Here is a 71,309-nt window from a genome sequence, read left to right on the forward strand (position 1 = left end):
AATCCACCTAATCTGCACATCTTTGGACATTAAGGGGCAATTTAGCATGACCAATCCACCTAATCTGTATATCTGTGGAGTGTTGGAGGAAACAAGAACATGCAGAGCAAACCCTACACAGACACGGGGAGGGAGGGTGTGCAAACTCCACACAGACAGTGACCCAAGCCGCCAGTCGAACCCGGGTCCCTGACACTGTGAGGCAGCAATGCTAACCATTGTTCCGCCCAATGGACGATGGCCGGAAATCTGCCAGTGAATCCAGCTTCATTTCCACTTGAAACCTTCAAATTTGCTGTAACATTCCCAATTATGTCCGGGAATAAGGGTTTGTATTCACTTTATTCTCCTCATGATACTGGTATTTTATAACATAGAAACATAAAAAAGAAAAGCCATTTGGAGGCCATTTGGCTCTTCGAGCCTGCTCCCCGTTCACTTTGATCTTGACTGATCATCAAATTTAATATCCTGATCCCGCCGTCCACAGCACAGTGGTTAGCACTGCTGCCTCACAACGCCAGGGACCTGGGTTCGATTCCCAGCTTGGATCACTGTCTGAGTGGAGTCTGCACATTCTCTCCGTGTCTCCGTGGGTTTCCTCTGGTGCTCCAGTTTCCTCCCACGTGCTGGTTAGGTGCATTGGCCATGCTAAATTCTCCCTCAGTGTACCCGAATAGGTGCTGGAGTACGGCAAATGGAGGCTTTTCACGGTAACTTCACTGCAGTGTTAATGTAAACTTATTTGTGACACTGATAAATAAACTTAAAGCCTACCATACATAGAAAGGAGAGGGAGCAGAGTATAATGTTATAGTCATAGCTAGGGCGTAGAGAAAGCTCAGCTTAATAAACGATAGGACTGATGGCAGTAGGGGAGAAACTGTTCTTGAGTCGGTTGTTACATGTTTTCAGACTTTTGTATCTTTTTCCCAATGGAATAAGGTGGAAGACAGAATGTTTAGGGTGTGTGGGGCCATTAATAATGCTGGCTGCTTCTCCGAGGCAACAGGAAATGTAGACGGAGTCAACGGACGGGAGGCTGGACTGAGTGATGGACTGGGCTTCGTTCGCGACCTTTTGTAGTTTCTTGCGGTCTTGGGCAGAGCAGGAGCCCATACCAAGCTGTGATACATCCAGAAAGAATGCTTTCTAAGGCGTAGGTGTAAAAGTTGCTGAGAGTCACAGCGGACATTTCTTCAGCCTCCTGAGAAAGTTGGTGGGTTTTCTTAACTGTACCAGGTTAAAGTCCAATAAGTTTATTTGGAATCATGAGCTTTCGGAGCGCTGCTCCTTCATCAGGTGAGGGGAAAGGTAGGTTTCACAAACAGAGCATATACATATGGTCAAAAACACAATTGTCTATATATGCCGTGTGTGTGCAACCTACCTCTCCACTCACCTGATGAAGGAGCAGTGCTCCGAAAGCTCGTGATTCCAAATAAATGTGTTGGACTTTAACTTTTGTGTTGTGAGATCTCTTACTGTGCCCACCCAGGTCCAACGCCGGCATCTTCACTTCGTTTCTTAGCCATAGTGTCCGCGCGCTGTTACCCATGAGAGAGTTGCGCAGTCCGAAGGAATACTTTATGAGTACGACCTCTATGACCTCCCTGGAGTCATAGAGGTTTACAGCGTGGAAACAATCAATCAACAATCACATTTAGGTTAGTATTTGATTAGGATTGGCACAGTACTACTTGACATTGAGGACTGGCAACGGTGGAGGAGACCACTTAGTTCCTTTGCCAGGTCCCTTGCTGAGTGAGGTCTCGTTGGGCTGGATCGGACAGGAATACAAATGGGAAACGCTATAGGAAGATGTGCGCTAATTATATTTTCTTTTAATCTTTAATGGGGAATAATGTTTGCTAACCGGATTACCCACATGGTTAGACCTTCAGTATTCTATGGGTAGGACACCTCACTCTGATTAAGAGAGATTGTCCTATTTGACCTGACTGCTGAATTCAGAATGCCCCATTAAGTGCCAGTGAGCTTTAAAACTATTGCAGGTGTCAGCAATCTCAAATAGAGTTAAAGAGGTTTACAGCAGGGAGACAGGCCCTTCAGCCCAACCTGTCCATGCTGCCCAGTTTGTACCAACAAGCTGGTCCCAACTGCCCGCACTTGGCCCTCAAACCTCTGTAGCCTTCTTGCCCACGTAACAGTCTAAATTCTTTTTCAGAGACAAAATTGCACCCGCCTCCACTACAGCCTCTGGCAGCTTGTTCCAAACACTCTCCACCCACTGAGTGAAAAATTTGCCTCCCTCGAGTCATAGAAGTTTACAGCATGGAAACAGGCCCTTTGGCACAACTTGTCCATGCCTTTTTTTTAACACCTAAGCTCGTCCCAATTGCCCGTGTTTGGCCCACATCCCTCTATACCCATCTCACCCATGTAACTGTCTCAATGCTTTTTAAAAGACAAAATTATACCCGCCTCTACTACTACCTCTGGCAGCTCGTTCCAGACACTCACCATCCTCTGTGTGAAAAAATTGCCCCTCTGGACACTTTTGTATCTCTCCCCTCTCACCTTAAACCTATGCCCTCTAGTTTTAGACTCCCCTACCTTTGGGGAATGATGTTGACTATCTAGCTGATCTATGTCTCTCATTAGTTTATAGACCTCTATAAGATCACCCCTCAACCTCCTACGCTCCAGAGAAAGAAGTCCCAGTCTATCCAGCCTCTCCTTATAACCCAAACCATCAAGTCCCAGTAACATCCTAGTGAATATTTTCTGCACTCTTTCTAGTTTAATAACATCCTTACCATTTAATGGTGTCTTACTGTTTCAAAGGCTTTTTAGTTCAAGTTTATTTATAGTGTCACAAGTAGGCTCACATTAACACTGCAATGAAGTTACTGTGAAAAGCAAATAACAACATAATTTTTCGATCAGTGCTATTTCACTTTTGAAGAAAATAATTGAAGGGTGGGACTTTCTGGCCTCATTCGGCCCAAGACCATAAAATCCCCCTGAGGACCTTCCCACTGTCCGCCCCTTACCCACTCCAGTTCCCTTGCTGGGTAAGGCAGTGCTATTCTGTCCAATATGTTTGCTTTGATATTGTTTCTCTTCCCACACCTAGTGGCGCGCTGTAGCAGACTTCCACCTGTTTCATAAAAGCAAAATACCACGGGTGCTGGAATTGGAAACAAAAACAGAGAATGCTGGAAAACCCCAGCAGGTCTGACAGCATCTGTGGGGAAAGCTCCGCCTTCATCAGCTCTGACGAAGAGTCATCCAGACTCGAAACGTTGGCTCTCTTCTCTCTCCACAGATGCTGCCAGACCGGCTGAGATTTTCCAGCCTTACCTGTGTTTCTTTTGTCGGTTTCTGTAGCTAGTAATTCCTGGAACAGATCACTAGTCTGTCACCAGGGGGTGGTGGGGGGCCAAATCACGGTGGCACAGTGGGTTAGCACTGCTGCCTCACAGCGCCAGGGACCTGTTTTCAATTCCTGGCTTGGGTCACTGTCTGTGTGGAGTTTGCACATTCTCCCCGTGTCTGCGTGGGTTTCCTCCGGGTGCACCTTTTTCCTCCCACAGTCCAAAAGACGTGCTGGTTAGGGTGCATTGGCTACGCTAAATTCTCCCTCAGTGTACCCAAACAGGCGTAGTGTGGCGACTAGGGAATTTTCACTTTATTGTAACTTCATTGCAGCGTTAATGTAAGCCTACTTGTGACACTAATAAATAAGCATCAAGCATGGCTGACCAGGAGTCTCTCCTGCTCTTACTACCAGCCATTGGCGTGTTTGGAAGGAGTTTGCAGATTAATACTCAACCTGTTTGGCCATTACCTTCCTTGACCATCAAAGCCTGGGGTGGGTCTCGAACCCAGAACCTCTGCCTCAGAGGCAGGAATGCTAACCCCACTGTGCTACGAGACCTCCAGTGGTGGTGCATTAAAGTTTATTTACTGGTGTCACAAGTAGGCTTACATTAACACTACAATGAAGTTACGGTGAAAAATCCCCTAGTCGCCACAGTCTGGCACCTGTTCAGGTACACTCTGAGGGAGAATTTAGTACCTAACCAGCATGTCTTTTGGATTGTGAGAGGAAACTGGAGCACCCAAAGGGAACCCACGCAGACACGGGGAGAACATGCAAACTCCACATGGACAGTGACCCAAGCCGGGAATCGAACCCAGGTCCCTGTCGCTGTGAGGCAGCAGTGCTAACCACTGTGCCACCCCATATTATCCTTGCAGTCTTTTATTCTCAGCTTTGATTAGCTCCTGATATCCTTGTGACCAATGTTAGACCATATTGTTAGCGCAGACCAATGACAAAGCAATTAGCAATGCAGCATTCGTATACACACAAGACATTTCATTACTTTATATCTTCAGGTCAAGTTCTCCTTTATCTCCAAAAACTGAACACATTCAAAAGCCGAACAGTTTTTGGCACAGGAACTTGCTCACCGAGGTTCAGGCTATTGTAATGTATGTAGACTTAGGCCTGCTATAGACATGGGGCAGAATCTTTCAGCTGTTCACGCTGGTGGGATTCTCTACTCCTGCTGCAGTGAATGAAAATTTGGCTGAGCGCCAAATTCCCTGTCCGCCGTGTCATATCCGGAAACCAAAATATCTGGATACCAAAACACAATTGGCCTCAAGGGTTTCAGGTGCAATACAGTCAAAACATACTGCTCATAGAGTACATAGGGGAGAAGGAAAGGAGGGAGTGCAGAATGTAGCGTTACAGTCATAGCTGGGGGTGTAGAGAAAGATCAACTTCATGCGAGGTAAGTCCATTCAAAAGTCTGATGGCAGCAGGGAAGAAGTGTGGTTAAGTGTGTGGGCAGCACGGTAGCACAGTGGTTAGCATTGCTGCCTCACAGCACAAGGTACCCGGGTTCGATTCCCAGTAATGGTCTTGAGTTGGTTGGTACGTGACCTCAGGCTTTTGTATCTTTTTCCTTAGTAAAGTTTGAACTTTGGAAAAGAACGCACACAAAGCACGCTGCCCTGCTTTACTTCTGTTAGACTCTAATCCTGCCTCCTGTCTTGGTGACAGTTTCGGCACAGTTGCGTATTGTCACCTCGTGAGGCTGATGTGGCAGGTGGGAACTGCAGAGATGTGCAAACAAACCTCTTGACTAATGAGATGTCTTTATTGGAAGGAACGGTGATTTGTATCTGGATGATTCATTCAAATGTCTTCCTTAAACACACACTGGGTTCTGAAGCTAATAATGTGCGCTCATCTGTGTGGCTCTGATCCCTAATTCATTTCCGCATTTGAGGCAGCGTTTGTGTTATGACAATAACATCAGTCTTACTCATTATAGTCAAAATGTTACATACATTATACAATCTTACATAAATGATATGCATAATGCACTGCAGACGATTGGTTTTGAAAAATGTATTCTCTGGCAGTCAGGAGCTGCCTGTGCCAACATGCTCAATTATACACAGGGCCTCAAAACTGGAGGGAACCTAATCATCACACTGGGACCTTTTCGGATCTTTTTAACTCCAAAGCTCTTGAAGTGTGGTCAAGTGCGTGGGCAGCACAGTGGTTAGCACTGCTGCCTCACAGCGCGAGGTACCCGGGTTCGATTCCCAGTAACCGTCTGTGTGGAACTTGTACATTCTCCCCGTGTCTGCGTGGGTTTCCTTCCACATTCTGAAGGACGTGCTGGTTGGGTGCGTTGACCTGGACAGTGGCAACTAGGGGATTTTCACAGTAACTTCATTGCAGTGTTAAGGTAAGCCTTACTTGTGGCCAGTAAGTAAACTTTACTTCTCTTTTAAGAGCAGTTAAGAAGAAGCGTTCATGTTTCAGTGTCCCACCTACTAATGTGGCATTTCCCTCGCGCCGCAGTCAGAGATAGCTAGAGAGCAGGATGATAGAAACATGAAGAATAAGAGTGGTCCATTCGGCCCTACGAGCTTGCTCTGCCATTCTGCTTTCTTACTCATTTCTGGGACATGGGCATCGCCCGCTGGCCCATCCCTAGTTGCCCCTTGAGAAGGTGGTGGTGAGCTGCCTTCTTGAATCGCTGCAGTCCGTGTGCTGTGGGTTGACCGTTAGGGAGGGAATTCCGGGATTTTGACCCAGCGACTGTGAAGGAAGGGCCGATGTATTTCCGAGTCAGGATAGTGAGTGACTTGGAGGGGAGCTGCAGGTGGTGGCGTTCCCCATGTATCTGCTGCCCTTGTCCTCCTAGATGGAAGTGGTCATGGGTTTGGAAGGGGCTGTCTAAGGATCTTTGGTGAATTGCTGCAGTGCGTATTGTAGATAGTCCACACTGCTGCTACTGAGCGTCGGTGGTGGAGGGAGTGAATGTTTGTGGATGTGGTGCTAATCGAGCGAGGCTGCTTTGTCCTGGATGGTGTTGAGTGTTGTTGGAGCTGCACCCATCCAGGCATTCATATTGAATCGTGGCTGATCATTGAATTCAATATCCTGATCCTGCCTCCCCCATCCTCCCACTTCCCTCCACCCCCACTCCCTCAACCCTCCACTCCCCAACCCCCCCCCCACTCCCCACCCCCACTCCCTACCCACCCTACCAACCCCCACTCCCCAACCCCCCACCCTTACCCCCACCACCCCCACCCTCCCCCACCCTCCCCCACCCCTCCCCCCACCCTCCCCCACCCTCCCCCACACTCACCCCACCCCACCCCACCCCTTAGTGTCCAAAGATATGCAGGTTATGGGGGATTAGCAGGATAACTACGTGTGGTTACGGGGATAGAGCTTGGGTGGGAAGCTCTGTCAGAGAGGACAGACCCGATGGGCCGAATGTCCTCCTTCTGCGCTGCAGGAATTCTATGATTCATCTCCTCCCCGACCCGGGATGCGTGTGTTTGCTGCCGATTGGGTCAGTTCCCCCGCGCTGCCTCTCCAGGATCTGCACGCTCGCATTTCCTTCTCTATGAACAGTATGCTCTGTCTATATAGCGCGCAAGAAACACTGCATAACCAATAATAAAAAAATCGAATCCAGTCAAAATAGGATCTGGCCCGATCACGTGACCCTCTGGGATCATCCCACCCCACCTCTCCCCTTAAAGGGGCCACGCTCCCACAGAAATGGTGCCGCAACGAGCAAAATTTGAACGTTCCAACTTTAATAAAGGAACAAATGTTAACAGTCCGGTGGATCCGAGGACAAATAGACCTCGGAACGCCGAGACAGAAAATCAATCTGAACCGTATGTGAGAACATTTTGTTCATTTACATTAGCGGCTGTTTAATTTAATCGTTTCCAAAAGTCCAGGTCAGAAAGGTCAGCGACGTGCTTCATTCTCTAATTGCTTTGCTTACGCAAATGGTTCGCCATATCTCAGTCCCCTTCCAAATATTTCTCCGCCTATCTAATTGGGCATCAGCCTGTTGGCAATTTGCGAAGAGTAAGCTCGTTTAAATGGCCGATTGCTCGTCCAGATAATTCCGCCTTCAATAGCTGTCTGCAAACCGTCATTATTTCGAGATATCAATAAAGGTTAGACTTTGTATTGCTTCTAAATGACCATCAGCAAGCTTTGTGACAATGTATTGATGAGCAGTGTGCTTGTGTAGGAACATATCCCATTGCTGCCCCAGCGGGACTATAACCTTTGTCTTTGTTCTGTCTTAGGAAATGGTAGTTCAACGTTTTTTGATGTGTCGTACAGAACTGACCATAACAAGGCTTCATATAACTTGTTAGCCTTACATGCAAAGATCTAAGGACGTGCTGGTTAGGGTGCATTGGCCGTGCTAAATTCTCCCTCAGTGTACCCAAACAGTGTGGCGACTAGGGGATTTTCACAGTAACTTCATTATAGTGTTAATGTAAGCCTACTTGTGACACTGACAAATAAACGTTAACCTTTAAATTATCCCTCAGTGTACCCGAATAGGCGCCGGAGAGTGGCGACTAGGAGATATTCACAGCAACTTCATTACAGTGTTAATGTAAGCCTACTTGTGACACTAAAAAATAAATGTTAACCTCTAAATTATCTCTCAGTGTACCCAAACAGGTGCCGGAATGTGGCAACTAGGTGATTTTCACAGTAACTCCATTACAGTGTTAATGTGAGCCTACTTGTGACACTAATAAAATGAACTTCAAAACTTTTTGTTCCGTCGCTGTTCAGTTTGTCCTGGGTTTTGTCAATGCCAGTTACTGCTCTTTCCACTAGAGGGCACCAGAAAGCCATCAGGATGCCACAAATGGCAAACGTGGGTCGGTAGCGAAGCTTTCAGATTGGGATATGATTTGATTTGATTTGATTTATTATTGTCACATGTATTGGGACACAGTGAAAAGTATTGTTTCTTGCGTGCTACACAAACAAAGCATACCGTTCATAGAATACACAGGGGAGAGGGAAAGGAGAGAGGGCAGAATATAGTGTTACAGTCATAGCTAGGGTGTAGAGAAAGATCGACTTACTTAGTATAAGGTAGGTCCATTCAAAAGTCTGACAGCAGCAGAGAAGAAGCTGTTCTTGAGTTGGTTGATACATGACCTCAGACTTTTGTATCTTTTTCCTGAAGGAAGAAGGTGGAAGAGAGAATGTCTAGGGTGCGTAGGGGTCCTTAATTATGCTGGATGCTTTCCCAAGGCAGCGGGAAGTGTAGACAGAGTCAATGGATGGGAGACTGGTTTGCGCAATGGATTGAGCTACATTCACAACCCTTTGTAGTTTCTTGCACTCTTGGGCAGAGCAGGGGCCATACCAAGCTGTGACACAACCAGAAAAGAACGCTTTCTGTGTTGCATCTGTAAAAATTGATGAGCATTGTAGTGGACATGCCAAATTTCCTTAGCCTCCTGAGGAAGCAGAGGCGTTGGTGGACTTTCTTAACTGTAGTGTTGGAGTGGACGGCTGTTGGTGATCGGGACACCTAGAAACTTGAAGCTTTTGACCATTTCCATTTCACCTCCGTTGATGTAGACAGGGGCATGTACCCCGCTACCTGGATTTGATGACTACCTCATGGATTGGGTGGGATTGTTGTTGGTACAGGCTCTTCTGACTGTTAACAATCCCACCCAGGCCCTATCTCCATAACCACACTTAATTACCCTGCTGATCCCGCCTGACACTAAGGGTCAATTTAGCACGGCCAATCATCCTAACCTACACATCTTTGGAGAAAACATCCTTGCCCCTACACCTCAGGGTCATAAAGATTTGGATCAAGTCACTTCTTACTCTTCTAAACTCCAGTGGATACAAACTTAATTTTTCCAACCTTTTGGCGGTGCTCGAAAGATATTTAGACACAGCGTTCCCGAACAATGGGTCCTTTACTGTCTTATCAATAAGGAGAGGAGAACTGAAGAATTCCTAGGGCTTCTTCAGCCTGCTCTGCCCAATTGTGTACAGTCAGCCTTTTTTATAGGACACAACTTCTAGAAAAAATATTTGTTTCTAGCCACGCCCGTTTCTAGCCCGGTAAATTGTTTACATATGATACAAAGAGATAAGCCCGGAACAATAACTACTTAATCGCGTCCCATCAGTCATGTCATAATCTTTCGTGGTAGATGGTTGAAATGTCCATTCAGACAATGGTCACTTAATCACGTCTTTATTACAGTTTTGGTGCTGTAAGCAAAGATATTCAGCTATGTCCTGTTGATAGATATGGTAAAACATCCTCTTTTGTCTGTGCTGTCTATTTCCTGTATATGCAGAGACAGCCGGTCTACAGTGGGGATGCTGGTGCTGATGTGCTAATTTTCCTGGTCCCCTGGTCAACCCTCTGCTGAGTTCAATCTCCTCTCCCACACTTCCCCCACAGGACAATCCACCCATTCCAGGTATTAGCTTATTAAAAAAAGTCTTCATCTGTCACAGTTTACCCTCTGATTTCAGCTTCTCTGCTGTTTGGCCATTCACACCCACTATTCTCTCTGTGGACTGCCATTAGCAGCCTTTCTCCTTGTTTTGTGGCTATGACTCATTTTTCATTCCCTCCCCCTGCAGTATAAATATAGCTCACTTTCTATGCCTTTTAGCTTTGACAAAGGGACACGTGGACTGGAAACGTCAGCTCTTTTCTCTCCTTACAGATGCTGCCAGTCCTGCTGAGATTTTCCAGCATTTTCTCTTTGGGTTTCAGATTCCAGCATCCACAGTAATTTGATTTTATTAGTCTAGTAAACCTTCCCCGGGCTGTTTCTGACGCATTAACAACCATCCTTAGATAAGGTGACCAGTACTGTACACAATACTCCAGATGTGGTCTCACAAATGCCATGTACAACTTATGCATAGCCTCGCAACATCTGGAATCAAATCCCCACTCAATAAATGACCCCTGCACAATAAAGGAGGAATAAAGATTAACAATGCCTTTATTACTGGTGTCACAAAGTGTGAATTAAATCCTGGATATCTTGAAAGGATTCGATCTATCTACAACACTAGAGGGCAAAAGTGTTGCATTTTTCAGACGCTGGCCCGAAAGACCAATGCTTCAGGATTTTATGGAACAGTCTTGTAAGTTATTGCGCTCTGCGCCCAATGAAGTGTTGCAGATAATTCACTTTACATTCTCTAAATGCTCCCGTCGTTTAACCCAAAATCATTATGCTCGATTAGATATAGACTAAATGCAATTTATGGCTGCAGTCACATTGGCACAATGGAAAACACGGGGCAACACGGTGGCACAGTGGTCAGCATTGCTGCCTCACCGCGCCAGAGATCCAGGTTCAAATCCCGACTTGGGTCCCTGTCAGTGTTGACTCTGCACGTTCTCCCCCGGGTCTGCGTGTGTTTCCCTCAGGGCGCTCCAGTTTCCTCCCACAGTCCGAAAGATGTGCTGGTTAGGGCGGCACAGTGGTTAGCACTGCTGCCTCACAGTGCCAGGGACCCGGGTTTGATTCCCGGCTTGGGTCACCGTCTGTGTAGGGTTTGCATGTTCTCCACATGTCTGCGTGGGTTTCCTCCGGGTGCTCCGGTTTCCTCCCACAGTCCGTGCTAAATTCTCCCTCAGTGTAACCCCAACAGGTGCCGGAGTGTGGGGTTAGGGGATTTTCACAGTAACTTCATTGCAGTGTTAATGTAAGCCTGCTTGTGACACTAATAAACAAACTTAAACACAAATGCGAAGTGGCTGGAGATTAGGTTAAATAAAAAGGAGGATGGAGTGAGATGGACCCTTCATTTTTTTGAGAGTCAACCACATTGCTTAGCTCTGGAGTCACATGTAGGCCAGACCGGGTAAGGACATTGGAGAACCAGATGGGTTTTCTCAACAATAGTTTCATGATGATTCTTAATTCCAGACTATTTTTTATTGAATTCAAATTCCACTATCTGCTGTGGGGGGATTCAAACCTGGGTTCCCCAGAACGTTAGCTGAGTTTCTGGATTAATAGTCTCGCGATTCTGCCACTAGGCCATCGCCTCCCCTTTGTATGGAGTCATAGAGATTTACAGCATGGAAACAGGCCCTTCGGCCCAACTTGTCCATGCAGCCCAGTTTTTACGACTAAGCAAGTCCCAATTGCCCGTGTTTGGCCCATATCCCTCTGTACCCATGTAACTGTCTAAATGCTCAGTAAAAGACAAAATTGAACCTGCCTCTATCTACTACTACCTCTGGCATCTTGTTCCAGACACTCACCACCCTCTGAGTGAAAAAATTGCCCCTCTGGACACTTTTGTATCTCTCCCCTCTCACCTTAAACTTACGCCCTCTAGTTTTAGACTCCCCTACCTTTGGGAAAAGATGTTGACTATCTACCTTATCTTTGCCCCTCATTATTTTATAGACCTCCATAACAGAATCATAGACTACTCCGATGCTGAAGGAGGCCATTCGGCCCATCGAGTCTGCACCGACCAGAATCCCACCCAGGCCCTCTCCCCGTAACCCCATGCATTTACCCTAGCTAGTCCCCCTGACACTAAGGGGCAATTTAGCACGGCCAATCCACCTAACCCACACATCTTTGAACTGTGGGAGGAAAGCGGAGCACCCGGAGGAAACCCATGCAGACATGGGGAGAATGTGCAAACTCCACACAGACAGTGACCCAAGGCTGGGATGGAACCCAGGTCCCTGGCGTGTGAGGCAGCTGTGCCACTGTGCCGCCCCATAAGATCACCCCTAAGCCTCCTACACTCCAGGGAAAAAGGTCCCAGTCTATCCAGCCTCTTCTATATGTACACTGTGACTGTACATTCCACATTCTAGGGCAATAGTAGAAATCCCCATGAGGAGTACATAGAAAATAGGAGTAGGCCATTCGATCCATCAAGCCTACCCCACCAATCAAACGGCTCATGTCTGTTCAACTACCCCTGCACCATTTATCCCTACTATCACCACATTTGTTGACATTTTTGGTTTCCAGAAATCTATCGATCTTTTATGAACACACTCATTGATCAGCCATGATCATAATGAATGGCGGAGCAGAGCCTGAAGGGCCAAATGGCCTACTCCTGCTTCTGGTTTCTACGTTTCTAATGATTGAGCCTCCGCAGCCCTCTGGGGTAGAGAATTCCAAAGATTCACCACCCAGTGAGTGGTGCAGTGGTTAGCACCGCTGTCTCATTATGCCGGGGACCCGGGTTCGATTCCCAGCTTGGGTCACTGTCTGTGCAGAGTCTGCATGTTCTCCCCGTGTCTGCGTGGGCTTCCTCTGGGTGCTCCAGTTTCATCCCACACTCCAAAGGTGTGCAGGTCCGATTAATTGGAGTTTTCACACTCTTCCTGTGTCCGCGTGGGTTTCCTCCCACAGTTCCGAAAGGTGTGTAGGTTAGAGGAGGTTGGCCATGCTAAATTTCCCCATCGTGTCAGGGAGGAAAGCAGGTTCAATGCATGGGGTAACGGGGATTGTTGTCAGCGCAGGCTCAATGCGGGGAAGTCACGTTTAGCACTTTGATGAGGTCACAGCCGGAGCACTGTGTGCAGTTCCAGTTGTGACATTACTGGAAAGGTGTGATGGCACTGGAGGGGGTTCAGAGGAGATCCACCAGCATGCTGCCTGGGATATTTAACTTATAAAGAGGGGGATCGGCCTTGCGAAATTGCCCCTTAGTGTCAGGGGGGCTAGGAGGGTAAGTACATAGGGTTATAGGGATAGAGCCCGGGTGGGATTGTTGGAGGTACAGGCTTTTCTACACTGCAGGGGTTCTATGCAGAAATTCTTCCTCTCCTCAGTTTTAAATGGCGTGCTCCGTATACTGGAAAGGGTACGACAAGAGTACACTCTTCATTGTAACATTAAAGTCCAGCTTAACCTGGACACAAGGGTGGACACTCTGATTGGCGAAATTTACAACTGCGTGCGAATCCACTTGCACTGCATTCCTGGGTGCTATTTTTATTTAAGGACAAGTTAACTCCCGTGTAAAAATAGCGTACAGGAATGCACCACAAGCTTGTTAAGCATTCGGATGATCAGAATCTCTGCCCCATCAATAATAAATCATTCAGTTGGTAAGTGCACATTCCAATGCTCCGTCAGGTCTCTGACTCTTCCTGCTCGGGTTATTTTTAGGTCAGCAAAGGGAAGCATCATGCACAGGTCCACTCCTGACCACACTCCAGTGACCCCTCTTCAAAGGGATAGTCCCAGTGCTATCATAGAATCCCTAGAGTGCAGAAAGAGGCCATTTGGCCCATCATGGCTGCACCGACTCTCCGAAAGAGCATCTTACCCAAGCCCTCCCCTCCAGCCTATTCCTGTAAACCCTGAACATTTACCAAGGCTCATCCACCTAACCTGCACATCCTATTACACTAAGGGACAATTTAGCATGGCCAATCATCTACCCTGCACATCTTTGGACACTAAGGGACACTTTAGCATGGCCAATCCACCTAACCTGCACATTTTATTACACTAATAAAATGTGCAGTAAGGTGGATTGGCCACGCTAAAGTGTCCCTTAGTGTAATAAGATGTGCGGATTAGGTGGATTGGCCATGCTAAATTGCCCCTTAGTGTAATAAGATGCCCAGGTTAGGTGGATTGGCCATACTAAGTTACCCCTTAGTTTAATAAGATGTACGGGTTCGGTGGATTGGCCATGCTAAATTGACCTTTAGTGTCCTACGACATGCGGGTTAGGTGGATTGTTTGTCCCCTTAGTGTCCGAAGATGTGCAGGTTAGGTGGATTAGTAAATACGTGAGGTTACAGTGGATAGGGTAGGGGGTGGGCCTGGCTAAGATGCCTTTTTGGAGATTTAGTACAAATTCGATGGACCGAATGGCCTCCTTCTGCACTATAGGGATTCTATGGATAGTCGTCATAATTGTAATGTGCATTACAGAGTTTACTCCCAATGCAGTAAGCTAAACATAATATTGCAGGCTTCAACTCTGCACATTAGGGGGAGACAAGGAGATGCATTTAAAATACAGGGAGTCTAAATGCCTTGACTAAAACCCTTGCTCTCATTCGATACACAGCACTAGCCACACAGAGTAATCGCTCCTTGATTCATTGTAGGCAAGGCCTAATTCTCAACATTAAACTCCCAAGCATTTGGAGTGTGCTAGCTCCCTCTTTCTCCATTTTCACAAGTCACTGAGGTGAAAGATGTTGGTGTCACAGAGGGGGTCACTTCTGGTTTTAGCTGGAACACCAGCAATGAACTGCCTTCAGAGGGCCTGAAAGCGTTTCAATGTTGTACCCAAGATGTAACCCTCCCCAAGTAACTGTGTTAGCATCTTCAACTTCAAACATGAACAACCCTTCAGCAGATGGGCAATCGAGTGCCCGATTGGGAACTGGGATCTGCCAGGAACCTATGCCCACCGTCAGATTGAGGTTGCCCCAAGCTTGCTCACTCCCATCAGCTGATAGAGGAACTTGCACCTGCCGATCTCGGGTGGTACGGAATCCACTGGCCCACAGCTGAAAGGCCAGTCTAATACTCCACATCACATGGAGCCGATGGCCTGGTGGTATTATCACTGGACTATTAATCCAGAAACTCAGCTTAATGCTCTGGGGACCTGGGTTCGAATCCCGCCACAGCAGATGGTAGAATTTGATTAAAAAATACTTGAAGTTAAGAATCTACTGATGACCATGAAACCATTGTTGGGAAAACCCATTTGGTTCACTAATGTCCTTCAGGGAAGGAAATCTGCGGTCCTTAACTGATCTGGCTTTAAGTTTATTGATTTATTAGTCACAAGTAGGCTTACATTAACACTGCAATGAAGTTACTGTGAAAATCCCCTAGTCGCCACACTCCAGCACCTGTTCGGGTCCACTGAGGGAGAATTTAGCATGGCCAATGCACCTAACCCCAGGACGTCTTTCAGACTGTGGGTGGAAACTTGAGCACCTGGAGGAAACCCATGCAGACACGGGGAGAGCGTGCAGACTCTGCACAGGCAGTGACCCAAGCCAGAAATCGAAGCTGAGTCCCTGATGCTGTGAGGTAGCAGTACTAGCCGCTGTGCTGCCCATCCTTAGGAGTAACCATCCTTTAATATCAAGTTTACAAAATAGACAAGAATGGTAGATAGGGACAGTGCTAACCACTGTGCCACCGTGCTGCCCACACATGACTCCAGAGCCACAGCAATGCAACTGACTCTCAACTGCTCTCAGGCAACTAGGGTTGGACAATAAATGCTGGCCAGCCAGTGACGCCCATGTCCCATGAATGATTTTTGTTTTATTCCCTCAATACAAACACCCCCATCCCAGCCTATCAGCCCCCACAAACTCAAGGCCAACACTCCAGCATTCATGCTGAAGGAATGCTCCACTCTCATCACTTGATCAGACAGTCACAGATATCTAAATGTTCAAATGAATGTTAGAGATTTTATGGTACTATTTGGAGAGTAGGAAATTTTCTCGAGGGTCCAACATTGCTCCCTCAACGTGTACCTTAATAAAGCAACAGGATTAACTGCACTATTGTCACAGTGCAATCAATGGCATAGCTGATGTGGGCCCACTGTCTGGCAGGGTCGGTTTGATGTGAAGTTGGTTCACTAAAGGCTTCACATACTTTCGCCAGACAATCCAAGCTGATAGTCCAGGCAGGGAAATGTAAAATTAGTTCAATAAGGGTGGCACAGTGCCACAGTGGTTAGCACTGCTGCCTCGGGTTCGATCCCCAGCTTAGGTCACTGTGTGGAGTTTGCGTTCTCCACGTGGGTTTCCTCTGGGTGCTCCGGTTTCCTCCCACAGTCCAAAGATGTGCAGGTTGGTTGGATTAGCCATGCTAATTTGCCCCTTAGTGGCCAAAGATGTGTGGGTTAGGTGTATTGGCTAATGCTAAATTGCCCTTTAACATCAGGGAGATCAGCAAGGTAAATACGTGGGGTTACGGCGATAGGGTCTGGCTGGGGTTATTGTCAGTGCGCGCTCGATAGGCCAAATGGCCTCCTTCTGTAGGGATTTTATGAATTAACGACTACTCGAGGAGGATGCAACAAGTAGTAAAAATAAGGATTTAAAAGCATTTTTCTAAAATATATGAAATGTTTACGTGTTAACTCTTGGCATTCCATTCCACTCAGCCATGGAAGGAAGCATACCAGCTTGATGTTATCCCTTCAGACCAGACCAGTGTGCACACTAACACAAAAGTAACAACATGGACCCCAATTTACGTTCTTCCCCCTCTAGATATATGTTGGATAGTGTCCATAATGTGGCCAGCACAGTGGTTAGCACTGCTGCCTCACAGCGCCAGGGACCCAGGTTCAACTCCTAACTTGGGTGTGGAGTCTGCACATTCTCCCCATGTCTGCATGGGTTTCCTCTGGGTGCTCCAGTTTAAGCCCACAGTAAGAAAGACATGCTGGTTAGATGCATGGGCTATGCTAAATTCTCCCTCAGTGTACTGGGACAGGCACCAGGGTGTGGCAATTAGGGGATTTTTTTCCTCAGTAATTTCTAGGGTCAATAAATAAACCTTTATTTCAACTGCTCCCAGCTGCGATCAGTTAACTGCTAGCACAAGTGTTGGCTGCACCTAGCTCTATATCAAGGGTGTGCTACACTGTTTGAAGTTGCACCTATCAGATGATATATTAAATGTCCATCTCCATTTGCTTTTCAGATGGACATAAGTTCTACACCACTATTTTGAAGGCGATTACTCCTCCCTCTAGACCAATATTGTCCCTCAGCCAATATCACACTACACAAGTTATCCGTTTGTCTGTGGAAGTGGATGTGCAAACAGTTGTCACTGCCCTTCACGCACTAGTGACAACACTTCAAAAGGAATTAGTTGGCTGCAAACTGCTTTGTGTTATCCGAATGTAAGTTGTCAGATAGGAAGTTATACAACTTCAGCATGAAGAGCGGCACAGTTGTTAGCAGCACTGTCTCACAGCGCCAGGCACCTGGGTTTAATTCCTGGCTTGGGTCACTGCCTGTGCGGAATTTTTATGTTCTCCCTGTGCCTGCGCAGATTTTCTCCCACAGTCCAAAAATGTGCAGGTTAGGTGGACTGGCCATTCGAAATTCCCCTTAGTATCCCAAGATGTGCTGGTTACGAGGATTGGCAATGCTAAATTTCCCCTTAGTATCCCAAGATGTGCAGATTAGGGGGATCAGCTATGCTAAATAAGAACAAAGAACAAAACAGCACAGGAAACAGGCCCTTCGGCCCTCCCAGCCTGCGTTGCTCATTGGTCCAACTGGACCATTCGTTTGTATCCCTCCATCCCCATACATTGTCCGTTAGTGTCCCAAATGTGCAGATTAGGGAGATTAGTAGGGTAAATACTTGGGATTATGGGGATAGGGCTTGGGTGGGATGCTGTGTCGGAGAGATGGTGCGCACTCGATGGAACAAATAGCCTTTCTCTGCACTGTAAAGATTCTATGATTACCTTGGGACTTTTCAATCTGCATGGTTTACAGGATCCTCCCTTGGAGCCAGAGTAATTTTTTTTTTTGCATCAATTCTTGACATGCAGAGAGCAAGCTTGAGTCTTTAAAAGCATTTTTTATTTTAATCTGCCATACCAATAACATACAAAAAATAAATGCAATTTAATAAAATGTCATTAAGTCTATGTATTGCACAGAAAGAACATTCAGTCTTTACACTTTGTGTACAGTGTGTAAGTTGAAAGTTTAAAGACAACTTCAGAACCCAAACTGCCACATGGCCCAGTGAATCATCACAATCCATTGTAACTTCCAGAAAAAGCGGCACAACACACGACATCCTGTTCAAGGTCTCCTGTGCCCGTATTCACAGAAATATTATGGGCGAGCGAGTCTACAAAACTTCTTTCCATACAATTTCCTTTAAACTTGCCCTTTCCTTTTGAGCATGACTCAAAGTGTAGGCATACAGCAATGAAACTTGGGATAGCTAATGACGGTATCATTGTAATTAACAGCCCGGCAGAATACAACTGTGTATCTTTCCTTAGGAATGATTTCTATTTTGGTTCGAAAGAACACATCCTTTGATCCTGTTGCCGTCTAATTGTGAGCTCCTGTTTTGCAGTTGAACTGTGGTTGAAATCGTCCAGACAGCCATGCATATTTACCGAATGCCATTAAGCATTTAAGCATGAACGGCCCCCAGTAGATTTGAAGGATTTCTCCATGGCAATCCTTCTAAACAACCGAAGCACATTTTCAGGTTACTACAGATTGACTGCAGTGGTCACAAGATCGCTACAGACTAGTCTCCTATTCTTCCACGTGCTGCCCCATGTAGGTACAAACTGCTGATATTAATTCCTCTTCTTTTCCAGCCCCTCCCTCTCTGGATGCCAAGGGCATGACTACTACCTATAAAACACCCATACTGAAAATACATTAGCTGCTCTGCACTGCTCTTAAACAAGGTTTAAGTATTAGTGTCATAAGTACGCTTACATTAACTGCAATGAAGTTACTGTGAAAATCCTCTACATTCCAGCATCTGTTTGGGTACACTGAGGGAGAATTTAGCATGGCCACTGCATCGAACCTGGGTCCCTGGCACTGTTCGCTGCACCTAACCAGCACGTATTTGGACTGTAGGATATATCTAACCAGAACGTCTTTCAGACTGTGGGAGGAAACCCACGCAGACAACAGGGAGAACGTCTGTGCACAGTGGCCCTAGCCAGGAATCGAACCCGGGCTCCTGGTGCTGAGAGGCAGCAGTGCTAACCACTTGTGCCACTGTGACGCCCCATCAGCAAACTGCCAATTTCTCCAGCCCCTCTCTCTGGACGATGACTCAAGGGCATCACTACAAAACACACACTGAAAATGCATTAGCTGCTCTGCCCTGCTCTTAAACAAGGGCATGCAATAATACTCCCCAAAGACCAATGCAAAATTTAAAGGGAGCATTTAAAGGTGCTGATGAGTAACTGGTTCACCAACATGCAAGTCATAATCCAAATCTGGGAAAAGCTTTGAAAATATACTCCAGACTTGCAATATGTTTAATAGGATAGGGAACATAAAGTTTTGGTGATTTCAGCTGGCTGTTCGGCTGGAGTTGGGAGTACAGTATTATATAGATGAGTTCAAGTGGGTAAATTAATTGACAAAATTACTCGCCCTCCCCTCGGATTTCTACACGACTTTAAATTGGAATTAGTTTTTTTTGATAACAATATTGGCTCACATATCACAGCCTCCCTTATACCTGGTTCAATTCCTTCTCTAAAGCGACCGCTTTAAATACAAATACAAACTAAATTATAGCGTGCAGCTGTCACCATAATAAATTGCAATCAAAAACAGAATTAGAATTTAACAGACTTTAAAACGTTTTGCTGTCCCGGGTTAAAGTAATTGGGCTTCCTCCAAAAGACGTGCTGGTTAGGGTGCATTGGCCGCACTGAATTTTCCCTCGGTGTGCCCGAACTGGCGCTGGAGTGTAGCGACTAGGGGATTTTCACAGTAATTTCATTGCAGTGTTAATCTAAGTCTTACTTGTGACACTAATAAACTTTGACTTAAAATAACCTTTGCAGTGAAATTAATATATGTGTAAAAGTTGCTCAGAACCAACTCTTTATGGCATCTATAGGGTAGGTCAAAGATGCCAAGACTGGGTACATCCAGAGGTGAGACACCAGTATGCTCTTCCCACTTGACGAATGCACTGCTACAGCCCCACAATTAGCTGCCATAAGCCTATCAATCAGGCCTGGCTGTTTATTAAGCTAGTGTAACACTTCATACAATGAAACAGAAAATGTTTCTGACCTGATTCAGGACAGAATGTGCTACTTGTTATTCCATAGAATCCCTACAGTGCAGGAGGCAGCCATTCGGCCCATTGTGTCTGCACCGGCCAGATCCATTGCCGGATAACTACGGTAGCAAGACTATGGGAGGTGGCAAAATCAGACAAGGGGGATGTGTAATATATTCAAAGTGGCAGGAAGATTCTGTAGTGCTTTGACTCCACCATACTCTGGATTCCCTGCCCCTCCTGCATTTCTCCAACAACTTCCCAGCTCCTCTACCCCTACCCTCATTTCTCATGGAGCCTCAAGGAGATCCACAGGGACAACCTGTCCTTTTGTGTAACATTGCATGGCTCCCTTAACATAGTAGCGTTCAATCAGCATCCTCCTGAAGCTGCCAGCGAGTGGCTGCTATTGACGTAACAATTAAATCAAAAGGTGCCTTTACAGCCCAACACTGGACAAATCAATAGTCCATTAAGCAACTGCTTCACTGGAATCCAAACACTATAAACACTGCTATTTTCCCCTAAACCACAGACGATATAAATCCCATGTGTTCATCTCAGGGATCCCAAACTGCATCCACGTGGAAATATGTACTCCTGGCTTTGGGGCAGTTCTCTCAATTAATATTTAGGATGTGATTGCACCTTCTAAACAAGTGATCTGCCAGCATAATGCCTTCTGCTCGTGGCTCAAAGAAAATAGAATTTGCGCTGTACGCGCTCTTTACACTGTTGAGCCTTAGACTGAAAGTGCGCAGCGTTAATGTTTACTTGGCGGGCTACTTTATAATGGTGTTAACTCGCTCATCCTTAAACGGCTCACGTTAAAATAAGCCACAAATGATTGCACAATGTGTTCACTTTACAACCACTAATATTTAGTGTAACCTTAAGGCCAGAGACATGAGATACCGACTACTTAACTATCAAGGCCATGCGTCCCTGTCTCATATCTTTTCCCCTTACAGCTTAAACACACAATGAGTTTCAGTTTCCTATCTGCGCCTTAAATAGTTAAAAATATAAGAAGCGTCAAAAGCCACAATCTAAGATGCCCAAGCAAGGAGCGCCAGGTTTACATCCCAAACAACAGTAACTTTGGTAACATAGAATCCTACAGTGCAAAGGAGGCCATTCGGCCCATCAAGTCTGCATTGACCACAATCCCACCCAGGCCCTATCCCCATGACTCCACGCATTTACCCCAGCTAGCTCCCCCTGGCAGTAAGGGGCAATTTAGCATGGCCAGTCCACCTAACCTGCACATTTTTGGACTGTGGGAGGAAACCGGAGCACCCGGAGGAAACCCACGCAGTCATGAGGAGAACGTGCAAACTCCGCAGAGACAATGATCCAAGCCGGGAATCGAACCCGGGTCCCTGGTGCTGAGAGGCAGCAGCGCTAACCACTGTTAACCACTAACTTCTAAAATGAAAGGGAATTAGTGTGTAGATGGAGTTGGACTGAGGAATTAAAGTAAGTCCAGACTTTCCATCGTTACATACATTATCTAACTAAATCAAGCAACTTAACTGAATGGGAGAGCGTTACAACATGCAATAAAACCCCACATCCCTAAAACAGGAAGCATGGAATATTTGAATTCCACAACTCTCCATTAATGTTAATAATAAACGTTCCATCGTAGCTCCAAAGAAAACAGGGAACTGATGGTTATCAAAGTACAAGGCACAGGACTAGTACTCTAAAACAAGCTCCTGATCACCTATCCTAGCACGAAATAGGCTGAAACATCACAGAAGATATTAAAAATATGCAAACAACATTTTAACCCTAAGCATAGTTTGAAACAAGCAGTTTGAAGAAGGTTAGCAGATGGCTGAATGGACGGGTGATCTCGGGTCAAAGAATACCAACACGACAGCCACTGCAACTAAGAGTAAAAGTGCATCTCGCTGAAAAATAGGCCAACTTCAATTGGTTTGAGTTCAACATTTCAAGCAAACAGCACGTAAACACAACACGTCTTGATAGGGAATGGGTATTGGGGGAGGGGCAGGGGTTGGGGGGGGGGGGGGGGCGGCGAAAGAAAGAAAGAAACAAGAATCAAAGTGCACCAGATGTGGCTGCCTTCAAACTGAACATAACCAGACATTGATTACGCAAGTGCTCCCAGTACCTCAAGAGAAGCCCTTTCCCCAGCTAAGAGTTTGCAGTCCTTCCTGTGGCGAGATTGCAAAAGCTGATCTTTCTGGAATCACAGCCATTCCACACTTAGTGGCAGATTCTGTGTAGTATTGGACTGCATAAAGAAACAAAATTGTCCTGAAACCATTGAACATGCATTTGGATGTGACAGCATGGAAGAAAGTAAGCTGGACAATATTGCACCATGACCATTCTCAGATTATTGCCATGGGAAATGATGATGCTCATAATATTCTTTGGGATTTTATGAGTACACCAAATCAATTAGAAATGCAGTAAAATTGATTCGTGCCCTTGTTCTCACCTTTGTTATTTGGCAAGTTGCTATCGAGGGCAAGTGATTTGTTACTGAAAAGGCACTCAATGTTCACTGGACCCCTCATCAGAAAGTTCTGTGACTTGAGTAGCAAAGGACACTTCCTGTGGTGATCGTACAATGTCGTGCTGAGTCAAACCACACGTCAGGAGTTACTCCCTGTCTGGCTGTCTCTTTCACACTGCATGAGGTTACCAGGAACAGCTGGCAAGCTGCTTCCCAGTTCCCTGTCAAAAGCACCGCAGTCGGTGTGTAGTAGATGGGAATCCTCTTAACTTCCTCACAAGAACATCTCGTCCACCTCCATCCCATCTTCCTTTGCAGAAAGATTTTCACCATGGTTCGGTCTCTTATTCGATAACGTGACTAAAAATCTGGAACTTATTGAATGGGCAATAACCCCTCAGTATACTATTCTGCAATGAAATACCAGCATAGAACACAGCCACAGAGTGTCAAAATTGATTTTAAAAGTCCTAATTTACTTTTCCATAATCTGGATACTAAACATTAATAATAGAATTCCTACAGTGCAGAATGAGACCGTTTGACCCATCAAGTTTGCACTGACTCTGTCTGACAGTATGTTACCCAGGCCCATTTCCCTGCACTACCCATGTAACCCCACACATTTACCGTGGCTAATCTAACCTGCTTACCTTGAGGCATTGAGGGGCAATTTACCATGGCCAATCCACCTAAGTTGTGCATCGTTGGACGGATGTGGAGATGCTGGCGTTAGGCTGAGATGGGCACAGTAAGAAGTCTCACAACACCAGGTTAAAGTCCAACAGATTTAATTGGAATCACAAGCTTTTGGAGCGCTGCTCCTTCATCAGGTGAGTGGCTGATGAAGAAGCAACGCCCCGAAAGCTCGTGATTCTCAATAAACCTGTTGGACTTTAAACCTGGTGTTGAGACTTCTTGCTGTACCCATCTTTGGAGGGTGGGACAAAACCCACACAGACATGGAGAGGATGTGCAAACAGACAGACAGTCACCCCAAGGCCAAAACTGAACCTGGGTCCCAGGCATTGTGAGGCAGCAGCGCTAAGCAATGTCAATAAATAACCTGTGTGCACTAAAAACAAGAACAATTTCTGGCCATATCTGTGTAGTGTGAAGCTTGTGCTGTTGAGCATTGTCCTGGTGGCACATTGTACAAACCACAGCTGGGTTCTCATGCATATGATCTATGTGGTACAAAGACTAATGCTCCATACAGATTTTAGCTATTCGCCATGCAGGTTTATTTCAGCAGCCTGTCCGTTGACAGAAAAGAAAGCTGAAGTTAGAGTCCTTTATGTTTCCTCAGAGTTTGCCTGCTTTAGCCCCCTCCATCAATTTCCAAACAATAACTTAAGCCAGTAACAGAGTTATCATGTTCACGTCTTTCATTCCTAGCCTGCCCACTAAGCATGGTCCTAGTCTATGGGATAAAATGGCGCTGTCCATTAAAGTGCACACATTCGGGCAAAATCCATTCACCCAGGATCAGATGTGAGCCTGCTTGACTTGAGCTAGCACCTAATAAATTACACTGAAGTCTCACAACAAAGTCCAACAGGTTTATTTGGAATCACGAGCTTTCGGAGCATTATCACCTGATGAAGGAGCAGCGCTCCGAAAGCTTGTGATTCCAAAATAAACCTGTCAGACTTTAACCTGGTGCTGTGAGACCTCTTACTGTGCCCATCCTTGTCCAACACCGGCATCTCCACATCATGGCAACAAAATACATAGAAGTGCCCCGTTCCAGTATCGGAGTATGTAATTTCACCACCCCACAACAGTTATAGTTTTGTGCATAGCTCCTGTCTATCCTAATTTACAATCTTCTCTTCCTGTGGGTCAGTGGATAAATAAGGTGGGAAAAGCTGGGCTTAAGTCAGCATTACCATTCAATTAGGCAGCAGGGAATAATAAGCAGCATATTGTGGAGAAATTTAGCATTGCTTTAAGTCTTGTAGTTATCACCTGGAACGGCAAGCCAGTTATGAATTAAGGGGTATAGACCAATATAAATTCAAACAAAGAGATCAGCAATTGCAATGGCCACATACTGCTCGTGACTTTTAAACAGAATCCTAGTACGTTAATATCATTTTCCAGTTTATAAATTTTTCTCTTCAACAAGTTCAGCCAAAATATAGAATATGTTATATACACACACACACACGCATACACCCACACACACGCACACACACACACACACACACACACACACACACACACACACACACACACACACAGTCCTTGTATGTAAAGCTCAAAAAATTCAATTGCCTCAAATGAAACGATCTTTCGACAGGGTAGTGAAGGAGGCAGTGGCTACTGCACAGTACAAGAACTCTCTGCCTGACAACAGGCGCAGGCTGACGAGGTAACAGGTTTTGGAGGAATAAGGTCAAGGTCTTCATCGTCTGGTATTTCATCAAGGTGATAGCCGTCTTTCAGGAGCTGGCGGTTCAGGTCCTGGTTAACTTGCTGCTGGAAGAGAGAGTTGCCAAAAACGAGTAAGCCAGACGCCTAAACCACCTTGCATTCGCAGGACAAGGACAAAGAACAGTAAAGCATGAGAATAGGCCCTTCGGCCCACCAAGCCTGCGCCAACACACGGTGCCTTTCTAAACTGAAGACGTTTTTGCCTCTATGCAATTCGTATCCCTCCATGCCCAGCCTATTCATGTATCTATTAAGATGCCTGGTAAATGTTGCCATTGTATCGGCTTCGCCCACCTCGCGAATTCTCTACCACAGAACGCTGTGGAGGCTAAGAATATATTTGATGTGGAGATGTCAGAGTTGGACTGGGATGGGCAAAGTAAGAAGTCTCAAAACACCAGGTTAAAGTCCAACAGGTTTATCTGGAATCACGAGCTTTCAGAACGCTGCCTCTTTGGGATTCAGCTGATGAAGGAGCAGTGCTCCAAAAGTTCATGATTCTAAATAAATCTGTTGGACTTCAACCTGGTGTTGAGAGACTTTTTACTAATATACGTAAGGAGGAAAAAAAATAAGATTTCTAGATAGTAAAGACGTTGAGGGTTATGGGGAGGGAGCAGGAGTACAGCGTTGAGATAGAGGATCAGTCATGATCATATTGAATGGCCGACTCTTGCCTCTACTTTCATTGTCTGGGAATAAAATAGCTGGGATCGAAACTGCCCGAGGAGCTTTCTGCAATGGACCCAAATCGCACAAGTAATACATAGATCCGAAAAGATGCTCTTAAATTTTTTAAAGCTGTATCATTACCCAGCTCCACCTCTCAGAATAAGAACTCTGGATGTGAGGAGAATGGAAGTATCCACTAGACATGAGCCAGTCTCTCTACATGTGCAAGTTTAACCAGAGTTCGTAAGATATAGGAGCAGAATTAGGCCAGTCTGCTCCGCTATTCGATTATGGCTAATATGTTCCTAATCCCCATAACCCTTCAACCCATTACCAATTAAAAACCTAACCCCTCCTTAAAGTTATTCACTATCCCAGCATTCATTGTGCTTTGGGGTAGCAAATTCCACAGATTCATAACCCTTTGGGAGTAGTTTCCCCATAACTGTTTTAAATTTGCTACCCCTTATCCTAAGACTGACCTCTTGTCCTAGAATTCCCCACAAGAGGAAGCATCGTCTCCACATCTACTTTATCCATACCTTTTATCAACTTGTGTACTTCAATTTGATCTCCCCTCATTTTTCTAAATTCCAGAGAGTACAGGCCTAAAATTGTTCAATCTCTCTTCACACGACAAACTCTTTCATCTCTGGAATCAATCTGTGAACCTCCTCAGAGTGACTGATCCGTCCAAATATTCCTCTCATGGGACAGTTAATGCGTGAAGCTTGCACATTCTCCTCGTGTCTGCGTGGGTTTCCTCCCACACTCCAAAGATGTGCAGGTCAGGTTGATTGACCGTGCTAAAATTGCCCTTACTGTCCTGAGATGCATAGGTTAGAGGAATTAGTGGGTAAATATGCAGGGATACGGGAGTAGGGCCTGGGATTGTGGTTGGTGCAGACTCAGAGCCAAATGGCCTCCTTCTGCACTGTAGCGTTTCTATGATTCTACGACAGGTACTTGTGCATCTTCCACCACTGTTTTGTCCATAAATTGGTTTCTCAAGCATCTTAAATTTATTTACTTTTAAAATCTTCCCGACCTTGGTTTACCTTACAATGTAAACTGGTGACTTCCCAAATATAAAAGTGCTTGGTGTAGGAAGTATTAACTTTCACCTCTACCACATGAAGCATCCTGAAAGGCATTCAGCTTACTAGTTATCTAGTAAGATCGATCTAATCCAGTGCAGTGCCTCACAATCAGTGCAGTTCTCTAGAAGTGGAGTCACAGGTGGATAGGGCAGTGAAGGAGGTTTTTGGCATGCTGGCCAACGTTAGTCAGTGCACTGAGTATAGAAGTTGGGAAGTTATGTTGCAATTGTATGGAACGTTGGTGAGGCCACACCTGAAGTATTGCATTCAGTTTTGGTTGTCTTGCTATTGCAAGAATGTTTTTAAACTGGAGAGTGTGCAGAAGAGATTTACAAGGATGTTGCCAGGGACTCAAGGGGCTGAGTTATAGGGAGAGATTGGACAGACTAGGACTTTTTTCTTTGGAGCACAGAAGACTGAGGGTTGAGCTTATAGAGGTGTACAAAATCATGAGAGGCTTGGATAAGGTGAGTGCACTCAGTCTTTTTCGCAGGGTTGGGGAAATCGAGAACTAGAGGGCATGGGTTTAAGTTAGAGGGCAAAGAATTAAGTGGGAAAATCGAGCAGCAAATTTTTTTTTTAAACACTGAGGACATTGTGTGTGTGGAATGAGCTGCCAGTGGAAGTGGTTGAGGCAGGGACATTGACAACAGTTAAAAGGCATTTGGATAGATACACGGATGGGAAAGGTTTAGAGGAATATGGACCAAATGCAGGCAAATGGGGTTTGCTTTGATGGGCATTTTGGTCAGCATGGGCAAGTTTGGGCTGAAGGGCCTCTCTGTGCCGTAGATTCTATAAGCGACTCAATAATTGATGTAAAACAAGGAGTCAGTCAGCTCACCTCTGCAGAGGAATAGCCTGACGAGGAATAATACCTGGACTCAAATTCACCATCACTGGAAAAGAACACAAAGAAAGTAGTTTACAATGAGGGAGTTTTATTTTAAAAAATGACTTGCATTTATATAATGCCATTCACAACCACAAATTATGACTAATGAAGTTTTTTTTTTCCAAATGAACATCGCTGGATCAGGACATTGAGTTTGATGATCAGCCATGAACGGTGGAGTAGGCTTGAAGGGCCGAATGGTCTCCTCCTTCTAGTTTCTATGTTCTAACCTAGGAAACAGCACAGCCAATTTGCACACAGCAGGCTCCAATAAATGGAAATGTAACGTCCAGATAATTTGTTTCTTGCGATGTTGATAGAGGGATAATACTGGCCAGGGGCCTGACAATAACTCCTCTGCTCTTCAGAGAATCTAGTGCTAAAGGAGGCCTTTTGGCTTATCGAGCCTGCACTGACAACAATCCCACCCAAGTCCTGTCCTATCCCTGTAACCCCACATATTTACCATCCTCATCTCTTTGACATTAAGGGTCTATTTAACATGGCCAATCAACCTAATCTGCCACATTTGGACTGTGGGAGCAAACCAGGCAGACATGGGGAGAACATGCAAACTCCACCCAGATAGTCACCCCAGGCCAGAACTGAACCTGAGACCCTGGTGCTGTGAGGCAGCAGTGCTAACCACTGTGCCACCATGCCACCCCTTCTTCAAAATAGTGCCGTTTTAGGTCCAATTGAAAGGGTAGTTGGGCCTCGATCTAACATCTTACCCAAAAGACAGAACCACTGACAGTGCAGCGCGCTCTCACTACTGCATTTGAGTGTCAGAATTGGGTTTTGTGCTGAAGTAGGACTTGAATGTGCACATTTCTAGAATCATTCGGCTCATTGCGCCTGCACCGACAACAATCCCACCCAGGCCCTATTCCCATAACCCCACATATTTACCCTGCTAATCCTCCTGACACTGAAGGGCAATTTAGCATGGCCAATCAACCTAACCCACATATCTTTGGAGTGTGGGAGGAAACTGGAGAACCTGGAGGAAACCGACACAGGGGAAGAACGTGCAAACTCCACACAGTCACCCAAGGCCGGAATCGAACCCCGGTCTCTAGCGCAGTGAGGCAGCAGTGCTAACCACCGTGCCATCCATATGTGACTCAAGGGGCAGGTCAACTAACATTATTAACTGGGTCACATTGAACACTGCGAAAAGATACCACTAAATGAATGATTTTGGCTTAAATTGTTATCAAAACTATTCCAATTGCTATTTCTGAGTTTAGCTACAAAATTGACGATTTCAGAGTGTAAAAATAAAACTGCATAACTTGTAAACTTCAATGGAATTTGCTTTGCATCAATGGAATTGTTATGTTTGCCGCAATAAGTATTCTGAAGGAAACTGGCAGTGGTGTCCATAGCGTTTAAAACCTCAATCTGTTCCATACAGCAGCAGAGATTAGTTACAGCGGAACAAATAATAGCTCTATGACCCCCACGACAGGCTTTGATCACTTTAATAAAGCTTTCAAAGTTAAATCTTCAGGGATTTGAGGAGATTCTTGGGGGCCAGCAACACAGCACTGAAGTCAGAGATTTTGTGCTATGCAAAGTGTTTGGGAATTTGCAAAGATAGATATATTCGAACAAAAAAATGGGTTAAAGGGATATGGGGAACAGGTGGGGAGGTGGATTTAAGACCAGGGAGATATCAGCCATGATCTGACTGAATGGCAGAGCAGGCTCGAAGGGCTGAGTTTGCCAACTTCTGCTCCTAATTTCTTTGTTTCTACTTTCAAAGTTAAAGTTTATTTATTATTCCCAGAAGTAGGCTTAGATTAATACTGTAATGAAGTTACTAGTCAAAGAACAAAAAACAAAAAAGTCCAGCACAGGAACAGGCCCTTCGGCCCTCCAAGCCTGCGCTAATCATGATGTTTGCCTAAACTAAAAGCGTACGCACTTACGAGTCCATATCTTTCCATTCCTACCCGATTCATGTATTTGTCTAGATTCCCCTTAAATGCCGTTATCATACCTGTTCCCACCACCTCCCCAGGCAACACGTTGCAGACATTCAACACCCCCTGTGTAAAAAAAAAACTTGCCTCACACATCTCCTCTAAACTTTTCCCTGCGCATCTTAAACCCATGTCCCCTAGTACTTGACTTTTCTACCCTAGGAAACAGCATCTGACTATCCACTCTGTTCATGCCACTCAATCTTTTAAACCTCTATCAGGTCACCCCTCAACCTCCATCATTCCCAGTCAGCACGCTCCAGCGCCATTCAGGTACACTGAGGGAGAATTTAGCTAGGTTCATTGGCTATGCTATGTAAACCACATCAGGAGTTATCATCGATATCCCAAAACAAAAATGCCTTTAGATTCTAGCTCACACTGATTCTCATGTCAAAACTCCATAATTGAGTAGTACAGCCCATGTTTCCCACAGTTATATCCGATTACCTGATTCCAGCCAGGATGCCTAGTGGATTACAACCAACCCGAGGACTGGTGGGGTTAGAGGAAGGGTAAGGATATACCACGGGTGCCAATCTGGAGGCGGGCAATCCTGCTGGGAATGAGCAAGGCAAGGCAGGTTTTGTTTTTAATCCTTACATGGGTGACACAGTGGTTAGCACTGCTGCCTCACAGTGCCAGTGTTGCAGGTTCGATTCACGGCTTGGGTCGCTGTCCGTGTGGAGTTTGCACATTCTCTCCGGGTCTGCGTGGGTTTCCTCCTGGTGCCATGGTTTCCTCTCAGTCCAAAGATGTGCGGGTTAGTTGGATTGGCCGTGCTAAATTGCCCCTTAGTGCCAAGGGGACTAGCTAGGATAAATGCATGGAGTTATGGGCCTAGGTGGGATTGTGGTTGGTGCAGGCTCGGTGGGCCAAACAGCCTCCTTCTGCACTGTAGGATTCTATGACTCTGTGAAGATCACTGGCAAAGTCTATGCTTGTTGCCCATCCCTAGTTGCCCTTGGGGAGATGGTGGCTATGATGCCCTTACTAACTGGGCAGCCAATCGACATCCATTGTAGTGGCTTCCTGAAGCACAGCAAGGGGGTCACTGTGATACTCACGGCTCTGCAACCCCGTGAATCAATGCCTTTGGAACATTGCAATAAGGTGAAAAGCCAAATGGAGAGAGGCAAACGCCAGGGACCCGGGTTCGACTGGCCTTGGGGTCACTGTCGGTGCAGAGTCTGCACATTCTCCCCATGTCTGTGTGGGTTTCCTCCAGGTGCTCCAGTTTCCTCCCACAATCCTAAGATGTGCAGGTTACGTTGACTGGCCATGCTAAATTGTCCCTTAGCATCACAGGGATTAGCAAGATAAACATGTGGGGTGACGGGAATGGGGCCTGGGTGGAACTGTTATTAGTGCAGGCTCAATGGGCGAAATGGCCTCCTTCTGCACTGTAGGGATTCTATGAGCTCAGATCCATAACAGTTAATTTAGCTCCAAACTAAAGTACTTTCCATGATTCACAATGAACTGAGAACTGCATACAATAAACTCATTTGCTGTGACACCAGCCTACTCACTGCTATTGAGAATTCAGAGTATGACCTGGGTGAGATTGTGGTCGGTGAAGACTTGATGGGCCGAATGGCCTCCTTCTGCACTGTAGGAATTCCATGATTCTATGAAAATGGTAGCTCAACGGTAATTTTTTTCCCCCTGTAACATTTTGCCACTAGTTCTGATTCAGAATCCAACAGGTTATAAAATTTGGCAGGGAACTTCCCAGATTACATCTTCCCCCTCGAGTAAATTTTACAATTACCGATTAAAGCACTTCTCAATTGATATCAACTTCTCTCCTCATAACCCAGGTGTTGTGCTCCGACAAAAACCCGCTTGCCCCTCATTTAGATTTCTCAATTTGTAAAAAGAGAAAAAAAAATCGATGGCTAGGATCAAATCCTTCCTTACCTGTCAGACTCCAAGGAGACTAAAGATTCATCCGGATTCTGTTTCAGGGCAGAGTAACCTTTATTGAATTTTACTAACCTATAATGAAAGGAATGGCAAACAGAATTAAGCTCAAATTAAACGTAATTATTAAATGCAACTAGCACCACTGCCGTTCCTCTGGTAGCGGGTTATGGCGTTTCGCTGTTCAAACACAGACTGTGGAAGGAAAAGTATCAACACTGAGGCAAAGACAGCAATCCCTTTCTGCATTCTTGTTTTGAGGGGTGCAGAATCACCTCTGCAGCAAATAAAAACAACAGCTATAGAACGACAGAAGTGCTACAATTTAATTTACTGTGTATTGGGATACAGTGAAAAGTATTGTTTCTTGCACACTATATACACAAAGCACAAGAGAAAATGCTGAATAATCTCAGCCGGTCTGGCAGCACCTGTAAGGAGAGAGAAGAGCTGACGTTTCGAGTCCAGGTGACCGTTTGTCAAAGCACAAGTGTGGTGACTGACCAGCCATGATCATAATGAATGGCAGAGCAGACTCAAAGGGCCGAATGGCCTACTCCTGCTTCTGTGGGCAGAAGCCTTCTCTTTAATTACCTTACTCCCCCTGTAAAGATTGGTTTTTTATCCCCATCAGAACGCTGGAAACACCTCGGCCAAAAGGGAATCATTTTCGTCACTCTGTTGGGGGTCTAAAACGTGCTGGTTAGGTGCATCGACCCGAACAGGCGCCGGAGTGTGGCGACTGGGGGAATTTCACAGTAACTTCACTGCAGTAAGCCTTACTTGTGACTAATAAATAAACTTTAACTTTACAACGGATATCAAGGACTTGACTAGTTTCAAAAGAAAATCTTGGATTTTTCCAAACTGGAATTTGGAATGGGAATGCTCCCACATTTTGGTTGCCAGAGGGAAGAGGGGGCCATCCGAATTTATAAGGCTGAAAACTTAGAACACCTTTTTAATCTTACTGAATTTCTAATTTTATGTCCTGCCTGATGGTCTATCAAAGCAGACGGATAGAAATAATATTCAAATTAATCACTCCCTACCTTTTTAAGACGGCAATGCACAATCATATCTTGAGAATCCAAATGATTTGATTTATTATTGTCACATGTACTAGCATACAGTGAAAAGTATTGATTCTTGTGCACTATAGACAGAGCATACTGGTCAGAGAAGGAGAGAGCCCAGAATGCAGTGTTACAGATTTTGGAATACTGCAAGCTGCCAAGTCCATGAAAAGGCAGGAAAAGTTCAAAACCAAGTTGATTAAATTTTGCGTGCGTCTTTGAAGCTTATTGACAAAAACTAATTGGAATAATGAAAACAACATGCTTTATTTGAGATCAATTGTAATTTGCAGAATAGCATTGATCCCAATCAGAATTTAATTGCAGTGAATAGGATTGAGAGGGTCATACAAACATCAATGGTTTACCACTTACAACACTAATCATTAGGGGCGGCACAGCGGTTAGCACTGCTGCCTCTCAGCGCCTAGCGCCCGGTTCGATTCCTGGCTTGCGTCACTGACTGTGCAGAGTCTGCACGTTCTCCCCGTGTTGGTGTGCGTTTCTTCCAGGTGATCCAGTTTCCTCCCACGGATCAAACAACGTGCTGGTTAGGTGCAATAGCCATACTAAATTGCCACTCAGTGTACCCGAACAGGCGCCGGAGTGTGGCGACTGGGGGATTTTCACAGTGACTTCGTTGCAGCCTACTTGTCACACTAATAAAATAAACTTTTTAAACATTTAGTGGCAAAAATGAGTACCATTTGGAACTTCCCAAAATTACCAGATGGTTGTTTAAAATATATACTTTTTAAATATTACAGCAGGCTGCCTGAGGGCATTGTGCTGTTGTTGTTCCAATGGGTATCTGCCCAAGCTATCTGGAGCAATTAACTATTGAAATATAGGTTTACAAACTGCCACTGGGTTAAAACTGCTAATTTCTTTAACACAAATTCAGGGGGTCCTATTGAGGGAGCCATTCCCCTGAGCACATACTCAAACTGAATTTCAATATTACATGGAGGAGCCCAATATAACCAGCCCCTGACTGGTCAATAACGCCATTCCCAGGAGTTGTTTGCTCAGAGAGGATCTTTTATTGGGTAGAATGAGAGTGCTTTTCACCCCTGCACACAAGGTCTCATCAACCTTGCAAACTGTCAACGTGTGCGTGTGTATGTGCAGGGTGGTGGCACAGTGGTTAGCACTGCTGTCTCGCAGTATCCAGAACCTGGGTTCGATTCCCAGTTTGGGTCACTGTGCAGTGTTTGCACATTCTCCCCATGTCTGCATGAGTTTCCTTCGGGTGCCTCCCACACTCCAGAGATGTGTGGGTTAGGTGGATTGGCCATGCTAAATTGCCCCTTAGTGTCAGGGGGTCTAGCTAGGGTAAATACATGGGGTTATGGGGATAGGGCCTGGGTGGGATTGTGGTCGGTGCAGGCACGAAAGGCTGAATGGCCTCCTTCTGTGCTGTAGGATTCTATAATTAGAAATCCTACATATATCTTTTATTCCGGCAAGCATCACACTTTTCAGATAACCCCGATCTATTACTACAACACTGTATATGGATGATCAGCTATGTCTCAGCATAATTTCAAAAAGCAACTTCACACAAGCTGTTCCTCATTCTGAGCGCAGTCACCATCTTCTTCCATTGAAATCAACTCCCCCCTTTCTTCCCATACCATGTGAGTTGACTGCTATTCAGAGGATTGTGCACCAGTTATACAGTCATAGATAGAGTCAGAGAGGTTTACAGCATTGAAACAGACCCTTCAGCACAATTTGTCCATGCCACCCCTTTTTTTTTTAAATAACCACTAAACTAGTCCCAATTGCCCACATTTGACCCATATCCCTCTATACCCATTTTATTCATGTAACTGTCCAAATGCTTTGTAAAAGAAAATTGTACCCACCTCTACTACAGCCTCTGGTAGCTCATTCCCCATTCTGGTAACTCACCACCCTCTGAGTGAAAGAATTGCCCCTCTGGACCCTTTTGTATCTCTCCCCTCTCACCTTAAACCTATGGCCACTAGTTTTAGACTCCCGTACCTTTGGGAAAAGATGTTGACTATCTAGCTGATTGATGTATGTCCCTCAGTTGGATTAATTAACTGCTTAGACCAGCAAGTCTACACTCGACTGCATCATAAAACAATCAGTGGTGCTGACACGATGGGCTCAACTACCTCCTCCTGTCCTGCAAACCTTTTAACCTCTCGAGATGCTTTCCTATATTAAATGCATTAAATACACGCAAGTGCTGGTGGCGCATAACAATTTATTTAAAAGGTGAGCTGAAAAAGGATATTTTACGAGGAAATTCAGGTTGCAAGATACCGTATTATATTACATTTTAGCTGTAACACCGTCACACAGCCTCAGAGTAAAGGGACGACCCTTTAGAACTGAGGTGAAGAGGAATTTCTTCAGCCAGAGGGTGGTAAATCTGTGGAATTCATTGCCACAGAGGAGTCCGGGTCATTGAACGTCTTTAAGACAAAGATAGATAGGTTCTTGATTGGTAAGGGGATCAAAGGTTACGGGCAAAAGGCGGGAGAATGGCGTTGAGAAACACAGCCATGATTGAATGGCGGAGCAGACTCAATGGGCCAAATTGTCCAATTCTGCTCCTATATCTTATGGTCTTAGCGTGACTTTATTCCCTATGGGCACTATGAAGTTAAGAAACCCCGAGTCAGTGGCTGACTTGACTCCAGAATGAAGGACAACAGGATACCCGCTTCGGGGGAACCTGCTTCACATCAGTAATTCTAGTGTAAATGCAACCTAAGGGTAGCATAGTCTTTGCCAACCTCAAGTGCACTGTTAATTATTTCTTTTGCCGTTCCAAGCTCTTGGGTTAATTCAATTCGAACAATTTATGCAAACGATAAAAAGAATTCTGGGCCAATCAAATTGTTGGGGAGGTGGGGTGGGGGAAGCGCTGTTGGAGGTGGTGGTTAGGAGACAGCAGTGCTAACCACTGTGCCATCGGGTCGCACAGCTGTGTTACTCACCTTTTCGTGCCCGATTTAGGCTGATGCAAGACTGGGCCTCCACCCATTCCTTTCTTCTTCAGGACTTTCTTGGCTAATTCCCGGTGCTTCTCTGCAAGAATCAACATGTGGCAGAATTTAAATTGAAGAAAGGTACTGCGTTTCACTATGAAAAAAAAGCTTCAAGTTACCAAGATTCAAGTGGAATTTGATGCAGAGAGTGCCAAATTCTAAGTGGGTGGGAACAAAAAGGTTGCAGTAGCCTTATCATTAACTCATCCATTTCAGCGACTGGATTAGAATGTAGAAAATGTATTTACTAGTCACAAGTAGGCAACAACGCAATGAAGTTACTGTGAAAATCCCCTTGTTGCTATACCCCGGCGCCTGTTTGGGTACACTGAGGGAGAATTTAGCATGGACAATGCACCTAACCAGCACATCTTTGGAGTGTGGGAGGAAACTGGAGCACTCGGAGGAAATCCATGCAGACACAAGGGAGAACGTGCAAACTCCGCACAGTGACCCAAGCCAGGAAGCGAACCTGGGTCCCTGGCACTGAGGGGCAACAGTGCTAACCACTATACCAGCCCGATGAATTTACAACAAATACTTTCTGATCACCCAGACCCAGTTTCGCATGACTGATGGTCATGTGTTCAGCACCTAAACTCTGAACAGTATTTTTGCCATGAATGAGCGCAATCGATGATCTTTGACCTACAGCAGCAAAGGGTGTAATTCCCTTTGTAGCTTCCAGACAGGTTTCCAATCTTTTTAATTTGTTTTCCTTAGCTAGCTTGTTCTCTTTTATCGAACAGTTTGATGGCCTTGCTCTCCCCACACTCACATTAATCACCCTAAAGTGAATGGTGCTGAATTTGAGGGGAAAAAAAAACAACAAATTCATGTGAATAACCTTCAGTAAAGCCAGGGTGATTTATGAATGCGAAACATCTCAATGATCTCAGAATTCTGGCGAAAGTAGAGCCCCTATTTTTTTCCGGATTGTCTTTTCATCTGTGAAAATCCCTGCCCAGCAAAGCAGATGAGGCTACCTCACTGAATGTTTTCAAAGCAAGGAGAGATATATTTTTGAACAGTAAAGGAACTAAGGTCCTGGTGAGGGGGTAAGTGGAGCTCAGTCCACAAAAAAAAACAGCCATGATTTTATTGAATGGCGAAGCAGGCCCAAGGGACCGGGTGGCCATCTCCTGCTCCTGGTTCTTATGTTCTTAATCATGGGAATTCCCCCCCCTCAGAATATAGTAGGAGAAATTGTTAAATTTAAAGTTTATTTATTAGTAAACTAAGCTTTACATTAACACTGCAATGAAGTTACTGTGAAAATCCCCTAGTCGCCACACTCTGATGCCTGCTCGGGTGTACCGGAGGGAAGTTTAGCATGGTCAATGCACCTAACCAGCACGTCTTTTGGACTATGGGAGGAAACCGGAGCACCGGAGGAAACCCTCGCAGGTGCAGGGAGAACGTGCAGACTCTGCACAGACAGTGACACAAGCCAGGAATCAAATCCAGGTCCCTGGAGCTGTGAGGCAGCCGTCCTGACCACTGTCGTACCCGGTTATTTATTTATTTGTCACAAGTTAGGCTTACATTAACACTGCAATGAAGTTGCTGTGAAATTCCCCTAGTTGCACACTCCGGCGCCTGCTCAGGTCAATGCACCTAACCTGCACATCTTTCAGACTGTGGGAGGAAACCGGAGCACCTGGAGGAAACCCACACAGACACAGGGCGTAGAGCCCATACAAACAGTGACCCAAGTGGGAATTGAATCCAGGTCCCTGGCGTTGGGAGGTAGCACTGCTAACCATTGTGCCACCGTGCTTGTCCCTTTACTCACCTGATCTTGGTGAAGATTACTAATACCCGACTTGAATATTTCCATTTCTGGGCCAATTCCCCAGTGGTACATGCATTACAGAATGGTGCTTGGAGCCTCTCAGCTTCACAACGCAACCCACCAACTCCACAATAATTAAATCTTCAAGTTGCTGCACTGAATTTGCAAATTTAAAAAGAGGAACACTTGTGACCAATACACACAAGTTCCATGCAGTTCTCAAAGCTGGTGAGACAGGTCTGCGGCTCCATGTTGCCAGAAGGGCATTGCCAATGGCTCCATTCAGCAACCAAATATTTCCAAAAACATTGTACAAAACAGACTGATTGTGAAGGCAAGGCTGGTAGATGGACCTAAGTCACGCACCTGCAGTAATCTGCTTTCAACTCACTGCCACTTCTCTTCCAGGAATGCCTAACCTGAAGAAGTACTGTTCTTCTCTGGATTACAAGTTCACAGAGTTGGGCTCGATCCCACAGCCTTCTGACTCAGAGGCAACAAGCACTAACCACTGAGCCACAGAGGCACTCAGGAAACTGGAGAGCTCCCATTCTTAAAGCTTCCCCCAAGTTGACGTTTGCTATCATCTTGCCCATTTGCTGCAATACTACTTCAGCGTCATTATAGCATGATATATTCAGCAGAGGTGGCACAGTAGTTAGCATTGCTGCCTCACAGCTCCAGGGACCCGGGTTCGACTTCAGCCTTGGATGACCGCGTGTGGAGTTTGCGCATTCTCCCCGTATCTGTGTAGGTTTCCTCTGGGTGCTCCAGTTTCCTCCCATACTCCAGAGATGTGAGGGTTAGGTGGATTGGCCATGCTAAATTGACTTAGAATGACTCAGAATCCCCACAGTACAGAAAGAGGCCACCTGGCCCATCAAGTCCACACCGACCACAATCCCATCCAGGCCCCACCCCCACACATTTACCCACTAAACTTCTTTCCCTGAAGCGTATAAGGGTGAGAAGTGATCTTATGGAGGTCTATAAAATAATGAGGGGCACAGATCAGTTTGATAGTCAATATCTTTTCCCAAAAGTAGGGGAGTCTAAAATGAGAGGACATAGGTTTAAGGTGAGAGGGGAGAGATACAAAAGTGTTTAGAGGGGCAATTTTTTCACGCAGAGGGTGGTGAGTGACTGGGACAAGCTGCCAGAGGTAGTAGTAGAACTGGTACAATTTTGTATTTTAAAAAGTATTTAGATAGTTACATGGGTAAGATGGGTATAGAGAAATATGGGCCAAATACAGGCAATTGGGATTAGCTTAGGGGTTTAAAAAAAAACAAAAGGGCAGCATGGACAAGTTGGGCCGAAGGGCCTGTTTTCATGCTGTAAACCTCTATGATTCTATAATTCCTCTAACCTACGCATCTCCGGACACTAAGGGCAATTTTAGCATGGCCAATCAGCCTAACCTGCACATCTTTGGACTGTGGGAGGAAACCGGAGCACCCACAGGAAACCCACACAGACACGAGGAGAATGTGCAAACTCCACACAGACAGTGACCCGAGCCAGGAATCGAACCCAGATCCCTGGAGCTGTAAAGCAGCAGTGCTAACCACTAAGCTACTGTGCCCTTTAGTGTCAGGGGCAATTAGCAGGGTAAATGCATGGAGTTAGAGGAATAGGGCCTGGGTGAGATTGTGTTCGGTAGAGATGGGCCGAAGAGCTTCCTTCTGTACTGTAGGGTTTCTATACTTAAGCAGAATGCTTTCTTTCTACTGGCTACTATATTTTTGCAATATAGAACCCTTTTGTTCTTGTTACAGACATGGGCAGACTCCACAAAGTCCACCCACTCCCATCTCCTCAGGTCTCACAAGCAACAGCATCCATCCCCCTCCCTACAGTCTCATCAGTAACACCTCCACACTCACTCTCTCCCTCAGGTGCTATTCTGGCAGTGTGTTCCTTATTTCTCTCTCCCAAAGTTGGCCCACCCTACTATTAGCAAGTAACCAAGGAGCAGGAAAGCTGCATCTGTGAAACTGTTAAGATGGTTGCCAAACTGCCAGCCAGGTTTTATCCAAGTGCAATAACATTGCAACAAGAAAGTAAATGCCGGAAAATCTCAGCAGGTCTGGCACCATCTGAAAGGAGAGAAAAGAGCTGACATTTTGAGTCCAGATGACACTGTGTCGAGGGGGGGCGGGGGGGGGGAGGTGTGGTGGTGTGTGTGGAGGGGATGGGGAGGCATCCAAAGGAAATGAGGTTGGTGACAGTGTTTGAGGTAACAGCTTGATGTTCAGTGCTGTGGTCATGGTCCGGGGAAGGTAGGAGAAAGTATTGAGAGTTGGCACTCAGCCTCTGCGAGGTAAAGGCCAAATGACAACAGCACCCCCTTTGTCGGTGGGTTTGATGACAATGTCAAGGTTGGGCCCGAGGAAGCAAAGAGCAGAAAGTTGGGAAGGAGAGAGAGGTTGGATGGGATGGGGGAGTGACGGAAAAATTAAGATGGCCAATGTACCTGCCCTCGATCTTTTCATTGAGCAGGATAAACAACATTGCAACAACATTCTCATTTCCAGCAATGAATCTATGAAACGCAGTGTTACCTGCCGGTTCCCTGCCCTACCCCATTATTTAGCCTTCATCAACTGTAAGAAAACTAAACATAGTTTTAAGGGAATTACATTTATATGGGTAAACATTAGAAATAAGGTATAGTTTTAGGTGGGTTTAATTTACTGATTCTATGCCTGGAAGGACGTATAGTTAAATACATTTAGACAAAAGTTGTTTGTACTTAGTTAAGTTCCAATTGTGACAGGTAGCGCCGCTGCATGAAGAATAAATGTAGTTGCTTAGCAACTAGAGGCCCTAGTAAGAAAAAAAAACTTTCATTTATTCTTTAGTTTTAACTAAGGCTAGAGCAGGCAGTATCTCTCAGCTTTTCTAGAAGAAAAGCCATACAACGGAGCAATGTTAAGAAAACCAGTGCCAGATAACTGAAGGACAGCTACTTAAGGAAACTAGAGAAACGAACAGGAATTTCCAAGGAGCCTGAAGGTAAAGGAACCAAGAAGAACTGGGAGTATGGGGTACTGCTCATTTCAAATCACAAAACTATAAAGGAGCTGGCTAGTGCAAAGTCAAAAAGATAACTGAAGTGGTTCTAAGGCTTATGATACCTTACTACAGTTTGACAGCCATCAATTGAAATAATCATAGAGCAATTAGTGGCTGGATCTCAGAATTTGCACTGGTAAATGCAGTCAAGACAAAGAAATTCTAAAAGGGGTTGGTGTAAAACCTGGATTGAATTCACTAGTTACAGTGGAATGGAAGCTCTGATCCAAGAGTCTTATGTAAGAGATGGACTGGATTTCGGAATGCAAATCCCCAACATGAAACATGAGAGGAGATTTTAGTGTGTTTTGGGAAGTAGAATTTGGAAACTCTTACGTGGCAATCACCTGGATGAATTCTGAGTCAAAATCTAAAGATCTAACTTGGGTTTAGAGAGAAATGCGTATCTGACCACAATCATTGTATGCGCACCTGGCAGGTCCATTCATCTCTAAGAATAGACGAAGGCAGCACTTAGTACAAAATTAAGATGATTTTCCTTATTGAATAAAACATAAAATTAAAACTAAAAACAATGAAGAAAGGATTACTGGAGACAGAGAAAGGGGCCAGCAAAAGACGGTCCCGACACAGTCTTGAAGTCAAACCTCACACGGGCCAAATTAACTAAACAGATAACTGTTACTCCAATATATAAATTTTTAACTATTATTGAAACTGCTGGGTGCACACAGTCTCCAACTTTCATAAACAATTTGCAGCTGTGGCCATAAAATATTTGATGAAAAACTTTATTTGCACTGTACTGTAAAGAATGCAGTTAATTTTCCAAGCTAATCCCAGCACGCCTGCTGAGTTCAAAACGTGGCCAAGTTAACTTTAAAGTTTAACACAGTTAGTTTCATCAGCAGAAATATTTTAAAATGAAGTCTTTTTACTGAAGCAAACCATACAAAAGGATCCCACAGAGTCAAAGCAACTTTGGGTGCTAACCATAACATCAAATGTACTTTACCATCCATGACAATTTTAAAACCTGTGTGTATTTGTTAAGACGTAAAGGAGTATTGTGTTATAATCTAATATTTCCATGATTAATAAATGTTTTTTGTTGTTAAAACTAATTAGCAATCCTGTGGCTCTCTTCCTCCAAGTTTGATTACAAAGAAATGAAAGACTACGGTTTTTTGAGCTAGTGTTCCATTCTGTGATCTTCCCACCCAGTTTACCAACTGGAATATCAACAAGCGAGGCTGAGCAACAAGAAATTAGATTTTAAAATATTTTGCATAGTATTTATTTTCCAACAGCACCAACCTCATTGGGTTCTTAGTTTGCAAAGCAGGATGGCTGGGCTAGGAGTAGCATGAGAGTGAACACAGCAGCCTGGAAGATGAAACCAAAGCACATGTACAGAAACGGCAAGCTGGTGAAAGAAGCAGTAGGTGCCTAAAGAGAGAGAGAGAGAGATAGAAAAAGAAAGAGATGAAGGGAAAGAGGGAGAGTGAGAACAGACAGGAAGGATTCAGCATGAACCTTGTTGAAGTAGCACAGGTGAATGTTGGGCAATGGGATTAGGTAGGAGGTCAGACGTTTCTCAGATGTCAGTGTAGACTCGGTGAGCCAAATAGCCTCTTCTGCTGTATGTGATTCTAAGAGAATACTGGAAGGGACGTAACAAACAAGCTTCTGAAAAGATGAATTAAAGGTAAAGAATGCAGCCAGTTTTCTGCAGTTTTGCCAGGAACCAAAAAGGTTCATATTTTGAGTTGGGATATTTTTGTCAAAAGAAAATCCAAAAAGCCAGATCATTAATCAGGGTGTTTCTTTATTCTCACGAGTAACTCAGATGATTGTGGAAACATTCATTCTGATCATCGATCACTTCCATCTAGAAGGACAAGGGCAGCAGATACATGGGAACTCCACCGCCTGCAAGTTCCCCTCCAAGCCACTCACCATCCTGACTTGGAAATATATCGGCTGTTCCTTCACTGTCGCTGGGTCAAAATCCTGGAATTCCCTCCCTAACAGCATTGTGGGTCAATCCACAGCACATTGACTGCAGTGATTCAAGGCAGCAGGTCATCACCACCTTCTCAAGGGCAACTAGGGAATGGGTAATAAATGCTGGCCCAGCCAGCAACACCCATGTCCCACGAATGAATTTTTAAAAAATCTTGATTATTTTCTCCTACATTTCTAGCATCCACAGTTTTCTTTTCATCGCTTCCAATAAACTGAGGATCACAAACCAGAGGAGGAATGTTTCCAGAAGGGAAATGTAAATCCAGGAAGGACAGTTGCAAAGCGAGTAGCAAAACATAGTGAATAATACGAGACTGCCGGGGCAGCAAGTGTTACCTCCTCCACCTTCTGTTTAAAGTTTATTTATTAGTGTCACAAGTAGGCGTACGTTGGTACTGCAATTAAGTTAGTGAAATTCCTCTAGTCGCCATACTCCGGCACCTGTTCCAGTATACTGAGGGAGAATTTAGGGCAGCCAATGCATCTAACCAGCATGTCTTTCGGACCATGGGAGGAAACCAGAGTACCTGGAAGTCATGTTGCAGCTGTACAAAACTCTGGTGCGGCCGCACTTGGAGTATTGCGTACAGTTCTGGTCACCGCATTATAGGAAGGATGTGGAAGCACTGGAAAGGGTGCAGAGGAGATTTACCAGGATGTTACCTAGTATGGTGGGAAGGTCTTATGTGAAAAGGCTGAAGGACTTGAGGCTGTTTTCGTTAGAGAGAATATTAAGAGGTGACTTAATAGAGGCATAGAAGATGATCAGAGGATTTGACAGGATGGACAGTGAGAGGCTTTTTCCTTGAATGGTAATGGCTAGCATGAGGGGACATAGCTTTAAGTTGAGGGGTGATAGATATGAGTTCAAAACGTGGCCAAGTTAACTTTGAAGCTTAACACAGTCAGAGGTAGGTTCATTACTCAAAGTAGCAAGGGCTTAGAATGCCCTGCCTGCAACGGTAGTGGACTTGCCAACATTAAGGGCATTTAAATGGTCATTGAATAAACATATGGATGATATTGGAATAGTATAGGTTAGATGGGCTTTAGATTGGTTTCACAGGCTGGTGTAACATTGGGGGGCCAAAGGGCTTGTACTGCTCTTTAATGTTCTACATTCTATGAAACCCACGCCGACACAAGCCAGGAATCAAATCTGGATCCTTGGCATTGTGAGGCAGCAATGTTAATCACTGTGCCGGAAGACTGAACCAGGATACATCCAGACTGCAAAGGAGCTTCATCTTAGACTCCTGGGTAGCATCACCAAGCTGGGGGGTGGGGTGGGGCGGCAGGCGGGAGAGAATCAGCAGGGTAAATATAGTTGGGGGGGGGGGGGGGGGGGGGGGAGGATCAGCAGGGTAAATACTGGCAGGGCAGGAAATCCGCAGGGTAAATATGGGGGGGGGGGGGGGGGGGGATCAGCAGGGTAAATATGGGGGGGTGGGGGGGGGGGGTGTTACAGGAAAGGGCCTAGGTGGGATTGTGGTCAATGCAGAATCAATGGGCCGAACGGCCTCCTTCTGTAGAGATTCTATGATATAATTCAGGCAGTCAATGGGTTGTTTTGCAGAATGCTACAGACTGATATTTGATATCAGGAGGAGTTGAATTCATGAGGGCTCCCATCCACTAGGGTTCCATTCTTGGCAATACTTATGGGAAAGCTGGCTGACAACGGGGTTAAAGTTTGTCTTGTCAATGGTGGAATGGCATACTATCTGCATCAAAACTATCTCATGGACACTTGTATGCGATACTCCAGAGGGCTGCCAGAACATGTGACGCAGTCACATAGCAAGGCTCACGTGTCTACGAATGACAACATGGGCATGATACTGAGGGTACTGCCAAGATTGAAATCATACATCTCAGCACCAGGACAAAGGGGGAGAAGCAAACTACAACGTGCGTGCCGTAATAGAGCTACGAAGTAATATCAGCAACCTGTGTCACCGCACAGTGACCCATAAAAGTGACAGCTGAAGCTAGTGTGTGACTCACGTAATTTGAGATGAATTGAAGGAGTTCTGGTGGTGGTTGAAGGCAATTTCCTCTTCTCTGGTATCTTGAACACACTCTCATTGCTCCAGCTTTTGCTGTGACTCTTAAGAACAGAAACGGGGAGATCAGCAAATTCCATTCATACTTTTTTAAAATTCAGCAAAATAAAAACATAAAAATCATAACATAAGAACATAAGAAATAGGAGCAGGGGTAGGCCTTCTAGCCCTTCGAGCCTGCCCCGCCATTCAACAAGATCATGGCTGATTTGAAGTGGATCAGTTCCACCTTCCCACTTTCGTCCCATAACCCTTAATTCCCTTGTCTATCAGAAACCTATCTACCCGTGTCTTAAATATATTCAGCGCAGTAGCCTCCACCACTTCAATGGGCAGAGAATTCCAGAGACTCACCAACCTTTGAGTGAAGAAGTTCCTCCTTAACTCCGATCTAAACTGCACCCCCCTCCCCCCCTTATTTTGAGGCTGTGCTCTCTAGTTCTGCTATCATTTCTAAGCAGGAAGAATCTCTCTATCTCTACCCTATCTATCCCCTTCATTATCTTATGTCTCTATAAGATCCCCCCTCAGCCTTCTAAACTCCAACGAGTAGACCCAGTCTATTCAATCTCTCCTCATAGGCTAACCCCTTCATCAAGATTGAGAAGGCAGGGCCTTCAGGGATGCCTTCAGCTGATACGTGAATTGAACCTGCACTATTGGCTTCACTCCGCATCACAAACCAGCCCTCCAGCCAATTGAGCTAAGTGGCCACCACTATAAAACATAAGGACGGGATGTAATTTTGCCACTGAACCTTTAAAAAGCTTTTACACAAAATAACCAGTAGTGGTTAGCACTGCTGCCTCATAGCGGCAGGGACCCGGGTTCGATTGTCGGCTTGGGTCACTGCCTGTGCAGAGTTTGTACGTTTGCCCGTGGCTGCTTGGGTTTTTTCCAGGTGCTCTGGTTTCCTCCCACGCTCCAAAGATGTGCAGGTAGGCTCGGGGCTTGTGGGCCTAGGTAAGATGCTGAGTCAATGCAGACTCGATGGGCTGAATGGCTTCCTTCTGCACTGGAGGGATTCAATGATTCTATTTCATTTTAGGGAAAGGAATAGGAAATCGTGGCATCTCTAGGCAGTTTCATTTTGTGCCTCAACAGCTATTGAAGCCTTGTGTTGGAGCTGGTGTTTTATAAATTGCTCTATCAGTATGTTACCAAGGACAATTGACGTTTTCTACTTACACCTTTCAGTATTGTGTGCACAGCCAGATTCATCAACCACAATGCAGCATCTTCAGACAAAGTGGCCAAGGATTTGCCATACAAGGGGTGGGGATGCTCCTGTAGAATATCTACAGTGCAGCAGGAAGCCATTTGGCCCATCGGGTCTGCACTGATAACGATCCTACCCACGCCCTATCCCCGTAACCACACATATTTACCCTACTGAACCTCCTGACACCAAGGGGCAATTTAGCATGGCCAATCAAACTAACCTGCACATTTTTGGACTGTAGGAGGAAACCAGAGCACCCGGAGGAAACCCACACAGCCACAGGGAGAATGTTCAAACTCCACAAGACAGTGACCTGAGGCCAGAATCAACCGGGGTCCCTGACGCTGTGAGGCAGCAGTGATAACCACAGTGCCACCATGCCACCCCTTGATCACAGAATCGCTACTGTACAGAAAGAGGCCATTCAGCCCACTGAATCTGTGCTGACAACAATCCCACCCACTGCTCTAACCCCATAACCCCACACATTTACCCTGCTAACCCCTCTAACCAAAGTCCCTCAGCACTAAATGCCAATTTAGCATGGCCAATCAACCTAACCTGCACATACTTGGATTGGGGAAGGAAACCGGAGCACTCAGAGGAAACCCACACAGGCATGGGAAGAATGTGCAGACTCTGCACAGACAGTGACCCATGGCCAGAACTGAACCCAGGTCCCTGGCACTGTGAGGCAGCAGTGCTAACCACTGTGCCACCCATCCATGATGTGCGAGACAGGTCACAACGCTGCTGATTGGGCAGAGCACTGGGAATTACACAGGATGTTTTGGATGATACCTAGGAACTCCACTTCATCAAAATATAACCAGGCCAAGCACACCGTTCCCTTGCTAGCAACTCATAAGGAAGGAGTGCACCATTGTCACACAAATTATAGACAACTGGGACCAAAGTGACATCAGGATAGTGCCGCGGTAGGGGAAGGTTGAGGGGAGGATGAGTGTAGTGAATTGTTGACTGGCATTTTACTACTGGATTTGAATTCAATCTAGTGCAGGCTGTTGTGACAGCTGCTTCTTCTAATTTTTGGGGGGAAGGGGCTGTATTCAGTGAATCCTCATTGGCTCGGCCCTTTTGCTGATGAGCAGGGATCCAAAAATGCACAAAAATGAATCATCATTGATGGTTATAATATTATCATAGAATCCCTATAGTGCAGGAGGCCGCCCCTCGGCCGATTGAGTACTTTGCACAGGCCCTATCCCTGTAATCCCACACTTCCCGTTTGGCTAATCCATCAAATTGACACATCTTGGGAACCAATGAGCAATTTAGCATGGCTAATCCACTTAACCTGCACAGCTTGGGACTTTGGACTGTGGGAGGAAACCAGAACACCGGGAGGAAACACACGCAGGCACAAGGAGAACATGCAAACTCCACACAGTCAGCCGAGGCTAGGATTCGAACCCTGGCATTGTGCGGCCACGTTTGTTTTTAACTAAAAGATTAATGGTTATGTCCAAACTGGACATTTGAGAGATTAACAAAAAGATGCTTAGCGGGGAAAAGGGGGGCAGGGGGGTTTAAAATGGTGCAAGCTGGAATATCAAAATAAACTAGCAATCTCATTCAGTGTTCAGAATGATTGGAATGAAAAGACTGGTAAAGCAAGTGTGCAGCTGGAGGAAGTTCCAGATAGTGGCTGAGTTACAGGGTAGAGAAGTGCCGTCCAATCCATCTGCCAAATTGTGAATCCTGTCATAACAGATGTGCATTTTTAACACGTAACATCAAAATAAGCAACAAGCACCACATCAGATGTGTGATTTCACTTCTCATATCCACATGCTGCGAGCATGTGAGCTAACATTCTTGTGCAGTTGCTAAAATGGGAGAATGGAACGCAGAGTACTTTTAAATAATTAATACTTTCCATGCTTAGTTGTCAAATGGTGGCATGTGTTTATTAACTAAACAAACACACAAAGTACATTTACCCAAATTGTGTGAGTATTTGTACAATCATTTCTACTAAAGTAAGTATCCTTGGCTACATCAGTGTGGCTGTAGGAAAGACTTGTGGTTAATTGGCACTTCCCTACTGGGCAGCCTGGATTACAGGGAGCTTTACTTTGCAAATTCTTCTGCTCCACTTGAGGTGGAAAGGTCAAAGTAGAAGAATTCAATTCTCCAGCACTGATATCACGCAAGCAAAGGCATTTCCAAAACTATAATAAGTTTTACAAGTGGAATTAAGTCTCTGGTAAGTTCTGTAAATAAGAAATTACAGGCAAGGCTATAAGGTCTCCAGGTCAACAACCACCTGTCCTGGTCCCCTCAAGCCAACACTATACCATGAACGCCTCTACTTTCTCAGAAGACTAAGGAAATTTGGCATGTCAGCTAAGACTCTCACCTACTTTTACAGATTCACCATAGAAAGCACTCTTTCTGGTTGTGTCGCAGCTTGGTATGGCTCCTGCTCTGCCCATGACCACAAAAAACTACAAAGTTGTGAATGTGGCCCAAATCATCACACAAACCAGCCTCCCATCTGTTGACTGTCTACAACTCCCGCTGCCTCAGCAAAGCAGCCAGCATAATCAAGGACCCCACGCACCCCGGACATTCCTTCTTCCACCTTCTTCTGTCAGGAAAAAGATGCAAAAGTTTGAGATCACATACCAACTGACTCAAAAGCAGCTTCTTCCCTGCTGCCACCAGACTTTTGAATGGACCTATCTCACATTAAGTTGATCTTTCATTACATGCCAGCTATGATTGTAACACTATATTCTGCACCCTCTCCTTCCCTATGAATGGTATGCTTTGTCTGTATAGCGCGCAAGAAACAGTACTTTTCACTGTATGTTAATGTGTCAATAATAACATTCAGAATGTGGAACTTGCTACCAGAGAGACTGGATGAAGGAAGTAGCAACTGTGGTTGAATGGAGATTTAACTTTTAATACGCAGACAGATCTTCAATCAAGCAAACCTGATTTTGAGATTTCTAGTGGCCAGTGGCCTGGAATTTGTCAAAGGACAAAAGGTGTCAGAGTTAACAGCTTGTCCTTGGCAGGGAAGAGTTACATACAGACTTTTGGAGCCAGTCTTCTTTATCTGGGCATTGGAATGTAAACAATATGCACTTAAGGGGTCTGGAGATGATGAGGTCTGGAGGGGCCGATGCATCTATTCTGGCTGTGTTTTGATTGGCCTAATCGAATGATGCAACTGGAGTTTCTGATCAATTCACCAGCTGGTTACCAAGGCACTTTTGGAGTTTTAACTCTGCTAATTCAAAGAGCTTGTTCAGAAAGGCAGCATGGGGGACCAAGCTCACAAGGACAGACAACATCTGGAAGAAGAACTGATTCCATGTGATAATAAAATCCTGGCCAGGTTTTAATTGCAAGTGGAAATCAACCTTAAGTAATAGATAGTGAGTATTTGGTTTACGTCTTGCAAGTATTTACTGTGGTTTAAGTATCTACAGAATAAATGAAATTGTATTTAATATTTAAAGTTGACTTTGTCTCTTTATTCCCTATAGAGGTTAAAACACAGGTTTGGACAACATAACAATGCATTTAAGGGGTAACTAGATATGAATATGAGGGAGAAAAGAATAGAAATTTATGGTAGAATTAGATGAGAAAGGAGGGGAGGAAATTCAAGCGAGGCATAGCTTGCTCCACTTCAGCATGGACTGGCTGGACTGAATGTTTTCTCTATTCATTCAAGGGGCATGGGCATTGTTGGCTGGCCAGCATTTATTGCCCATCCCTTGAGAAGGTGGTAAACTGCCAGCTTGAACAATTGGCTTGCTAAGCCATTTCAGTGATCAACTGAGAGTCAACCACATTGCTGTGACTCTGGACTCACATGTAAGCCAAACCGGGTAAGGATGGCTGATTTCCTTCCCTAAAGGACATTAGTAAACCAGATGGGTTTACCTGACAATGGTTTCGTGGTCATCAGTAGATTCTTAATTCCAGATTTTCTTTATTGAATTCAAATTCCACCATCTACCATGGCAGGATTTGAACCCAGGCTCCCAGGACATCAGCTGAGTTTCTGGATTAACAGCCTAGTGATACCACGAGGCCAAAGCCTCCCCATGTAAATGCAATCCTATGTAATGGTGTTCATGCCTTCTCTCTTCTACCTTTAAAATGCTCTTCCAAGATCAACTCCTTTGAGAATCTATTTATTGATCATTGGTACGAAAATTGTACGAGGGGTTCTGGGCCAAATTTTGTTTGATAACACCCCTGTGCCTTAGGATGTTTGACTACATTGAGGTGCTATATCAATGTTGACGTGAAGAAGTTTGTCCAGAATACAAAATTAACCAGACAGCCAGCTGTAGTGGCCATTGGACGATTCTGAGCAGTTTATTTTGAGCATTTAATCCCTTTCCATGTTAGCAGACCAGCTCATTAACACAAGTTGCAAAGAAAAATTAAGATTTAACCTGCTCTTGGCAAAGCAATCAGCATAATTAAGGACCCCATGCATCCCAGACATACTCTCTTCCACCTTCTTCCGTCATGAAAAAGATACAAAAAGTCTAAGGACACGTACCAACTGACTCAAGAACAGTGTCTTCCCTGCTGTCACTAGACTTTTGAACGTACCTTCCTCGCACTAAGTTGATCTTTCTCTACACCTTAGATATGACTACATTCTGCACTTTTTCCTTTCCTTGTCAATGAATGGCGTGCTTTGTCTGTATAGCGCACAAGAAACCATACTTTCCACTGTATGTTAATACATGTAACAATAATAAATCAAAGTGACCCTGCCAAATCAAGGGATATTGCATAACAATAGCTATGCCATTCAAGGATTTCTATTCTCCAAGCATACTTCCTTCTGATTTAGTCTCCAGTATTATGATTTGGTGACAAGGCCTGAAGCAACATTAAAAACATATGATGTAATTTTAAGCAGGTTCAGCAACAATGATCTGTTGGGTAATGAAAAACACCCGACCTGTATATATATAAGAGGAAGTAACTGATGTCAAAGTTAATATTATTGCCAGGATCCAATTGAGGGGGTTCAGAGATGATCAGCCAGTTATCACTGATAACCTCAAGTTCTATTTTATCTAAGCATCCATTCTTTAATATGATGCACTGCACTTTTGGGAAGACTGAAGCCACTGTATTCAGTCTCGCTTAAAAGTTTTGGCCATTTGATCTAATATTTCCTTGTGGCTCAGTGTCATATTATGTTTTATGGCACTCTAATGAAGCACCTTGGGATACTATATAAATATAAGTTGCTGTTAAGTCTAAATATAGAGCCAAAACACAAGGTAATAAACAGTGATCCATTTCCTGAAGGTGAGGCTTTGTCTTTCTAAATTCTTGCCTCCAAACCAGGAATAGTTTATTTTACTTAATAGGTTTATTATAAACTGCTAGCTGTAGCTCCACAAGTACCAGATATTTATTAGAGTGATTTCCACATCCCATTAGGAACTTTTAAAAATCACTAACGTGGCAACCAACATTGTCAGTTCTCAGTTGACGACTGACAGTCGATCTCGGCTCCCCTGCCTCTCCCAAATAACTGGGTGGAATGAGAAGCTTTTGATTGCTGCACACAGCAGATAGAAATCTTTCACCAATGCAGGTACGTTGGACAAGGGAATAAAGTTGGGGCAGGCGCACACAATTATAAATTTTGCACAACATTGAGTTGTATCATTGTATCGGGAGATACATTCAGACTACTGTAATTGTAGAATTGGTGCAAAGCAGTTTCACTTTACTGCATTAAAAACACATTCTCAATCAAAGCAACAACCTGACTAGATCCTTGGGCCAAAAATCCTGAAGAAAGGCACTTTCTCAACTTCATTCAAAGGACAGTCAACCCTCAATGTCAGATTTACACTACATGAGTGTGGGTGGCACTGTGGTTAACACTGCTGCCTCACAGCACCAGGTACTTGGGTTCAATTCCAGCCTCGTGCAAAGTATGCACGTTCTCCCCGTGTCTGCATGGGTTTGCTCTGGAAGTTCCAGTTTCCTCCCACAGTGCAAAGATGTGTAGTTAGGTGGATTGGCCACGCTAAATTGTCCCTTAGTATTAGGGGGATTAGCAGGGTAAATAAGTGGGGTTATGGGTATAGGGCTAGAATGGGATTGCTGCCAGTGCAGGTTCGATGAGGTGAATCTGCACTGTAGGCATTCCATAACCCTAAGAATAAGATCAGTGTGAAGTCCAAACTACACTATGCTAAGCAAATGCATCCTGACCAGAACTAAACAGCAGGCTTCATGAGAAAATATTCACAAAGAACAATACCAACCTCTATTATCATGACTTCTTTTTAAAGTGTTTGGTATGTGCTAACAATTGCTTGTTCAGTAAGATTGTTCAATAAAAAGTAACAAAACTGAAAAAAGAACAATGGACCGAGTGTTGATATTGTAAGTGAAGTTCACTGGGTGGCAGTGGCAGGTGGATGGGGGGGGGAGAGGCAGAGCAGTGGTTAGTACTGCTGCCTCACAGCACCAGGGACCTGGGTTTGGTGCCTGACTTGAGTCACTGTCTGTGCACGTTCTCCCTGCGTCTGTATGGGTTTCCTCCGGGTTCACTGGTTTCCTCCCACAATCCGAAAGATGTGCTGGTCAGGCACACTGAGGGAGAATTTTGCATGGCCAATGTACTTGAACAGGCGCTGGAGTGTGCCGATTAGGGGATTTTCACAGTAACTTCATTGCAGTGTTAATGTAAGCCTACTTGTGACACTAATAAAAATAAATTTTAATAAAGTACAGTTTTTAAAGCCAACCACAATCACCTTTCACTTGCAGCATGGTAGCACTGCTGCCTCACAGCACCAGGGACCCAGGTTTGATTTAAGTGAGTGTCTGAGCGGGGTCTACATATGAATGCAAGCCTACTTGTGATACTAATAAAATAAACTTTAAATGGGATAGGGCCTGGGTGGGATGTTATCCATGCAGGAGGATGGGCCAAAGTCTGCATTGCAGGGATTCTAAGGCAGCACGGCAGCACAATGGTTAGCACTGTTGCCTCACAGTGCCAGGGGCCCAGATTCAATTCCAGCCTCGGGTCATCGTTTATGTGGAATTTGCACATTCTCCCCATGTCTGGTGGGTTTCCTCTGATAGTCCAAAGATGTGCAGGTTACATGGATTGGCCATGCTAAATTGCCCCTTAGTGTTGGGGGAACTAGTTAGGATAAAAATAGTTGTTATGGGGATAGGACCTTGATGGGATGACAGTCAGTGCAGTCTCTGGGCTGAATGGCCTTCTTCAGCACTATAGCATATAACTCTAACATTGTACAATAAAAAGTGATAAAATAGCAACAGTATGTCCATTAGAGCTATTTGGAGAGTGAGCGATTTAAAGTAAGGTTTACTTAGTAGTGCCACAAGTAAGGCTTACGGTAACACCGCAATGAAAGTTGTTCCCATTGCCGGGTGAAACTAGAACTAGGGGGCATGGCCTCAAAATAAGGAGGAGAAAATTTAGGACTGAGTTGAGGAGGAACTTCTTCACACAAAGGGTTGTGAATCTGTGGAATTCGTTGCCCAGTGAAGGAGTTGAGGTTACCTCATTGAATGTTTTTAAGGCAAAGATAGATAGATTATTGAACAGTAAAGGAATTAAGGGTTATGGTGAGCGGGTGTTTAAGTGGAGCTGAGCCCACAAAAAGATCAGCCATGATTTTATTGAATGGTGGAGCAGGCTCGAGGGGCCAAACAGCCTACTCCTGCTACTAGTTCTCATTATGTAGTTACTGTGAAATTCCTCTGGACACACAGGATTAGAAAAGGGGGTCCCAGTGACAGGGCTGGCACTGAGATTTGGTCCTTGTACACCAGCCCCCCTGAGCCAACGCCTGCCCTGGGCTCCGCTCCCCCCTCCTCGGACCCTCCCCCTCCACCTCCGCTCCCCCCCTCCTCGGACCCTCCCCCTCCACCTCCGCTCCCCCCCTCCTCGGACCCTCCCCCTCCACCTCCGCTCCCCCCCTCCTCGGACCCTCCCCCTCCACCTCCGCTCCCCCCCTCCTCGGACCCTCCCCCTCCACCTCCGCTCCCCCCCTCCTCGGACCCTCCCCCTCCACCTCCGCTCCCCCCCTCCTCGGACCCTCCCCCTCCACCTCCGCTCCCCCCCTCCTCGGACCCTCCCCCTCCACCTCCGCTCCCCCCCTCCTCGGACCCTCCCCCTCCACCTCCGCTCCCCCCCTCCTCGGACCCTCCCCCTCCACCTCCGCTCCCCCCCTCCTCGGACCCTCCCCCTCCACCTCCGCTCCCCCCCTCCTCGGACCCTCCCCCTCCACCTCCGCTCCCCCCCTCCTCGGACCCTCCCCCTCCACCTCCGCTCCCCCCCTCCTCGGACCCTCCCCCTCCACCTCCGCTCCCCCCCTCCTCGGACCCTCCCCCTCCACCTCCGCTCCCCCCCCTCCTCGGACCCTCCCCCTCCACCTCCGCTCCCCCCCCTCCTCGGACCCTCCCCCTCCACCTCCGCTCCCCCCCCTCCTCGGACCCTCCCCCTCCACCTCCGCTCCCCCCCCTCCTCGGACCCTCCCCCTCCACCTCCGCTCCCCCCCTCCTCGGACCCTCCCCCTCCACCTCCGCTCCCCCCCTCCTCGGACCCTCCCCCTCCACCTCCGCTCCCCCCCTCCTCGGACCCTCCCCCTCCACCTCCGCTCCCCCCCTCCTCGGACCCTCCCCCTCCACCTCCGCTCCCCCCCTCCTCGGACCCTCCCCCTCCACCTCCGCTCCCCCCCTCCTCAGACCCTCCCCCTCCACCTCCGCTCCCCCCCTCCTCAGACCCTCCCCCTCCACCTCCGCTCCCCCCCTCCTCAGACCCTCCACCTCCACCTCCACCGTCCCCCCTCCTCAAACCCCAGCTCCCTCCCTCAGCCCCTCCACCCCCGGGATCCCTCAGCACTCCCCCCCACCCCCCCGATGCCCCCGGCTCAGCCTCTCCCCCAGGCTGACGCTGAACCTGCCGGGCCTCCCACCAAACCCGGCCTCAGCCCCGCTCCCTCTTACCGAGGCCCCGAGCCGCTCCCCGCTCTCTCCCGGATCCTCTCCCCGCGGCTCCATCTCCTCATCCCGGCTTCGCCCTGACAACCGGCACTTTCCGCTTCCGGGTCACCAGGGCGGGACCGGCCCCCCCCCCCAGAGGGAAGGTCATATTCACAGTAACCCCGCCCCCTTTCCCTTGAGCCTGGTTTCTATTGATGTGAGGGTATCTGTGTACAGGTGTGTATGTGCATCTGTCAGTGTGTGTGTGTTTCTGTCTGTGTCTGCAAATGTGAATGGGTGCATACATATGTCAGGGTGTGTCTGTGTGTGTGTCTATGTTTCTGTCTGTCTGTATCTGAGTATCTGTGTCTGCGAGTGTGCCTGGGTGTATGCATATGTCAGTGTGTTTGTGCATCTGTGTGTGTGTCTGTGTGTCCCTATGTTTCTGTCTGCCTCTGTGTATCTCAGTCCATGTCTGCGAGCATGCCTGTGTGTATGCATATGTGAGTGTGTGCATGTATGTCTCTGAATGTGTATGTCTGTGTGTATGTCTCAGTCTGTGTGTCTGTCAGTGTGTCTGTCAGTGTGGGTGTGTCCGTCTGTCTTTCTGTGTGTGGGTGTCTGTGTGTCTTTCTCTGTGTGTGGGTGTCTGTCTGCCTTTCTGTGCGTGTGTGTCCATCTGTCTTTCTGTGTGTGCATCTGTCTTTCTGCCTGTGCATCTGTTTTTGTGCCTGTCACTGCAAATTCCCGAATCACCTCCACAATATCCCCTTTATAAATTCTCCAGGACCTGAGGAGAGCAAACCATCTACTTTATTATAGTTTATTATGCTCAGAATTTATTTCAGATTTCTAACAGAGTTTGATTACAATATTCACAATATGACAAAATGCTAGACGGTTGGTCAAACATTCCAGACCGTACGGAGTTTGCACATTCTCCCCGTATCTGTATGGGTTTCCTCCGAGTGCTCCAGTTTCCTCCCACAGTCCGGAAGACGGGCTGGCTCAGCGGATTAGCCATGCTAAATTGCCCCTTAATGTCAGGGGGATTAGCAAAGTAAATAGGTGGGTTTACGGGGATCGGGCCTGGGTGGGATTGCCGTTGGTGCAGACTTGATGAGCTGAATGGCCTCCTTCTGCACTGTAGAGATTCTATGGCTTCAAGAGACTTACAAATTCCATCACAAATTATCACAGCTCATATTGGCAAGACCATGTAAGCTAATTAAATAGCTCCAAATGGGGAGTTAATATTCAAGAGGGGCCATAAATAACGCAGTAAAAGTCATTATTAATCATACAATAAATAATTACACAGATTAATGTGAGGGGTGATCTATTGGTCCTTGCATTATCAGCTATCTATTAGCCATGCAGTCTGGAGATGAAACTGTTCAGTCTGTTCTAATTATTTCTTCTCATCTTGCAAAGCAACAATACTCTTGAAGTCGACATGATATATAGTATCATTATTCCCAATTGTTAGCACTCTGAATTTTAACTCCTACATCCCCAGGCATGTTTAGGTAGTCACAATACTCTTGGTCAACATTTCAAGACTTCCACTGCAGTACGGTACATCAAAGGTTCACTAGATTGGTTCCTAGGGATGAGGGGGTTATCCCTGGGATGAGAGGCTGAATAAATTGGGCTTTACCCTCTGGAGTTTAGAAAAATTGTATAATAAGGAATCTCACAACACCAAGTTAAAGTCCAAGAGGTTTATTTGGTAGAATGAGCTTTCGGAGCGCTGCTCCTTCATCAGCCACTCACCTGATGAAGGAGCAGCGCTCCAAAAGCTCGTGATTCCAAATAAACCTGTTAGATTTTAACCTGGTGTTGTGAGACTTCTTACTGTGCCCACCCCAGTGCAACGCCGGCATCTCCACATCATGATTAGGAAAATGACAGGCAATCCTCATTGACGTGTAAAAGATTCTGAAGGCAAAACGGAAAATGCTGAAAAATCTCAGCAGGACTAACAGCATCTGCGGAGAGAGAGAGCGAGAGAATAGAGCAACGTTTCAAGTCAGGTTGACCCTTCATCAGAGCTATTCTCTTTCTGCAAATGCTGTCAGACCTGCTGAGATTTTCCAGCACTTTCTGCTTTTGTTTCAGATTTCAGCATCCGCAGGATTTTTGCTTTTGTCTAAGATTCTGTAAGGGTCAGTTTATTTATTAGCGTCACAAGTTGGTTTTCATTAACACTGCAATGAAGTTACTGTGAAAATCCCCTACTCACCACACTCCGGCACCTGTTCGGGTACAGTGAGGGAGAATTTAGCAAGGCTAATCCACTTAACCAGCATGCCTTTCGGACTGTGGGAGGAAACCAGAGCACCTGGAGGAAATCCATGCAGACATGGGAGGAACGTGCAGACTCTACACAGGCAGTGAACTGAGCTGGGAATCAAACCCAGGTCTATGGCACTGTGAGGTGGAAGATAACTCAAACAATTCTGTCACGTTCACAAAAAATGGCACCCAGCGAGTAAAGACAGATTGCTATCGTGCACCTCTTAGTGGTCAGGTGTGGAACAGCTCGAACAGAGCTCTGAAGACTTGCAACTCCAGGACTGGCAAGTGATGTGATGGGTCACCCCTACAGGGTGAGATGGATGGTGGGGTGGGCAACGGGTCATCCCAAGAGGGTGAGATGGGGGGGGGGGGGGGGGGGGTGGAGGGGAGCAGAGGGAATTGGGATAAAATAAACACCTTATCCTGAAATCAAAGCGGGGTAAAATAATCTTTTTGTCATCGATTTACTACACTTCATTATGCATACACATATGTTTGAGTTATAAGGAGAGGCTGGATAGACTGGGACTCTTTTCTCTGAAGCGTAGGAGGCTTAGAGGCAATCTTATTGAGGTCAATAACATAATGAGGGGCACAGATCAGCTAGATAGTCAATATCCTTTTCCAAAGGTAGAGGAGTCTAAAACTGGAGGGCATAGGTTTAAGACGAGAGGGGAGAGATACAAAAGCATCCAGAGCAGCAACTTCTTCACACAGAGGGTGGTGAGTGTCTGGAATGAGCTGCCAGAGGTAGTAGTAGAGGTGGGTACAATTTTGTCTTTTTAAAAGTATTCAGATAGTTACATGGGTAAGATGGGTATGGAGGGATATGGGCCAAATGCGGGTAATTGGGATTAGCTTAGGGGTTAAAAAAAAGGCTGCATTGACAAATTGGGCTGTAGGGCCTGTTTCCGTGCTGTAAACTTCTATGACTCTATGATACACAACATAGTTTCAAGTCATTATAAATGGGATTAACTCTCCAATCTCCAGTTTGAACCTCCTGCTGACTGTAGCATTCTCTGCAAACACAGCTCCAGTGAAATTCAGACACAATCTGAACTTCTCCTGTCCTGATTTGCAACTCAGCACAACTAACATTAAAGCTTCTAAATATTTTGGGATGTTGGCCCACTCCTGTTGCGAAATCTCAACCGATTTTCAAGTGGATTTCACAATTACCCTGTGCAATATTGAGAAAAGAGTGGAGGCAGCTGCTCATGGACAGACAATGGTGTCTCTATCATGGTTTGAGTGAAATCGCAGTTCCCCACTCTCAGTCCACTATCTTATGCTGTTATACAGCCTCCTGTGTGCGGCACGGTGGCACAATGGTTAGCACTGCTGCCTCACAGATCCAGTGACCTGGGTTCGATTCCCAGCGTGGGTCACTGTCTGTGTGCAGTCGGCACATTCTCCCTGTGTCTGTGTGGGTTTCCTCCAGGTGCTTTGGTTTCCTCCCACAGTCCAAAGATGTTCAGGTTAGGTGGATTGGCCAAGATAAATTGACCCTACTGTCAGGGGGATTAGCAGAGTAAATGTGTGGAGTAATGGCAATAAGGCCAGGGTGAGATGTGATTGGAACAGACTTGATGGGCCAAATGGCCTCCTTCTGTACTGTATGAATTCCATGATTCCAATGCATTGGGATCAGTGATCTGCAAGTTATACACTTGTATATTTATACACTATTTCCTGAGTGAATGCTTTAATATTAGGGCAGTGTGACTGGAGGCAACTCTGTGTAGCTCCATCAAGAAAGGTTTATTAAACTATAATACACACAAAGTTTAAATTATTTATTAGTGTCACAAGTAGACCTACATTAACATTGCAATGAACTTACGGGGAAAATCCCCCAGTCGCTACATCCGGTGCCTGTTCAGGTACACTGAGAGAGAATTTAGCCTGGCCAATCCACTTAACCAGTCTTCCCAGACTGTGGGAGGAAGCTGGAGGAACTACAAGAGAAGAGTCATGAATCAGTGCGCTAATCAACCAGCACTCTTTATTGCTGTAGTATAATTTGCTGCAATTGTTTGAAATCTGGTATTCTTGTGTTTGTCCTGATGTGTGCAAGTTATAACATTGGGCAACCTGACTCTCATTTCAACAATATTCAAGTTCTATCAAGTGTTTATTGGGTGTCGAGTACTTATTTGGTGAGTCTTGTACTAATTCAGGACTACAACCAGTTTGACACAACATTACAGCTTCCAAACAAAGAGTAATTATGTGGAGTTGAGTGCTGTAACCTGTACGATGCTATTTTGCAATAAGAAAATAGTGAGGTCTCCTTGGTTTTACAACATTAATCCCACAAGTAGTTCCATTTGATTTAACTAACGAGTTTTAAAAGTACAGCAGGATGTTCCAAAGAAGCTTCCCCTGAAGCTACATCATTAATGCAGGGGCCAAGATCAGGATTTGATTGGCACACCTATACTGCAAAGCTAGGTGTTAACTGCGATGACTGTATATAATAGGAGTCAGTTCCTGCTGAGTGTCATTGCAAAAAAACTTTGTGATTATGGAATTTGCTGACCCTAACAGATCCACCACAAGTAAAAGTTCCTCTGGATATAACCTGCACATCCTTTGGACACTAAGGGGCAATTTGGCATGGCCAATCCACCCAACCTGCACATCTTTGGACACTAAGGGGTAATTTAGCATGGCCAACACCTAACCTGTATATCTTTGTACATTAAGGGGCAATTTAGCATGCCCAATCCACCTAACCTGTGCACATTTAAACACTTAGGGGCAATTTAACATGGCCAATGGACCTAACCTGCACATCTTTTGGACAGTAAGGAGCAATTTAGCATGGCCAATTCACCTAACCTGCACATCTTTAGACACTAAGGGGCAATTTAGTATGGCCAATCCCCCTAACCTGCACATCTTTTGGACAGTAAGGGGCGCTTTAGCATGGCCAATCCACCTAACCTACACATCTTTGGACATTGAGGGGCAATTTAGCATGGACAATCCTCATAACCTGCACATCTTTGGAGAGTAAGGGGCAATTTAGCATGGCCAATCCATCTAACCTGCCTATCTTTGGACTGTGGGAGGAAATCGGAGCACCCGGAGGAAACCCACACAGACACGGGGAGAACATGCAAACTCCACACAGACAGCAACCCGAGGGCGGAATTGAACCCGGGTCCCTGGCGCTGTGAGACATCAGTGTTAACCATTGTGCCACCACCTCCCTATCCGTGATTTATCTTAAACGCGGACGTCAGTTTAACCCAGAGTTAATAATAGTTCAGAGTGCGCAGCCCAGTCACATTTAACTTCGCACTGAAAGCAGCTGGAAGCAAGTTTTAGTGTACATTTATTTAGGCGCATTAAGATGAGTAGCCAGGCTCTGCTAGACTCTCTGTCCTCAAGGCCTGCTGTGCCTCCCAGCCAATGCGCACCCATACGGAGCCTTTAATTATTAAAAGCACAGTGGGACAATCGTCTCATTCAATTATATTTACCCAGTTGGTCTCTGGGGAGGCTTTCAGTCACTTCAGTAGAGCGTGGCATATTTTTTCCTTCCCCCCCCTCTGCTTTTGAAATGCTCCTAAATTATTCTTGAAGTGTCAGCTCTTAGGAAAACAAAAGAACAGTTAAAAGGTTAGCATTAAAATTTCATGGCTCTTCAGCGATCGAAGCTTCACGTCCACAGAACCAGCATCTATCATATTCCTTGGACAAACAGCAGTCTTCCTTTTCAACTGTGACCATTTTCTCTGTTGCCTCAATTCCACCACATTTGAAGGTTTTGTCGTTAAAAGTTTCCTTTCCACAAAACCCTGAGATGACATACAATGGGGGGTGGTTTGCCCTAATAAAGACCCTTGCCGCGGAAAAGGGAATTCATTTCCTTTCCTCACTCTTATTTTCTCATCTCCCCGAGGACAAAGGTCAGTTATTGAACCTACTGCTCTCTATGATCAATGTTTAAACAAACAACTATCTCCTCAAGCACCGCCAGGACGTATTTCCGAAAGGATGGAAGATCTTGGTTGGGAATTGTCAAAATCGAACTGAGCTCTACTTTCTCAGGAGGCTAAGAAAATGCTCCTGTCTACATCAATGATGATAAGGGTGGAGATGGTCAAGAGCTTCAAGTTTCTAGGTGTTCGGTTCACCAATAATCTGTCCTGGTCACTTCACTGTGATGCTATAGCTAAGAAAGTCCACTTACACCTCAAACATAATGATTGAACTTCCACAGACCGTTGGCGTCCAGAATTCCAAAGATTATCTACCCTCTTGAGTGAAGAAATTTCTCTTCATCTGTGTCCTAAATGGACTGCCCCTTATTCTGAGACTGCGTCCCCTGATTCCAGACTCACCACTCAGGAGAAACATCCTATTTACATCTAACCTTTGGCACCCTGTAAGAACATTTTAAGTTTCAATGAGATCAGCTTGTCATTCTTTGAAACGCTATAGAATATCAACACAATTTGTCCTGGTCACTCCACGCCAATGCTATAGCTAAGAAAGTCCACTAACACCTCTACTTTCTCAGAAGGTAATGGAAATTCAGCACGTCCGCTATGCTTCTCACCAATTTCTATCAATGCACCGTAGAAAGCGTCCTTTCTGGAGGTATCACAGCTCGGTATGGCTCCTGCTTTAACCAAGACGACAAAAAACTACAAAAGGTGGTGAATGTAGCCCAGCCCCTCACGCAAAGCAGCCTCCCATCCATTGACTCCGTCTACGCTTCCTGCTGCCTTGGGAAAGCAGCCAGCATAACTAAGGACCCCTGCACCCAGGACATACTCTTTTTACCTTCTTCCATCGGGAAAAAGATACAAAAGATGTGCAGTTGAGAGTCAACCCCACATTGCTATGGCTCTGGAGTCACATGTAGGCCAGACCAGGTAAGGACAGCAGATTCCCTTCAATAAAGGGCATTAGCAGGACACGTGCGTCACTAGCTGCCCAGAATTTATTGATGTGGAGTTGCTGGCGTTGGACTGGGGTAAACACAGTAAGAAGTCTCACAACACCAGGTTAAAGTCCAACAGGTTTATTTGGACTTTAACTACCAAATAAACCTGTTGGACTTTAACCTGGTGTTGTGAGACTTCTTACAGAATTTATTGACCATCCTTGGTTGCATGAGGGCAGTTGAGAGTCAACCATATTGCTGTGTCTCTGAAGTCACACATAGGCCAGACCAGGTAAGGACGGCAGATTTCCTACCCTGAAGGACATTGGGAAACCAGATAATCGACAATGGTTTCATGGTCATCAGTAGATTCTTAATTCCAGATTTTTAAAAACTGAATTCAAATTCCACCATCTGTCATGGCAGGATTTGAACCCAGTTCCCCAGAACATTAGCTGAGTTGCCAGACTAATTGGCAAGCAATAATACCACCAGGCCATCACCTGCCTTGTGGAGGCTGGGTTGTTAAATTCAGGGTTAAAATAGGCAGATTTTTAATCCATAAGGCAATCAAGGTTAAGGGGATAAGGTGGGAAAGTGGAGTTGAATATTACATCAGATCAGTCATGATCTCATTGAATGGCAGAACAAACTCGATGGGCCGAATGGCCTGATTTTGCTCCTACGTCTTATGATTTTATGGTCACACGATTTGAACCTGTGTCCCCAAACCATTAGCCGGGACCTCTGAATTACTAGTCTGTCTGTGCGGAGTCTGCACATTCTCTCCGTGTCAGCGTGAGTTTCCTCTGGGTGCTCCGGTTTCCTCCCACAGTCTGAAAGATGTGCTGGTTAGGTGCATTGGCCATGCTAAATTCTCCCTCAGTGTACCCGAACAGGCACCGGAGTGAGGTGACTAGGGGATTTCACAGTAACTTCATTGCCATGTTAATGTAAGCGTACTTGTGACAGTAATAAATAAACTTTAAACCTGAAGCTCTATTTTTTTAACCAAGCGGAGAATCAATAGTCTCAGATGCTTGGAGTGCATATAATTTGTTTTATTCATTTGTGGGACATGGGTGTCGCTGGCTGCGCCAGCATTTATTGCCCATCGCTAGTCGCCCTTGAGAAGGTGGTGGTGAGCTGCCTTCTTGAATCGCTGCAGTCCACGTGCTGTGGGTTGACTCACAGTGCCATTAGGGAGGGAAATCCAGGAGGACTCAAAGCCGATCCTGTACTGGAACACCTGCGCAAGGATATTTTGGCCCTGGAGGGAGTGCAGAGGAGGTTTACTAGGCTGATACCGGAGTTGAGGGGATTGAGCTATGAGGAGAGGCTGAATAAACTAGGCTTGTACTCGTTAGAGTTTAGAAGAATGAGGGGAGATCTCATTGAGACGTATAAGATGATGAATGGGATGGATAGGATAGAGGTGGAGAGACTCTTCCCGCTCAAAAAAGACAGTAGGACTAGGGGGCACAGCCTCAAGATAAAGGGGAGGCGGTTTAGAACGGAGTTGAGGAGGAACTTCTTCACTCAAAGGGTGGTGAATCTCTGGAATTCTCTACCCGTTGAAGTGGTGGAGGCTGCCTCGCTAAATATTTTTAAGAAGCGGGTTGATGGGTTTTTGATAAGAGAGGGGATTAAGGGTTATGGGGAGAGGGCGGGAAAGTGGAACTGAGCCACGACAGATCAGCCATGATCTTATTGAATGGCGGGGCAGGCTCGAAGGGCTAGATGGCCTACTCCTGCTCCTATTTCTTATGTTCTTATGTTCTTATAACATCTGGGAACATTATTCAATTCACTGTTTTCTTCCATTCAAAACATATTAGTTGGCTGCCAGAGGATTCTTCATCTGTAATACATTCCAACAAACCCAACTAAACCACAGACAGGGTCACAAAAGCACCCAGTGTTTTAATGTGGTTGCTGCTAAAGTAATGTTGCCAGTTTGCTGATTCATTCAAGTTTCATCATATGAATTGCGCAATGTAATTGCTTAATACGCTTTCCCGTAAAAAGCCCAAATTAATGTGCTTTTTAAAAAATATATTTGAGGTGATTTAACCGAGAATTTTTGCCATTCCATCTGCTCTGAAAAATTAGTTCGAATGGCACCATGTTCACCATCTCACACGGTTTTACATTAGGAAAAGGACATTTGCAACTCAGGGAAACAAAAGCACTCCTTTTGGGATCTCTGGATGATATTTATTGGGCTGGATCTTGCTGGATTCAGGCATCTCCATAGATGTGTGGTTATGTGGATTGGCCATACTAAATTGTCCCTTAATGTCCAAAGATGTGCAGGTTAGGTGGATTGGCCATGCTAAGTTGCCCCTTAGTGTCCAAAGATGTGCAGGTTAGGTGGATTGGCCATGCTAAATTGTCCCTTAGTGTCCAAAGATGTGCAGGTTAGGTGGATTGGCCATACTAAATTGCCCCTCAGTGACCAAAGATGTGTGGATTAGGTGGACTGGCCATGCTAAATTGTCCCTTAGTGTCCAATGATGTGCAGGTTAGGTGGATTAGCCATGTTAAATTGCCCTTTAATGTCCAAAAATGTGCAGGTTGGGTGGATTGGCCATGCTAAATTGTCCCTTAGTGCCCAAAGATGTGCAGGTTGGGTGGATTGGCCATGCTAAATTGCCCCTTAGTGTCCAAAGATGTGCAGGTTGGATGGATTAGCCATGCTAAATTGTCCCTTAGTGTCCAAAGATGTGCAGGTTAGGTGGATTGGCCATGCTAAATTGTCCCTTAATGTCCAAAGATGTGTGGATTAAGTGGATTGGCCATGCTAAATTGCCCTTAGTGTCCAAAGATGTGCGGATTAGGTGGATTGGCTATGCTAAATTGCTCCTTAGTGTCCAAAGATGTGCGGATCAGGTGGATTGGCCATGTTAAATTGCCCCTTAGTTTCAGGGGGAATAGCTAGGATAAATACTTGGGGTTATGGGGATAGGGCCTGGATGGGATTGTTGTTGGTTCAGACTCGATGGGCCAAATAGCCTTGTTCTGCACTGTAGGTATTCTATAATTCTACGATTCAGTGTCTCAAGATGTCAGAGGGAATAGGGTCTGGGTGGGATTGTTGTCGGTGAAGACTTGATGGGCTGAATGGCATCCTTCTGCACTGTAGGGATTCTATGGTGATTCTGTGGATAAACCAAAACCACATAGCGGCAGTCACTAAACTGAATCACGTAGAGACATGGTATATGTACCAGAAGACCAGGAATTTAGACCATGTATGGGAATGCCAAGCAGGTGGTGGCAGGGCGTATAAAACTTTATGGTAACTTACTCCCAGGACAACATTCCCCTGTGAGTACCATTGATCTCCACTGCCAGACTCCTGTTGTCTATCTACGTGCAGGATGGAACGGGTATAAATCACATTAGATCAGTTGATCAGGGAGTGCGGGGCAGCAATAAAGGGCAGGGGAAACAGAAACAGTATAGAAGGCAGCTCACCACCACCTTCTCAAGGGCAACTAGCCTTATACATAGTTATTGTTTCAGCTTTCAAGGAGGAGTTGGCCATTGAATCATAGAATTCCTACAGGGCAGAAGGAGGCTATTCAGCCCATCGAGTTTGCACCCACCACAATCCCACCCAGGCCCTATCCCCATGTGTTTCCCCTAGCTAGTCCCCCTGACACTAAGGGGCAATTTAGCATGGCCAACCCACCTGACCCGCACATCTTTAGAGAGTGGAAGGAAACCGAAGCCCCCAGATGGAACACACACAGACACGGGAATAATGGCAAACTTTGACAGTCACTGAGGCCAGGAATCGAACCCAGGTCCCTGCCACTGTGAGGCAACAGTGCTAACCACTGTGCCACTCCTTTTATTTGTCTTATTTTTTCCCCCTGACATCTAGGTTCAAAATTTCTCAAAAGACATTGTTGAAAATGCTCAACAGGTCTGGCAGCAATGTTATGTTTAGGGGGAGGCCATTTGGCCCATCAAGTCTGTACCTACCACAATCCCACCCTATTCCCGTCACCCTCATTTTAAAGTTTATTTATTAGTCACAAGTAAGATTTACATTAACACTGCAATGAAGTTACTGTGAAAATCCCCTAGTCGCCACACTCCGGCACCTATTCAGGTCGATGCACGTCTATCAGACCGTGGGAGGAAACAGGAGCATCCGGGGGAAACCCACGCAGACATGGGGAGCAAGTGCAAACTCCACACAGACACTGACCTGAGGCTAGGGATCGAATCCAGGTCTGGAGTGTGAGGCAGCAGTGCCTGCCCTGGAGTGATTAGTCTCAGAAACACTTAATAAAAATATAACAGAGAGAAGAAAACTCATTTCGCAAAGATACTCATCCTCTATTCAATTAACAGAAGAGCAAAGAAATTGGCATTTCTGCGCTCAGCGATCTTGCCTTATAGAATAAATCCAGCCAACTAGGTCACCATACTGGATTTCATCACTATAGGAATCCGTGTGCCTCATATCTATGCTTGAACAGTACTTATGGCACACCTTGAGCTGAATTCAAAGAATTTAATCCATTGTGTTGTTTTCTTCCCCTTCTTCTGGACTCTTGTGCCAAACTAGGATTCTGTAAATACAATCCAGTCTCCAGGCCTCCCACACAAGTTAAGAATTTTGTCCACGTGGCTGATAAATTACGCTGGGCTTGACACAGTTAGGGCGGCACAGTGGTTAGCACTGCTGCCTCCTAGCACCAGGGACCCGGGTTCAATTCCCAGCTTGGGTCACTGTCTGTTCAGAGTCTGCACATTCTCCCCAACTCTGCGTGGGTTTCCTCCGGGTGCTCTGGTTTCCTCCCACAGTCCAAAGATATGCGGATTAGGTTGATAAGAACATAAGAAATAGGAGCAGGAGTAGGCCATCTAGCCCCTCGAGCCTGCCCCGCCATTCAATAAGATCATGGCTGATCTGTCATGTCTCAGTTCCACATTCCCGCCCTCTCCCCATAACCCTTAATCCCCTTGCCTATCAAAAACCTATCAATCTGTGTCTTAAATATATTTAGCGAGGCAGCCTCCACCACTTCAACGGGCAGAGAATTCCAGAGATTCACCACCCTGTGAGTGAAGAAGTTCCTCCTTGACTCCGTTCTAAACCGCGCCCCCCCTTTATCTTGAGGCTGTGCCCCCTAGTCCTACTGTCCTTTCTGAGTGGGAAGCGCCTCTCCACCTCTATCCTATCCACCCCATTCATCATCTTATACGTCTCAATGAGATCTCCCCTCATTCTTCTAAACTCTAACGAGTACAAGCCTAGTTTATTCAGCCTCTCCTCATTGTTCAACCCCCTCAACTCTGGTATCAGCCTAGTAAACCTCCTCTGCACTCCCTCCAAGGCCAAAATATCCTTGCGTAAGGGCGGCGACCAAAACTGCACACAGTACTCCAGCTGCGGCCTCACCAATGCCCTGTACAGTTGCAGCAAGACCTCCCTACTTTTATATTCAATCCCCCTCGCTATGAAGGCCAGCATCCCATTTGCCTTCCTGACCACCTGCTGCACCTGCAGGCTGGGTTTTTGCGACTCATGCACAAGGACCCCGAGGTCCCTCTGCACCGTCGCATGCTGCAGTTTTTCGCCCTGTAAGTAATAGTCCTCCCTACCATTATTCCTACCAAAGTGGACAACTTCACACTTGCCAACATTAAATTCCATTTGCCAGTTCCTGGCCCATTCGCCCAGCCTATCTAGATCCTTCTGCAGACTCTCCACACCCTCCGCACAATTTGCCGTTCCACCAATCTTGGTGTCATCAGCAAATTTCGACACCATACACTCGGTTCCCTCCTCCAGATCATCTATATAAATGGTAAATAGCTGAGGCCCCAGCACCGACCCCTGGGGCACTCCACTGGTCACCAACCAGTGCCGTGATTGGCCGTGCTAAATTGCCACTTAGTGTCAGGGGGACTCGTGAGGGTAAACACATGGGGTTATGGGGCTAGGGTCTGGGTGGGATAGTGGTCGGTGCAAACTCAATGGGCTGAATGGCCTTCTTCTGCACTGTAGGATTCTATGATTTATATGATCATAGAATTCCCAGAACGCAGGAGGCCATTTTCCCATTGAGTCTCCAACAGACCATCTTACTCCTGCCCTCTCCCCGTAAACCCACACATTTACTCAACTAATCCCCCTAATCTACACATCTTGGAGTGTGGGAGGAAATCGGAGTACCCAGAGGAAGCAGACACAGGGAGAGAATGGGCCAAATATGGGCAATTGAGACTAGCTTAGTGGTTTAAAAAAAAAGGGCGGCATGGACAAGTTGGGCCTGTTTCCATGCTGCAAACCTCTACGACTCTACGACAACGTTAGGTATGAGAGATTGAATAAACTGGGATTGTTCTCCTTGGAAAGACAGAGGCTGAAGGGCGATCTGGTAGAAGTTGATAAAATTGAGGGGTACAGATAGGGTGAACAGTTGGAAGCTTTTTCCCAGGGCAGAAATGACAATTACAAGGGGGCACGAGTTCAAGATAAGGGGGGAAAATGTTCAGTGGAGATGTGCGGGGGGAAGTTTTCTTTTACACAGAGGGTGGTGGGGGCCTGGAAAGCACTGCCAAGCTAGGTGGTTGAGGCAGTTATGTTAGCGACATTTAAGACTCATCTTGTTCGGGATATGAACGAACAGGGAATACACGGATATAAGCAATTGGTCTAGATGAGTAAATGTGGTCCACCTGAAGCAGTAGAAGTGTTGGTGGGCAGGGGGACTGCAATAGGGGGTTAGCCAGCGGTGGGTAGGGGGAAGTGAGCAGAGGGTGTGTCGCATGGCACTGTGGGATACAGGAGGACCGGCGTGCTCCTCCCACGGAGCTCGGGCCATTTTCAGTTGTTGGGCGGCAACCGCCTGTCACAGCCTGAGGCCCGCTGAGAGTGTGCAGGAGGAAGAGGAGGAGGAGGAGGAGGGAAACAAACAGCGAGCGGCATGGCGATCCGGACACCATACCCAACTTCTGCGCGGTGCCCAACTGCAGCAGGAAGAGCACCGACTGCCCCAGGTTCCCCAAAGACCCCGAGAGGTGCCTGAAGCGGGCGGAGAACTGTGGGAGAGCAGACCTGGAAAACCAGTCTGCTGAACAGCTTCACAAGCAATACAGATTCTGTGCAAGACGCTTCAAACAATCCTCGATTATGCACAAACAGCCCTTACAGAACGGTCCTTAAGGATAATAGTCATGATGTGGATGTGCCGGCGTTGGACTGGGGTAAACACAGTAAAAAGTCTGACAACACCAGGTTTAAGTCCAACCAAAATCGGTTGGACTTAAAGCTGGTGTTGTCAGACTTTTTACTGGCCTTAAGGATAATGCAGTGCCCACCTTGTTTGACTCAACAAGTCATCTCAATAATCCTGAAGGCAAACACAGAAAACGCAAGGGGATAAAAGAGCTGACTGAGGAAGATTTATTGAGGGTGGACTAGGCAAAAAAATGGTTCGGCACAGACAAGAAGGGCCAAAAGGCCTGTTTCTGAGCGGTAATTTTCTATGGTGATCAGCACAGGCTTGGAGGGCCGAAGGGCCTGTCCCTGTGCTGTACTGTTCTTTGTTCTTTGACAGTCACCCAATCGAACCCAGGTCTCTGGCGCTGTGAGGCAGCAGTGCCAACCATTGTGCCACCCTACGCCACAACGTTTACAGGAATCAGTTTTCAACAACACCCCTCCTTAGTACACCTGGGTGATAAATACAAGTACTCTGTGTACAGCCTGCTGCTTGCCCAGTTCAGCTAGATTTATACAGTTATGACCAAGTTGCTAAAATACTGGTGGTGCAGCTAAATGACACATCACCACTGGAGGAAATACTTTAGCCTGATGCAGACTTATAATAGCTAGGGGGAAACCACACAGGATGTATCGTCAGAACTAAGTTAGTTTACCCATCCTCATTTACAAGGTCATCATCTTTATCTTGAATGAGAAGTTTTTAAAACAATTAATTTTTTTATGGGGTGCAGGCATCGCTGGCAAGATCATCATTTGTTGCCCATCCCTAACGGCCCCCGAGAAGGTGGTGGCAGAAAGTTTGTTTATTCATTAGTCACGAGTAAGGCTTACATTAACACTGCAATGAAGGGTTACTGTGAAAATCCCCTAGTCACCACACTCCACCACCTGTTCGGGTCAATGCACCTTAACCAGCATAGCTTTCAGAATGTGGGAGGAAATCGGAGCACCCGGAGGAAACCCACGCAGACACAAGGAGAATGTGCAGTCTCTGCACAGACAGCGACCCAAGCCAGGAATCGAACCAAGGTCCCCAGTGTCGTGAGGCAGCAGTGCCACCATGAAGCAGGCACCACTGGCAAGGTCAGCATTTATTACCCATCCCTAGCTGCCCTTGAGAAGGTGGTGGTGGTGAGCTATCGCCTTAGAATCAGACAGCGCAGAAGAGGCCCTTTGGCCCATCAAGTCTGCACCGGTACATTAGAAACACTTGAACCCCCCCCGCCCTGCCCCACTTAATACCATCTGTCAGTACTTGGCCCATAGCCCTGATTGTTATGATGTGCCAAGTGCTCATCCAGATACACTTTAAGGGATGTGAGGCATCCCACCTCCAGCACCCTCCCAGACAGCGCATTCCAGACCCTCACAACCCTCTGGGCAAAATAGTTTTTCCTCACATCCCCCCTTACCTCCTGCCCTTCACCTTGAACCTATATCCCCTCGTGACTAACCCTTCAACTGAAGGGAATAGTTGCTCCTTATCCACTCTGTCCACGTCTCTTATTATCTTAATCCGTTTTAAGTCCACAGAGAGTAATTACACCTCTGGGGCTAGTTGCTAAGGATTTATAAGGTTTCAACCCAGCCACAATGAAGGAACAACAAGTTTTTTTATAGGTCAGGAGGGTGTGAGATTTGGGAGGGAGGAGTTACAGGCGGTAGTGTCCCCGTGTGCTACTGTCCTCATTCTTTCTTCTCGATCTTCATTGTCCATTGTAAGCATACTATGTACCAAATATTTGAAGAAGATACACTTTTAGAGCAATGGGGAAAGAGTGGACCCTACCAAGAACTGGCAGAGGCATGATGGACCTCCTTTAGGTTACATCATTCCTTAACAACAGATCAATGATAGGACAATATTTCACAATCCTGCCATCCAGAAGGCCATTTAGCCCATCAAGCTTACTTGACACAGGATATA

At 45.8% G+C, this 71,309-nt stretch overlaps 1 protein-coding gene across 2 annotated transcripts; it reads right to left on the bottom strand.

Moving 5' to 3' along the window:
• Positions 1-24,848: 24,848 nt before the first annotated feature.
• On the bottom strand, positions 24,849-55,038 carry fam219b (family with sequence similarity 219 member B). 2 transcript variants are annotated; one of them, XM_080216024.1, is made up of 6 exons: positions 54,945-55,038; positions 44,640-44,742; positions 35,720-35,810; positions 31,663-31,740; positions 27,698-27,752; positions 24,849-25,123 (listed from the first exon to the last, which is right to left on the bottom strand). In XM_080216024.1, the coding sequence occupies exons 1-6, from the start codon at positions 54,996-54,998 to the stop codon at positions 24,968-24,970; spliced, it is 537 nt and encodes a 178-aa protein (XP_080072150.1). In that variant the 5' UTR covers positions 54,999-55,038; the 3' UTR covers positions 24,849-24,967. The 2 variants fall into 2 exon arrangements, with proteins under 2 accessions (XP_080072150.1, XP_080072149.1); XM_080216023.1 differs by having other exon boundaries at positions 24,849-25,126.
• Between the last annotated feature and the right edge of the window lie 16,271 nt (positions 55,039-71,309).

Source organism: Carcharhinus amblyrhynchos, chromosome 32 (assembly GCF_965287045.1).
Source record: "Carcharhinus amblyrhynchos chromosome 32, sCarAmb.v2.hapA, whole genome shotgun sequence".
Classification (NCBI taxonomy): Eukaryota; Metazoa; Chordata; class Chondrichthyes; order Carcharhiniformes; family Carcharhinidae; genus Carcharhinus; species Carcharhinus amblyrhynchos.

What these genes read in the sequence shown, in the direction of transcription:
- fam219b (XM_080216023.1), bottom strand. Translation starts at nt 54,998, where the DNA reads ATGGAGCCGCGGGGAGAGGATCCGGGAGAGAGCGGGGAGCGGCTCGGG. An exon ending in CCTAAATCGGGCACGAAAAG is followed by an intron (nt 31,741 to 35,719) that starts GTGAGTAACACA and finishes CTTTCATTATAG; the next exon opens with GTTAGTAAAATTCAATAAAG. An exon ending in CAGGCTATTCCTCTGCAGAG is followed by an intron (nt 25,127 to 27,697) that starts GTGAGCTGACTG and finishes TCTCTCTTCCAG; the next exon opens with CAGCAAGTTAACCAGGACCT.